Genomic DNA, 72,089 nt, shown 5'->3' with positions numbered 1-72,089 from the left:
ACATTTTCTGCACCTTTTTAATCCTTTTACACTCCATCTTTCAGCCCTCATCTTAGTTTAAAAAAATAATTTAAAAAAATACAGAGCCTAATTACATATCACCAGCAGAAATTCAGCTGGATGAAATACAGTTGTGGGCCATATGCGATGTAACAAAATTTGTTATGCAACTTATGGTGCTGAAGCTAATCCTATCAAATGAGGATAAGTACAACACAATCCCAGGTCTAACACAACCACACAGGCATCTATGACATATTCCCTCACATCAACCCAGAGCTGATGTGAACAGCAAGGATACATGTTTATGTAGCATAGGCAATACCTATTCTTAATACTTGTTTCTTCTTGACAATACATTATTTATGAACTCTTCTGACTTCTACAGTACTCATGTAAAAAAGAACATTATTTGTGTCACAATTCAAAGAGGAATCCAAATGAAGTGACTGAGCAAGAATCAAGCCAAAATCCAATAAAAAAATACCTTTTGCAAGGCACAACAAGCACCAAGCTTTTAGCCTGCCATACTGTCTGTAAGGCCACAAATACTGTATTATTGTCCAAACACATCACAGAGGAAGCCTGTATAGCTGTGGCCGCTGTAGAACTCAGGCTGCTGCCTCCACAGGAATACTATATATTTGCTGTCAAGGGCTATAGTCATAAATGTCCATAACTTTCCTCTTATTGTTTATCATCCCATTCCAGACAGCATTCATTCAGCACTCCTACAGAACATGTCGTCTTTCATGAAGCATAGATTTGAATTTTGACCCCACAGCTTGGACATAAAGGTGTAAAGCGCAGCAAAGTTTGAAAAAGAGAAAGTGGGATGTTATTTTTCAAGAATGACAGACTCTTCAGGGGCATCTGGCAGCACTTGCTCTTACTTGTGGTCTGTGCAGCTGGGTCATGAATCAAGTAGGTCAGCCAAACTATCATATATAGTAGAGGTCGAAATCTATCCTCACAAGCACAAATTTGATTTCCACTGACAATGATAAGACAGGATTGGCAGAGCTCTAGAGGCTCTGAGACATTAAAGCAATATAGGACTAACCATGTGTTCAAACTGAAACACTATTTTAAATAGGAATAGGAGAGTAATGTAGGATTAGTGTCAAATACAAAGACATCTGCTTTTACATACTTGCAATAAAATACAACAGGCTGACAGGATATGACCTAACTACACTGCTCGCCATAAAATCTGCATCTCAGTGGTGCATAACTGCTGCTGTGAGGAAAATACACACCCTCTTCTGCAGAACAAAGTGCAGTGAAGGTCTGCATGTCTTAAACATGTAGTCCCAATAATGAAGGGTAATCAGTTTCCCCTTTTTACCCAAAACCTTCCACATGTTGGACTAAGCAGAGAAGAAATATGACCCAACTGACAAGTTTAGTCTCGATACATACGTTTGAGCATGGATATTCTCACAAGACATAAGGAAAAAAGTAAGACAAAAATGCATATCAGCATCATCATGTTATAAAAGCAAGCATTAAGACTGACATTTATGCAGTCAGTTTAGCTAATGGCCAGGTCCCCAACCTTGCCTGCTACCAAGCTTACATTACCCCCAACCTCAGGTCATACCCATGAAGTCTGTGGGCCCACAGGGTGGTGACTCCATGTAATTTTTTTCCAGCCTTGCCTGACCGGGCCCCAGAAGGAAATGAAAGAAGAGAAGGAATATAAGTATCTTTGAATCTTGTTCACAAATGAAGGTAAAATGGAGCGTGAGATTGAGAGATTGGTGCAGCGTCAGCAGTAATGCAGACGTATTGGAGTGTTGTGGAGAAGAGGGAGATGAGCTGGAATGCAAAGTTTTCAATTTACTAGTCAATCTATGCTCCAAACCTCACCTATAGTCATAGGTTTTGGTGTATAGGATCAAATGGGAATGTTAATGCCAGTGGTTGAAATGAGTTTCCTCTGTAGGGTGGCTGGAGATAGGCCACAGAGTTCGGGAGAAAAACCACTGCTCCTTCATGTTGAAAGAAGCCAACCGAGGTGGTTTGGGCATCTGATTAAAATGTCTCCAGGCACATCCAACCTGGGAGGATGCCTCATGTTAGACCCAGATTATACTGAAGAGATTATATATCTCATCTAGTCTGAGAACACCTTGGGGTCCCCCAGGAGGAACTGGAAAACTGGGAGGAGGGCGTTTAGACTGTCCTGCCTAACCTGCTGCTGCTGCAACCCAATTCTGGCTGTTAATGAATGGACGGATGGAAATTTGCATATTCATGTTGAATTCTTAGTAGGTATTCATTATGATTTATTTATTTGGGAGCTAATTGTTAACCTTGTCTCGCTGCTGTTTGACATATTATTTCTCACATAAAGCAGCTAGTTGCTGCAATAAGCTAAAAGGCACTAATATGTTAGGTAGAGCTGTGGGGCTCTCCCAAACCCTGGTTATAATTATCTATGGATTAGTCACAATCAGTGACTCATTTCAAATAATAACTGGACCCATTCTAAATACAAAAATGTTAATTAGTACAGTTTTAAGATTAAATTTAAAAGCAAAGTAGCAACAGTTAAAAAAACTAAATTTACTTGGAAATATGGTCCTGTTAAATGTGCATAGAGTGGCAGTGGTGTGTAGTGCAAATACACTGGGAATATCAAGTGGTAATGCAATACAATTACTCCTCGCTTCTCTTCATTTCTACAATGTGTTAATATGCATAGTAAGCAAATACTGAAAAGAAGATGGATAATTAAGGTATAATGTATATAGTGTGCAAGACATACAGCAAATGTGAGCAATTAGGTAGAGTGCTCCAGCTGAGTGTAGCCAAAAAAGTTGTGAAGAGGCAACTCATATGATGTATTCTGTTTTTGTTCAGTTCCTATTAATATGTTACTGTGATGAGCTCAGGCAGTTTGGATGGCAATTACTTAAGTAATTAAAAATGAACTTGAGCAAAACACCAGGTGCAAGCATTGTCTAAATATTTACTTTGAAAAACTCATTGTAGCTAAATTGCATAAGGAACGCAGGATCTTATTTGACTTTAAGACCTTTATTATCACTGTGGGTGGGAAGAATCTATCATTTCAACTTGTTGATGGATATCCGGTTACCTCTTAATTGTTTTGTTAGTATGAATGTTAACAGTCTTAACTTCTCTTATGGAAAGACCTCTCATCCCATGGGCGAAGGTTGATCAATGGTCCTGCTTCTTAGACTGTTGTAATTACCTTTAATAGCAGTACATTTACAGTATTAGTCAACCTCATCTAAAAATTATCTCTCTATTTGCTTTATTAGTATGTGTAGCATCAGCCCCCACAAGTTCTATCATTATGCAAAGTTATCTTGTAAATGAAGACACTGCAATGCGTGGAAATTTGCTATTAATTTTATTATTGTTAGAAATTATGCAAATGTATCATTTCTGGTTTAATGATGATTACATGTCTCTCTGTTAGTCATGAGCATCCCTTTTGGTTTAGGGTTAATGTTATCTGTGGGTTTTCCTCCTCCTCTGCACATTAACAGAGTGCAGTGTGTTGTGGCTTTTATGGACTGAAGTCAAACACCTGCATTATCTATGTTCACATTTACCATAATTGATGGGTAAAAAAAGCCAGAGAACCAATGATGTTCACACAGAGAGATAATTAGGAAAAGAATTTGGTTCATTAGCCTATGGAAAGAAGTGCACCTTAGTCCCTCAGTGTACAGCCCTTCCACTTCAAAGGGAGCACAGGTTCTTTGATCCACGACCGGGAGTAGGAGATGTAGAACTGAGGTAGAGCTGTAAAGAGTAACACTGCGATTACTGTGCACCTCATGGCTTCTCCTCTGCCTCTGGACACTAGCTCTGAAGATGGATGATGATCGTCAGCTAGGTTACAAAGATAATGTGATGTGATTCCAAGCGGATTTGCCCCCTCCCCACCAACCCCCCCAAACTTTCTTGGCCCAGCTGTCGAGATTAACTATGTGTCATGTCCTGTGATGTCCACCTTAGGTTTTGTATCTTTCTGTTATTTCTTTCTTTCTTTTTTTTTTTCCCTACACGTGGTCTATTTTACTGCTCACTGACCTCAATATTGATGCAGTCACACACACAGACAAATGTGTGCACACGAACATGCGCTTTCCTTTTTTTTTTTCTGTTTTTTTCTGTTTCTTATGTTTCTTAGAAGAGAAGGTCAAGATGATATTCCAGTTCCCTTTGGGTTTGGTTCTCCCAATGTACCAGTCACCATGTGATGTAAAGCTTATAGTAGCCTTTTCAGGATATTCATTTTTTATTTGCTCTGACCTATATTCTCTTTTTTATAATCTGTTCTGCAGTTCAGATAGATGCACTTTAGACCAGAGAAAATCCCAATTAATTTAGAGGTCGTTTGTTTAGTTCTCCTCATCAGATCAATTTTATGCAAGGGAAACAGGGAAAATCGTTAGACAGCTTAAAAGAAACCTAAGTGAATTACAGTAATTATTTAATGCTCGGTCTTGATCAAGCAAAGTGTCTGTGCAGGCCCTTATTTATTTTCCTAATAGCCCCTTCATCTCCCAAGGTCCCTCTGTGGATTGTGATAAAAGAAACATTCATGAACAGACGACATATCCAACTGTAAAAAATAAGGAGCAGCTGATGAAATGTTTGTACTTAAAAGAGTTTTTGTTACAGACCAACCTAGATAATTCTCAACTTACTAGAGTGGCCATAAAATGGACCCACATTTTCTCAATTGATATAAGAGGGAGTAATCTGTGTATCTTGAGATCTTCACCAGTAATCAAAGAGAGTGGGCAATTTTTTTTCTTTATTTTGTGAATGTCCATTTTCATGGCCACTAAGTGTTTATGTTTTTAGGCTGTTTTATGGGAGGTAGAATGGAATAAGTGAAGAAAACATTAGAGGTTGTGCAAGCTTTTTTCAGACTGTATTGCAGACCCCTATTAATATGTGGATAGATGAAATGAACTGTATTATTAACCCTCAAGATTTCAGTCTCGGTTGGAGTGCAGTAGTAACATTTATGGTTAGTGGTGGTAACAGAGAGTGTGTTAATGCAGAAGCGAACACTGCGTGTTATGAATCATAGCAGAGCAACTAGTGTGTCTATCTGCAGTGCAGCCAAACAAAATTATGTTGTTTCAATTTGAAAAGCAGTCAACAATAATTGCATCAATGACACCAAAATCATGTCTTGCTTTTGTAGACACACTTTTGACAAATTTTCATGGTCAGTGCTAACTTTGGTGACGAATATTGTTCTATGTTTCCCGTAACTGCTTCAGAATAAAATTCTTCCCCATGGTAGTTAATTCTTCAGCTTCTACCAACCAACAAACAATACTGTTTATGATGCATAGAATCATACCTGCTGAAAAATAACATGAATGCCAATGCCAGGTGAAGGTGCTCACAGGCTGGCTAGTGGCCGCTGAATGTCCCAGTCCCATGGTGGTGGGGAAGAACCAGAAAATTAGGGGCACTGTGGCACAGGCCATGCCACACGATGGTGCTCACACGCCATCTAATGGCTGCTGAATGTCCCGGTCCTCTGGTGATGGGAAGGAACCAGAGAACCAAGGGGCACTGTGGTACAGCCCATAAGGGTCGAAGGGGCGCACAGGTTGGCAAAGGGCGGACGGATGTCCAAGTCCTCCAATGGTGGTTAAGATCAAGAGAACCAAGGGGCACTGTAGTACAGCCTATGCCCGGTGAAGGTGCTTACAGGCCGGCTAATGGCCAGTGGACGTCCCGGTCCCCTGGTGGTGGTGAAGAACCAGAGACCAAGGGGCACTGTTGTGCAACCTATTCCCAGCATATATGCTCAGGGGCCGTATGTATAGAGATGACGACATTGCAGGGCTTGCAAGCACCAGAGGTGTTTGATCCCATCATTGCCGCTCGCAGCTATAGTTTCTTTTTGTTTTTCTGTGGTGCTCAAGTAAAAATTGGTGAAATTCTCTGCCAGCACCTCTAACATGCACTTCACAGAGCACTACACTCTTCAGATACTAAGAAAGTGAACCGGCACAAGGTGATAAGAGATGGAGTTGTGTAATGATTGTGTGAGCCATAATCATAGGAAAACTCTTCTTTTAAAGGGCACTATCTGCGCCAGAAAAGTACTTTTATATTCTTTACTTGTGATTGGAGTATCAGACAAAACAAGACAATAGACAAACAGTTCAGTCCAAACAAATGAAGATAAATCTAGCACCATGTTTTGCAGAATGAAAACCCAATTGCTAATTCATAGGGCTGCACAATCAGATATGGCTGCAACTCACAGAGCAGTTTCTCTGTTGTCTGGTGTACAGGCTGAATTAGTCCTTATAAATGTGCTTTAGAAAGAAGGAAGAACAATTTAATTGTGGAGTAAAATTGGGTAAACATTGTAAAGAGGTAGCAAGTTTACAGGCTTTTATTTGAACAGTATAACTATAGCTTCACTAAACCAGTATCAATAGATCCAATAAAATGTAGTTTTGTTATCATAGATGACATGAAAACTGTCCTGATTCTGTCATTTGAAGAATGAGATATAGGTATGCAGTGTAGCCAATTGGGATAATACTTCTGTATGAATCTTTTTTTCCTATAATGTAATTTCAATTTCACTGTGTCCTTTGAGGTCAATGAATCTCTGTCTGACTGTGCCCTGGGAAGGTAAACTTAATTTACTTCTATATCTCTTTCCACTACTAAGGCACAGCATATCCAATAGTGAACCTCCTAAACATAATCAATTATCTGAGCTCCAATGGCAGAGAATGCTGATAAGACTTTGTAGACTTTTTTTTTCCTAATGAATAGAGAAAAGACGATTTGGTTCAATACCCTGGGGGAGTTTTTTTCTCTCCTGGTAAAAGAGAATTATTCATTGCATCCTCTAAGGGAAGAGTCGATCATTCCCAATAAGTCACAGAGTTGTTGTCCCTTTTTGGTTGTGCTGAGTAGAACCCGAGGCAATGTCGATTTTATGTCATATGCTTCGCTCTGCTTTTCCTCGAAGGCGTGGCTACCAGGCTGACAGTGAAGTGAATTTCACTCTGTGGTATTATATACACAACTGACACTGCGATATTTATCAAAGTGTAGTGAGACTGTCGTGTTAGAGATGCTGGCATAGCCTGAAATCAACATTAGCTGTGTTTTCAATGCAGCCTTCCACCCTCAAAATCATCTTTTTTCTCTTGTACTGTTCTCTACTCGCAACATTGAGGCATGGGATTTATCAATAGCAAGTTACTGTGGGTGTGTATATGTGTGGCTTTCATCACAATGGATACTTATGAATACTGACTACACTGCTTTGACTGAATTATTTTAGAAGTCATATTTCTGTTAAAAATATTTATTTTGGCCCTGGGTTATGTTTATGAGAAGCCAGCTCCCTAATGCATTATATTGATCATTTCTTCCAGCTGATTTGCATGTGAAGAGCTGGTGTGCAGAGATGTGCATCCCTCCACAGATAAAGAATGACACTATCCTGAAGATCAACTGTATTGATTTGTGATCTGTATTTTTGCCAAGCTCGCTCTCATCTTGACAAATGCTACATATGCAAACAAATGAAAACAATGGATTAGCCTCTTTTTGCTTTTTAATTTCTAACTTTACTATTATTCAAAGTCATACTGACCTTACAAGCAGCATCTGTGGGGAAATAGGATTTATGTTCCGTAGGCCAGGCTTCATGCCAACATACTGGCTGCTGTTTTTCTACCATTAAACAAGAGTTATGTCACACTTCCCATTTAATCACAGGGTTTTTTCAGGGGTCTGGGCTGAATCAGAGTGTTCAGCCAATGACTCACTGTGAGGGGCCCATTTGACAGATTACACCTGCAGTCACACTTAAAGGTAATGTTAGCAGGCTCTTGGCGAAGGAGGAGGCGAGCCTAACAATTCGATTAAATGTTTTCAATTGACCTTCACAGCAAATGAACAGCTTGGTTCAACATAGCCAACATGTTCATGGAACCACAACATTCAATATTCCTATTACAATGCTGTTACTTGTTATTTCTCACAGAGTAATGTTTTCCCTCATGTTTTAAGTCTATCTCTACAGTGAAGTCAAATTTTATATTCTAACAACTGATCTACTATCCCAATAACTATTTACACTGAAGTGTTTTCTCAAGGGTATACCAGTGGCTTTGAGGACAAACCTGGCAGTTTCATGGTCCAGCGGTATGCAGTAAGTTCTGTGCCGTCTAGGAGATTCTCCAAATCATCAGTGACATAGTGTGGAGCAGAAACCTGTTTAGCACTTCATCATCACTGTCGCAGATATCCAGAAGGAGTGAGGCTATTCACCACATAAAGGGAGAGAGAAAGACTCAAAGCAAGGTTGATCGCATCTGTGAAATTAGAAATACTTTAGGCCTAAATGGTCACCAAGTGTGTTTGCTTTTGTAATTATCTGGAGCCACTCACTCCTAGGCACCCTTTTTTTTGTTTTTTTAAGAATAATGCTGCATGCTGTACCCGTGGTGCATACATATGGCCTGAATTTGCCAAAGTCAAATAGAATTTTTGGGCAAATCTCACAGCAATAAATAGATCAACAAACTCTATTTCATGCGCTGCTAGATTTAAAGAGCATTATAAGCTATTCGAGAAGATATATCTTTAGGGTATTACGTTTGAGTGTGTTGCACAGAACATACTGTAGGATGTTATAATAGTGGTTAACTGGCTGAATCAGTCCATTATAACACACCAGTTCAATAAAAGCAACAGTCCTGTTGAATAAGTTAGAGAAATAACCACAGATGAACCCTTAAGAAAATTCTAAACAGTATCAGTGTTTTTATTCGACTGTGAAATGTGAAATCTTATTTTATATTATAAGGAACTGGGATTTTATTGCTTTATATTAAGGTTACTACTATCAAAAAGTTCCAAATAAGTATGTGCATGAATCTTATTCATGTCTGATGTTAAACGTCTAAGCCCTTTTCCACTTTTCACCTCTGAAACTTGAGATTGCTTTCTGAAGGAGGACGAGTTCCTGACCTTATTTTAGATAATAAGTGCACTATATGCATGCACCTACTGGCCCTACTAGTTTTACTCAGCTAAGGATATGACCCAGCCAGAAAACTGAATGTTCCATGTGGTAATGGGAATTGAATAGGAAATGCTTTTCACCTGGCACAGAGCCTCCTTTTGTGTGTGTGTGTGTGTGTGTGTGTGTACTGCACATGTATGTGCAAACTGTAGTTCCATTGTTTTTTGTCTGTATGTAGGTGAGTTTGAGTGAGCCAGACGGGTAAAGAGGATAAGATTTTGGAGGCTTAAAAGACCAGGACAGGAATATTGACCCACCTTCCCTAGAGCATAAATATGTGGAAATACAGAAGGGGGCAGACAGAGATAGTGCTTCTATTAAGGCCAGATAGGGTGAGGGATGAAGACTAGCCTTTTGGAAGTTTAACAATAGCAACCCAGCAAACCTTCTACCCTGGAAAATTCTTTTAAGCCTTGCTGTGAAATCTGGTTAACTTTCTCTGTGAATTAATTCTTTTCAAAATTGTTTTATTAACAGTTCAATCCAAACCCTTTTGTGAAAGTTGTTTTATCATTTTAAACTTAACTGGAATAGTCTTGTTTTTAAGATAGCTTTAAGAACTGGCTTCGTTTGTATGAGAACTCGGTTTAAATCAAAATCACACTGAACCTTTTTACAACTAATTCGTAACTAATTTGATATCCACATTAAAATCAGGTGCATATGCAAAATAGCTGATTTGAAAGAAAAAAAACAGGATATTTCTCATTAAATACACATATTGTATTACACATAGTTTCAGAATATTTTAGAGTTTGGACTTTCAGGCAGTTGTGTGCATGTGTGGGTCTGTATGTGTGTAAGAATGTGTGACCAGAACATAAAACAGAGGCAAAGCTGTTTGACATTATTGAACATTTACCAATTAGGATTCTGCGCTAACCTCACCAGAAGCCTCATGGTGCGTTAGCTGAGAAATGCTCAATATGGGAAATGAAAATGAATTACTTTTGTGAGCTTTCATAGTGTGTTAGTCCACGTGGAAGCTTTTGCTTAGTGATTAGGGATCTCAAAAATATTTTGGAAGGCCCGGCTAAATATACAGCCAAGGAGACGTTCTCATACCTTACTTAACCAAGTGTGAAATAGCTTTGGCTAAGTAAGGGGACAACCATTAATACTGATAAAAATGGGACTAGGTGCTCTCAAGGTGGAATGTGAGTTCTCGCTAAGAAAGTGATTTATGTCACCTTCAGTAGAGGTAAAAAAGAAAAAAAACTGTCACCCTTAATAAAAAAAAAAATCACACACACTTCTACATACATATACACTTCTTAGACTTACTAGGTTACACCAGTTAAATTTGTGATAATGAAGAACCTTTTATAATATTGCATTGTAATGTCATTATAATAGTGCATTTAACATCACAGTACATATGTTCTGTGCTAATGACACTAGTCAGCATGATGCAATATACTTTCTTTAGTTCAAAAACATTTATTTTAATGTAGATAGTGATGAGGTTTACTATAGTGTTAATATTGTTAGTTTTGTCAATGGTGGTTTGTATACGCTTCTCTGACTCTATGATTTAGGCATTATCATGCTCTAATAAAATATTCCTTTAAATCATGATCTACCTGCTGCCATAATGTCGGTGCACATTTTGTTTTATTGCAGCCAGCAAAGAAAAAAGCTGTTGTTGTAAGACACACATCAGTTATTCCTGGTATACTAATGTTGTTAATAAACACATCTCTGCAGTATGATTTGCTGGTTGTAATTCCAGAAGCTGCTTTGGTCTATTTTGTTAGGGAATGATCATTACTTACACCATCTGCAACATTTCATTCAGACTGGGGCTGGATAACAGAAAATGTACATGTACTTTTAGAATTCATATTTTTAATGATCAATATCATCTCAAATACACATATCAAATTTTGCATTTGCAGCTTTTTTCAATGCACGTCTGCTATATGAAAATTATATGTGTAGGCACTGATTACTTAGTGTAATTGGTTCAGTCAGGGCTGCATGATATGTGTCTGCATCTCTGCTTTGAGGAAAATTAGTTATTAAAGCATGCACAAAGGGGATATTTTAAGTCAAAAAGTAGAATACACGCTGGCTCTGAAAACTGTGATGTTAATAATTACAGTCGAGGTGGACCAGCCTCGTCAGGGTTTGTGAATAATTTTCAGGTGCGGAGCCAAATGCAGACAGCACCAGAGGCAGGATGGTGGAAACACAGTGAAGCAGAGAACTGAACAAAAAGAGACAATGAACCCAAAGAAAAGGTTAACCACAAGCAAACACTAGCAAACATCAACAACAAGGTGACTAGTGTTAGAACAATCAGCACCTGGGTGACCAGGGAAGGTAACAATAACAAGCAAGAGAGAACAACCATAGGAAACAAAATCCAGGAAGGTTACCAACAGCCCCAAGGAAAAGAGCGTTGCAATCAAAGCAGCAAAGCTGGAGTCCAAATGGTCACAGGCAGATCGAGAGCAACAAATGAACCAGAACTGGGATGTGGGAAATGGCAGGTATATGTCCAAAGTCCAGGCCTAAATCTCAGTCACCTTACTTTATGGCTCTTTGGTCCTTAATCGAAGTTGTTCCATCCCACCACGATGAAAGACATCCCTGCTTAGAGGAGCTAAAAACCAAGGATACACAAGTATCAGAGGTTTGTTACAAATTGACACACAGGTTTTTTGGAGTCAGTTAGTGAAAGGACACTTCACATTAAAGATCAGAGGAAAGGATGAGTCATGTCTCTTAAGACATGTTTCTCCAGTTGCTCTGTCCTTGCTTCTTTTCCATGCATTGTTTCCTTGCATCTTGTGTCGGTGGCACTAAGAATGGGAAGGATGCAAGTGATGGAAACATGGATGCCGTTAGTGGAAATGGCATTTATGCCAAGGCTATAAGACATAGGTGAAAGCAATGAAGTGAGCAGGAAGTAAAGCTGATGGGGGAGCAACAGAGAGTGTAGGAACTGGGAAGATATGCCAAAATAAAAGTCTGGGACAGAAAGTGCAGGTGGGTCGTGACATGTCTCAGGTTATTGTGACTCAGGATGATTAGATGACACTGATTATCTTGTAAAGATTGCATCTACAATAAGAAAAGGATAGACTGAAAATAGACTCGCACACTGATGTGAGCACTGTTTCTGTTTGTTGAAAATATTATCTCTTGAATGCAATTTTTAAAGTGTTTTGGATTATACTTTATTCACTCTATTAATGCCAGGGAGCTAACAGCAGGTAGCCATCTGTGTGTAAATATCGGCCGATGTCTTCTTAACAGTGAGCAATGAGCAGGCAGTGAGCAGACATTCAGTTTCTGTCCTGTTTGTGCTCCAAATGCTAATTAAAGTGGATGTCTTAGTTGAAGCATGTGCTACTGACACACATGCATAGCTTTATGGGATAGAATGTATTTTAAAAATATAATGATGACAGCCTTGTTAGTTGTGCCGATTTTTTTCTTTTTTTCTTGCTCAACTGTTTTGCACAGGCAGGTCAAAATCATAGAGTCATATTTTAGTCATGTTGCATTTGCCAATGAAAATATAGCGTATAATAAATGTAAGTTCCCAGAGTGAATTCTGAAAAGTGCTTTATGCAGCATTGGTAGTCCTTCCTCTCATTTAACCAACTCACATCAAACTAGGGGAATAGTGGCCTACTTAAAATCTGCATAAATTAAAACTCAAATTTTACATCAGGTAAAATTTTACCTGATTAAAAGGAGCCTGTGGTGTTTTCTAGCAAGCGAAAAAGGCTATGTTTACATTTAGTGATACTCAGCTAAATGTGTACGTATTCTTGAGGAATAACAAACATGAGTGCATTCATAATAAGAGGTTTGCAAAACAGTATTTAAAATCTGGGATTGTATAAATTCATTTTTCCTAGTTTGTGGTCTTTTCCAAACCTGGCCAAATAACCTAATGAAACCTTGATGGCTTCAGTATTGTAACTGTGTTTATTGTTGTTTCTATGGTGATGAAGGTCTGATATTCCAACCACTGGAATGGTCACATGGAGCCTGCGATTGTTCCCATGACAACAATGGTCTGTTAATATTGCTGCTTGTAGGGTCTCATGGGTCAAGGAGACAAAGAAATATATATTTCTAATTAGCTTGAAGAACTTGACCTTCAGTTTTTCCCTTGTTGGGCTGATCACCTGCGTTCATCTGTTTTTTTTTTTGTTTTTTTTTTTCCACAGGCAAGAGTTTTCTAATTTGCACATCATGAATTTATGCTATGAAAAAACTTTTCTGGTAATATTTGTTTTGTAATTTTCTGGTAATACCAGGTTACCATCAAAAATGACCAAATAATAATGTACTACATGTCTCTGTATCAAGCCCTCTGATAGACTGGTGACCTGTCCATGGTGAACCCCATCTCTAACAGAATGTTTTTTCTTTTCTTCTTTTACTTTGTGGTAAAATTGCCAAGCTACTTAACACTCATGAGCCCGTTTTTATGTAATGCAGTGCTCTCTGGTACTCATTAAAGCTCACATTAGGGGTGTTTATTTGGATGCCTGCAGAGAGATTGCTAAAGGGGCTATTGGAGCTTGACCTCCAGGTTTAGAGTCCATGCAGGAGTCTTTAGGTTTGTAGAGGTCTGTCTTAACTACTGATGTGATTCAAATAAAAAACAACTTGTTTACCCAAACTCAGCTCTGACAAGGTGATAGTACCAACATGTACGTAGTCAATATCAGTATCTCATCATATCATAAATTATTTGTAATCTGTCAGTGTCAAATTATTTTAAAAGATGTTTCAAACAAATGTCAGAATCCCAATCTTCAGATATTCAAACTAGGAGAAAAAAACAGGTTTCTTTAATCTTTTCTCAAGACCAGTTTCAAAATTTTTCCCTTGTGTCATTATCATAACATGAGATCCTCAGTGTCTGCATAGAGAATATGTCCAGGGTTTGTCACCTTCCTAATTGGCCAAATCAATGTGAGGTACATGCCTGTGGATATGATTTATTAGCCTAATCAGGTCTCTAGAGGCTAGACCCCCACCATAAGACACTTCTTCAAATAGTTAATAAGGTCCTTGGTTGAAGTGAGGTTGTAGCACTATAGCATGCCAACAACGACAACTGAGTTGAGAAGGGCGGTGAACACTACATCTTTCAGAAAGGATAAGGGATTTATGTATGAATGCTAAACAAGTAATATATACAAGTGCATTCAGTACTGCTAAAGCTTTTTGTGCAGAAGCCTTAGCTGAGCTCAGCCTTAGGTGGAAAAAGACCATTACATTATAAATATACACTCAAGGTTGCAGCACTGGCCCTGGACAATAGCTGTACAGAAACATTCCTCCACTATCTACAACAAGAATTGATGGACTGAAATCACATGTTACAGCATAAATAAGAAATGCCCATGCACAGTAATACATGTCCACAGTTCTGTCACTTAATTTGGAAACACAATCTACTTATAAGTAGTTGCATGTGAAATGAAGAAACATCTGCACCTGCATGTATTTCCCTCGAGACACAGATTCAATAACAGAAATTCAAATAGAGTTGAACATTGTTGAAACCCCGAGGAAAGTCTTTGATGTTCTAAATCCTCTGGTGCACAGGAAAGCGATGCATTTTATGTTTCTGGCAGAAGCATAAATATAATCACCATAAACTGAATCACTGTAAGGCATTAACCCAATGTGATAATGTCCTGAGCTAATGCAAGCAGCAGCCTATAAAACAACAAAACACAATTAATGCTATTTTTTTTTTTTGGTGAAGCACTTTGAATTAATTGATGTCTACATAAATTCCTTCTGCTCTCTCCTTTGCACAAGGTGATACTGAATGGCAAAATGGTGGCAGCCTTCTTTGATACTTAGTACAAAGAAACTATAGTCTCTAACAGTGACTGGTATCCTCTTCTCTGAAAAGCTTCTAAATGAAATAAAAGTACCATTTCTTTTCAGCTGCAGAAGCTCTAATACCTCCAAATAGCCTTTTTTGACTGTGTGCCCTTTCTGAAGCTAAATGAGAGAACATCACACTAAATTGCAAAGCTCGTCAAATGACGAGAATGCCTATATTGCAGAAAGCCTTAGATGCTATTGTAACTAATGGTTGTCAAGTGTGTCGACATTGGGATGACAGAATTCAGCAGTGTGGACAGTGTTTTATGCCGCTTCTGTGCCAAAGGCCACAGAACAATCAAGAGCATCACCACAGGAGGTTAACACTTCACTACCCTGGTTCCTTGTCCACGGTTCCTTGTTTTCACCGTCTTTAGAAGGCCAATCTCTAACTCAAGGACTGTATTGTTTCAGTGAAATACTTCACAGCTGCCTATGTTTGAAAACTGTAATTGAGCTGTTAGATCATGGTTTCCAACATATAGAATTTGTTAGATTTCAATTTGAAACAAAAAGAACTGCATATCTTACATAAATCAGAACAGTTGTCAAACACCAGTTCTGCTAAACTGATAGCTACCATTCCTAGGGCTACATCTGTATTATCCACATTATTATATATCAATATTATTATTTCCATTCTGTACTTACATGTGTTACGTCAAACAGAGAAAATTTGTCAGAGAAGTTTTATAAATTTTCTTTATATCACAAAGATGATTTTGACCATGTGCTAGTTCAGCTGGACCAGTGTCATCACTTACAAATTAATTAATGAGAAACATGAGATAGATTCTTTTGGGGCATATATGACAATAAATTTTATAGTCAAAAGTTTAAGACTAGGGTTTCCTCCCACAGTCCAAAAACATGTATGTCAGGTTGATTGGTGACTCTAAATTGTCCATAGGCGTGAGTGTGAGTGTGTGTAGCTGTTCACATGTGTGTGGCCCTGTGATAGACTGGTATCTAGGGTGTACCCGTTTATTGTTGCTGTTCTTTTCTTTCTATCCACTCACCCTAACCGGTCAAGGCAGATGGCCGCCCAAACTGAGCCCGGTTCTGCTGGAGGTTTTTTCTGTTAAAGGGAGTTTTTCTTCTCCACTGTGGCCAAGTGCTCTCTCATGAGGGATTTGTTGGGTGTTGTTTGCTTTTTTTTTTTTTATAAAGTGCCTGGAGATGACTGTATTGTGATTTGTGATTTTTGATTTTGATTTGAATTAATTGAAATGAATTACCCATACCTTTCACCCAAAGAGAGCTGGGATGGGCTCCAGCAGATCTCTGTGACCCTAAATAGGAAAAAGTGGGTATACTGTACATAATGGATGGATGGATTAAGACTACATGTTTCTAATGCTTATGAACTAATGCACTGTAAGTAGCCTACTTGACTTATGGTCTCAGGGTTGTACTGATGCTTCATAAAACAATAAAACAATTTTTTTTTTCTCTTGCATTGGTGGCTTTATATAGGTGCATACACCCGCAGAAATCCATTTTTCCTCACACACTCATCTTGTTTATGTCCATTTTTTTCACTGATGCCCACTGAGCAGGAACTGTGCTCCATGACACAGGCAGCCCCTGGCATAGAATGGCCCCATGTCACTGCTACTCCGACTGTTCGCTGCCTGTCCACTGACTTGTGCCTTTCCCTGCTATATGCAGCTGCCTCACATGCCTCATAGCAACAGCTAGTCACAGCTCCAGCTGCTATATAAGACCATCACAGAAGCAAACAGATACGCATATGTGCCTGAACCTGCAGTTTGGTGTACACCCTACTCCTGAACATTATAATTACAGTACATCCATAAACACACTCACAGGAACATATACATACATGCATGTGCGCATAGATATAGTGCACCTGCACACAATAAATCCGGTGTGTCTGCTAATGACAGCATTTGCCAGGGTCTTTGATGAATGCCCTCAGTACCATCAAAAAGGTTAGGAATTATTAGACAACGTTGATAAAAGACAGTGCCAGACTCAGATCTTTTACTTGAATCTCACACATGGTCAACCAGCCAGATCAAGGGATTGTTTGTTGGGTTGAGATACAGGGTATAGCGTTCATGATGTTGATAATTGACAGATTTGACCACAATGGCAGCTATTCCCAGGATATCAGAATATATTTTCCATGTGCTAACATTTCACTTTTTTTTTTTTTTTTCATTCTGTCTCATATTGACAAAATGCAGTACATTCTGACATGCATCAATATTTCCCACTCAAGTAACGAAAAAGGAAAAATGAGCTGTTGGGAGCTGAGGGAGGCTTCTCTGTTCAGTGGTACAAAAACAGCAGGAACAACAGGAGCACAAAAAACTACAAACTACTACACTGAAAAAAAACGTTTTTTTAGGTGTGTATTATGTATTTTATAGAAATATGGTTTTCACTAGAAACATTAAAAAATACCTTCAGATTCTTGGCAATTTACTGTTTCGTTCTTACCCTTGAAGGAGTACTGTAGTATATCACAGGCATAAAATACAGCAGCTAGTGTAGCATTTAACTAGGATAAGTGATGTGGCCAGGAATTTTTCTATCACAAACAATAGACAGCAGATGATTTTAGTAGATGAGAGATTTAGGCAGTACGTGGCAAAATAATTATTCCCCAATGACAGCTTTAGTAATCTGCCACAAGACCGGTATTTATGTCTGCAAAAAACAAAACAAAACAAAAAAATAATAAATGCAAAATCATTTTTCTTCAATTACTGAAAACCTCATTTGGCTGATTACTGGTGTAGAATGAGTCAATGCTGAAAACATTACTGGCTTCAATACCTGCTGTGATTTTACTGCAAAATCTGAATGATACTGTATGTACAACCTGGAAGTTGCATTTAATGAGCACTGAGCCATAGTGGTCTGGTTGATGTACTACATATATTAAACAATAATTTGGCCTGTTTTTGAACATTGCCAAATGGATAACTGTCTTATAAAAAAATCATTATGTATAATTAAATCAGTCGTAAGCAACTAGACGTCCATATACACCGAATGGTCAGAACATTATAAAACCTTAGAGAAATGTTTACTTAACTGACATATTTTGTAAATTTAGTTTTTTGTTCTATATTTAGCTTTCTTAGCCTTACCTCTGTGATTTATGTCCATACTGATGCTATACTAACTTAACCTCCTTTCATTAAGATTGGCCTTGTCCAAGCCACAAAGAAACCCGTTCTATCTGAAATGTTTGACAAATTGATCACCTGAATTGATTCAAAATTTGCATTGCAAATATTCATTTATATTTATTTAAAGCCCTGACATTTTACTTACAGCAAAGCAGTGCTACTGACGTTTCTCTGGCAGCTGAAGACAGGAGCTGACAAGAGACAATTTTGTGTAGTGCAACTATTTTCAAGACAAGTAATGTGGCCAGCATAGAGGGTAATTTCAGTGCTTATACAGGTTAGCAACAGTAAATTAGCCACACTTACTATACTCTTGACATATTGTTAGGGATAATGCTTTGGTCTCTAATACTTTTTCTAGGGTCCAGAAAACTATTCTAAATTGCATGTAACAGTAGGAAACTTTTACTGAGGATAAAAATCCTCATCTGGTCAGTAAAATACTGACAATATGTTTCTTTCTTTGATTGTCTTTGAACTTATTTCATATTTTAAAATTCACCTCACCAAAGTACAAATAAGGACACATAATTTTAGCACTTGTTTTCTATGGATGTCAATCATGCCATAAAGCGTGAAAAAAAAAGGTCATTCTTTTCTGCAAATGATGTGTTTTACCCAGTCCACAATAATAATGACTCTTCCAACATGCTGCCACCACTCACACACTAAGCTTGTATCCTGTGGTGGGTGATTCTAGCAATCAACCAACCAGTGGGTCAGATATACACCAATCAGCCATGGACTTCATCTCACCCAGCATGACAGCCCATATCAGAGATGGCCTCTACCACCCACAATGTGCCATCTGCTCTATATTTTATCTCAAAGGGCCTTTACCATCTATCTTCTTGTTTGGTGCACACTTAGGAGACATTCAGTGGAGTCAGGGCTGAGGTTGAATTGTGACATTTTGGATCTTTGGTAGTTTGTATGTATGGTTTAATTTTTAGAGTTTCAGTAATTTCCTATAATAACCAGAAAAATGTTACTCAGTAAACAGAATGTCTATTGGTAATTGTTTTCATCGATGAAATAATAACCAAGTACTCTGCTGCAAACACACACAACAACAGGAACGTAACCAAACAATGTGAACACTAACAATAATGGTGGTCAAACACAGTTACTCTTCTTGGAAAATGGGGGGAAATTTCATCAGTCCAACACCTTTGCCAAATTGATAGGAACAGGACCTAAAGAACAGTCACAAGTTGTATTGCAAGTGCAGTGTTGTAGTCCACTGTTGATTTATGTGTTAGTACACTTGCTTCTTTTGAGTAAACAAATCCTTCAATGTTATGTACAAGGTAAGAATGCTTAATTATACATATAGCCAGTATATCCTGATCAACAAGTATAAGCATAGACCATCTGTATACTTGTATCTGTATAAGTACAGGCCAAATATACATTTTTCTGTATACTTGGCAGTAGAAGCTAAGTATATTTGACAGTAGAAGTCAAGTATACTTGTGCAAAATGATGTTTATTTTACAAGTGCATAAAAAGTCAAATATAAAATCCTATTTTAAGTTTAAAACAATTAATAGCAACATTAATTACAAGAATATTAATAGCACAGTTGAATACACTTCTTTTTTGTAACATAAGTCCAAGTTAATTATGTTATGGACACTCCACGTGTCCAGCTCTTGTAGCTTAGTTAAACATATTTAAAACCACAGTAATAGTTAAGAATATTTCATTGTACTGTGTAAACCGCTCCAGATAAGGTGCATGCTCATGTGTTTTTATGTGTGTTCATATGTAAAAGATCATTGATTTTCTTTCTGCTTCAACACAAGATACATTACAGTGACATTCCTTCCCATATTTGTCATTCCAACTGAGGAGAATACTGTGTAAAGCAGATATAATCAGCATGCAGAAACAATAGTAACACTGTCTATCACACAACGCTGTGCTAAAGATTATATTATTCCTCGCCACACCTACAGCAGCAGATGAATATTCATTTCAGTCTGCTGGCGGCCCTGACACAGGAACCTTTAGATCCATCATGCCATATCTTTGTCTTAGGTTGCTTTGTTACATTTTAGGACCTACTCTTGGGTGAAGATAAATGCTGTAAACACTGCTTTATGAATGAATAAATTCCCCTGTGCCAACACTGCTCTGTGGCCCACCGTTAATAAACTGATTCATGGCGTAATCCACTCTCTCAAACGATCAGAGCCCCTTTTTATACCCCCTATTTATGTTTGCTGTTATTTCAGAGAGTCGGCTGAAAGGAACCACAAGAGGAAGAAGATAAATCACATTTCCCCGCTTTAATTTATGGAGGTGAGCGGGTGTACAAATTCTATCCCACCAAACATCACTAGGTGAGAAGCAGCGGAGGGAAACCTAAAAGGGAAATCCAGGTCAGACACAGCATCTTTGTGAATAACCTGCAATCAGGAAGGTGAGTTCATTGCTGTTTGTAACTGTAGTGGATGTTTGTAATCATGACAGAAGTTAGTTAGTTAGATATATTTCACCTCTTAAAAAGAGCATGTCTGTCATATTATTTTGACAAGATTTTGCTGTTTTGGCCTAAACCCCCAAAGAGCACAATAAAATATTTGTGTCTCCTCTGAGGATTGAGTTTAGTTATTATTCAGAAAAAAACCCACCATTTTTATATGTCTGTACATATACAGAAAATTTACCAAATGATCTGTGAATGACTAGTGAAACAGGTGAGTGCAAGCTGAGCGACTCCTGCTTGAATAGTGATTTGATATGCAAATCATCTTGAACCTTGGTCCAGTTCTGACAGTGCGACCATCTGTTAGTAAGCCTCAGAGTGCCTTGTGGACCAGACCTCCAACAGTATTTGTACTATTTATACTTTTGATTTGGATGAAAATTAAATTCAGGGCGCAAAAGCATATTACACTATGTGCATTGTTTACATCATTATTGTGTTTTGTCTCACTGACTAAAATGGAATAAAAATATTATATACTTACATAACATTATGTTATGTATTTCTAGACCCTGGCAAAGAACAATATCTGCAGCCAACAAAACAATTAATAATTCATCATTATTATTACCACACCATCACTTCTGAAGAGTCTTATTATGAAAACTGAAAAGCAGTGGAATCACTGGAAAACATTATGAATACTTTCACAAATAGAGAAATTATGAGGAAATTATGAAGAAATTTCATTCAAAGTTTACTGGCACAGCCTTGTGGCCTTAGGTAATTATGAAGACTCGAGGTCCGCCTATAATGAACCACTATGCCTTAGTAAAATGCACTTTGATGTGCAGCATACACCTGATTCAAGATCAGGCAGTTTGAAGAGCACAACCTGAACACATTGGATAGGAGTGCTATTTCTACCTCTAAAAAGTGTGACTAGTTCAGAAAAACAAAAAATTTGCTGTTTATCATATTTTACACAGCATATAGTACATGTACTACACCATTTAAGCCAATGTAAACACACATTTAACATGAACTACAGAAAGTTAATTGGATAATGATTTGGGTAAATGTGTATGTGAAGAGTTGCAGTACAACAGTTAAATGCAATCATGAAATCCTAGAACAATAATTACGCCATAGACCAAAGTCAGGTCAGCTGCATGGATATTGATTACAGAGTAGAAGCTGTGCAGCTGAACACAATCAGACTAATTAGCTATTCCATTACAGCCACTGATTGGCCGTGTCTTCAGGACTCTAGCAAAGTGCTATCTGGTTGCAATGAGGACCATGCCTGACCATCTAGCTGTCTACCCCCCCCCCCCCCCCCCCCCCCCCCCCCCCAAAAAAAAAATCAGAAGACAGGATTAATGTATTGGGAAATCTTCAGTAAAATGAACCCACAAAAATACCAATATATATTTTTTAAATTAAACACGTTTAATTGAACTAAGTAAAACTTCAAAGAGCAACTGAATGAACCATTAAGTTGTAGTCCAGTAATGAGATTGTATTTCTCTTTTCTTCAAGCCTGTAAAATATGTTGCAGAGAAACAAATCACTATTTCTTAGACAGCAATACCTTTCTTTTTGAGGTTATGCCTGGGGTTACTGGTCTTCTGAGCATTAGAGTTTGTATTGGTGGCTGCCTCTGAAAGGCATAGCAGAAGTGACAGCCCAGTGAATATTCAACCCACCAGATCTGTCGAAAGCATGGAATAACTTGATATGAGAGCTGAACTCCAAGTTGCAAAAGCTAGAAATAAAATTAAATGTTTTCCATGTACTCAGCTACCAATGAAAAACCTTGTGCCCCTCATTTCCTCATTGTGAAAGGCAGAAATAATGATTTCCTATTTGGTATGCATTTTTTTTGCTTCTCTCTAGTGGAATGTTGATTCTTGGGGCTCAGAAAGACTGTGTGGAGACAGTGCCTTATTAAAAGTCAGCTCTGTGTTCAGTATCTTATCAAATACAGAGACAAAAATTACGAAAACAACCCACTCTGTTAGATTGTGTGGCTGAATGGTAAGTATCAGGTGAGTAATTAGCTTTCCCTGTCGCCGTTTCTCTCTTTTGTAATGTAAAGTGGTTGAGCACCTCTGAGAGAAGGGTACCGCGTTGCTTCTGTAAACATTATTTACTCCATTGCTCACAGCCCTGGGACAGCCAGTATCTCAGTGGCATTAAAAGTAAACCAAATCTTCAGTAAATCCAATTAAGGGAAAAGTTCGATCAGCTGATCCCATCCTTGTTGAATAACATGTCATTCGAATAGAAAAATACTGTAGGCTGCTACAGAGCAGATCTACCTTGTTGTTTGTGGACCGTTACAGTCTAATTAATGTGTATAAACCTTGACAAACCTTAAATGACTCAGTGATGATCAAATGAAAACATACATAAGAAAGCAGTAGTGACAGTTCATTTTTCTTACTGATTTATAATTGAACAACTTAAGTTAACTTCTTCAGCAATATCTAAAACGTTATACAGAGGTCTATGTATTTGGCAAATGCAAATGGTTATACAGAGTTTTATATACATACATATATGTACAATCATTATATGTATATGTATATATATATATATATGTGTGTGTGTGTATGTGTGTGTGTGTGTTATGTGTATATACAATTTATATAATTTATATATATATACATACACAATATGTATATATATATATATATATATATATATATTCAAATACATGGCAAATGGGAATGATGAAGAGGCAGCAAGGAAGAGAAGTCAGCTGAATGGGAAGAACGAGGTCCAGGCTATCAACACTAACGCCTTGCCGGTCATCAGATACCCTGCTGGTATAATAACCTGGCCAAAGCAGGAGGTACAGGTCACTGACATCAAGACAAGGATGCTCTTCACAATGCACTGATAGTTTCACCCCATACCCAGCATCCTGAGACTGTACACTAAGCGGAAAAAGGTGGCTGAGGACTAGTAAGCATCAGAGCCACCATTCAGGATGAAACAGCTAAGCTCCATGAGTACATCAGGAAGATGGACCCAAGAGATGATGTGCTTAGTGAATACCTCAGGCAGCAGAAACAACAGGAGATGGAAAAATAAGAGCAAGAATCATCATGGAAGGCCAAACCCCTGCATGGTATATAGCACCAGCAGACAGAAAGAGTAGCTGATATTAAAAAAATCCCAACTGGTGGCTGGACAAAGCTGGATTCACGACAGCACAGAGGCACTAACCATGGCAGCATAGGAACAAGCCCTAAATACAGGATCAACAGAGACTGAGGTATGTATATATCTTAATAAATAATTTAATTAATAAAAATGCATTGTCAGTAGCCCTTACCCTTGCCTTAACCATTTAACAATCCTGCTGACTTGAATCTCAAAAACCCTGAATCTTTTGAAATCTAAACCGTACAATTATTTATTTAATACTGTTTTTTTCCCATTTTGGGGGCAAAACCGTAAACAATAACATATAGTTAATGGGTATATGCTCTATAAGCATGATAAAATCTATCAATCAAAAGTGGTTAAAAAATGTCAAGACATTTATGAGTGTTAACTAAAATGCAACCACACAGTACATGTATTTGAATGGTTTTCATAGACTTCTAAAAGATGTCTTAAACACTCAAACTTTTCTTTATGGCTTCCAAAGGATACAGACGAGTATATAAGCAGTCCCAATTTACAGATGGAAATGTTGGAAAATGCGTTAATGGGAAGTGTTTCATGCCATTATACATGCAAAGATTATGATTTGACATTAGTGAAATTCTTCTGACAATAAAGGGATGATCAGTACAGATTGCTGTTGATATTTTTAAATAGTTCATAAATCTCAATGATGCCAATAGATGAATCAAATAACCAATGACTGTTTGTCAGTGTAATGATTTAACAGGCTGAATGCTGTCAAACACTAAAGACACTGTACATTTATGATTCTGCATAAAATCATTACTTTTCTTCATGTCCTCTAGGAAACAACTCTATGGCCATCAAATCTGAACCACATATTTAAAACACTGACACTTATATTTGACATATTTGTCTTTTTACAATAATTGCTTCACATTAAATTGTCATTGTACATTATGCGTCTGCCTATGCATTGCACCTAGTGTATATTCATCTTCAGCTTCAGTGTTTACTGCTTGTACCTTTATTTAACAAACTCAACACCTGTTTGATGTTCTTTAAAAGTCTTCAATCAATGTCACAGCCGTCAACAACTTCCTCAGATTAGACAAGAAAAAAAAGAAAATACCCAGCTGTCACAGCTTTATGAAAAGTGGTGCTGTACAAGTATTTTCAGTCCATGATTGGTATTTATTTAAAATGCTAGTAATAAAACTCATGCCACTGGCTACAGATCAGTGCATATCTTACACTCTGCTTGAGTCAGTAGATTCCTCTGTAAAGCCTAACATCACACTAAATCCTGATACAATGCACGACAAGGACCAGCTTCCTTTGTCTAGTTTTTCTAGTAAGAAAGACACAGTAAAGCTAGTAGGTCACCTTAAAAAACATCAGACATTTTGAAATAATATCTAGTGACTTTTGTGGAATTTTGATGCAAATGAAACAAAGGGATAAATAAAGTTCAGTTTTTTGAAAAGCCATATGTCACATAATTGATTGATTTATTTGCTTTACAGTTTTGACAGTTAGGATAGTATGTATTTTCGAGCAGAAGGTTTATGTATAGGTGTGTTTGTAGACCATAATTACTGTCCCTTTAGTTTATGTGATTGTAAATAGTGCTGTGGTTATAAAATGAAGATGGTACTCTACCCCAAAGCTCTTTTTCCTCTGGTCATGATAATAGTAGCTATGATTTCTGTGAAGTGTCATCTCACTTGTCTTTGTGGCATTCACTACAGATGGCCTTGGAGAACTTATGTCTCAGCAATTCATTTTTGCCAAAAAGTTTAATCTCTTATTTTTATAAGCGATTCATCAGTAGAGTCATTTTCCTCTTAAAGACTCTCTTAGGTTATCTATACCTTTATGCTCATTGTTTTTTTCCTTTTTAATAACAGCCACTAATCTTACAAATGCTGTTGTGTGCGTGTGTGTGTGTGTGTATGTTATGTTCTTTTCATTAGCTGCAAAACAGATGTAATTTCAATTACAATACAAACACAGCATCATTTTGGCAATATGCTTCCAACACACAATAACATGTTTATCGTGGCATTTATATATTTGACAGCAATAGAAACCTAGTAAATTGCACTGTAAAGTCTTGTCATGTTGATAGCTTTTGTACTTGTGCAACTCTCTTTTTTGCCTCCTCTGGCTGAGATTAATTGCTCCTGCACCCAACAGTGACAACAGCATTTATGGAGGGAGGGCTACAGATATGGGATGCCTGTATTTCAGGTTCTCTACCACCTTTTATTCTCACTCTATCCTTCTTATTTACCACTTTTCTGTGATACAAAAAGTGCAGAGGGAGAATGTAATGGGAATATGGTAGACATGGCACTGCAAGCTACTGCCTGCAGGGGTGGAGAAGAGGTGATGTCTTACTTTATGATCCACCCCCAACATTTTTCTTTAATTCTTCAACTAAATACCACCTGCTGGCCTTTTGCTCCTACTGACACCTCTGTCACCCAAGCACTGAGAGAAATAGTCGAGATGTAATTGCAGTGTTCTTTCCATAAAGTACAGAATGTACATGTCAGCTGTAGAGGCATTAACAAACTGTCTTTGCAGCTCAGATGTTTACACTTTCCCACCCACAAAACTCAAATAAGAGCTGAAAGGTAATAAAACATTTGGGATTCTCATGTCTATGACATTGACCTCATCTTCCTGACAGGTTGGTGGGAAAGCAAGTCAGTGTAGGTCCAATTCTGAATAATTCATCTGTCTTTCCCACCTTTGGGACTTCATCCAACATACTGAAAGGTGTCTTTGGATCTGAATAGGTTTTATTCTCAGCTGAATTATTCTCCTTGTGCATTGTCCTGTTGTAAGGTTCTTGAAAAGGGCTTGGAGAATAAGCACTCTAAAATGTTTTAAGTATGCTTCAGCATTGAGGTACTGGCATATTGTTCTCACATGCTATTGAACAGTGTGTTACCAGATGAATTAACAGACAAGGCCTTAACTCAATTGACCCTCAATGACTGTCAGCTGGACAGCCATTGACAAACTTTCCAATCCACTGAAACATTCACTAAACTTCTTTCCAACAAAAGGTGTGAAGCTAATGTGGGAGGGTGGAAAATACTAATAATACTAAGAACAGCAAGACAGAAATTGCATTGAAGGATGGCAACCAACATGTTACTGTTTACTCTGTCACTATTTACTATTCACTCTTCCAGTTTATATAGTAAACACTCTTTTTTACTTCGGATAAAAAAGTCTTAAAGAAGTCGTCTTTGGGTCTGGGAATTTCAGATTTCAGATTTTTTGAAGCTATCTAAGTTATTTTTACAGTCCAATAAATTAATCAATTAACAAAACAAAAAAAAATCAACTCTTCCGTAGACTAATCAATAATGAAAATAATGGTTAGTTCCAGGCCTAGACATAAATATTGACATTGCTTATTTTGTCCAGCCAACAGTCCAAAACCTAAAGATATTCGATGAAGAATGACATTAAACCTAGAAAATAGGAAAAATAGTCACATCTGAAAGGTTTAATCCAGAAATATTTGCCATTGTTGCCTAATTAATTCATTGTCAAACTTATTATACGTGCTGAGCATTTACTGATTTAAAATAGATGTTTTTTATTAGCAGCAGTAGTGTTTAGCAGTAGCAGGTATTTATTAGACCAATCATTTAAGCTATAAGAACTATTTTACTATTATTTCTTTCTCAGTACTTGACTGTGGTTCCTGTTTGCTTTACCATTCACAGTGTTTATTATGTGCATCAGTCATCAGAATTTGCAAACAATAACACATTGGCAATGTGCTCATGGTAGCATCATTAATAAGATACAAAGAGCAAGATGAGAGCCAATTCTACCCCTTTGCCACCTGATGTTGTCTTTCAGGACTACAATTTTGGCACATAGGTGACTTCAACCTCAGGTGATATGGGACCCACCTTGAGAAAAATCTTTAACATTCTGTTATGTCTCTTCCATCAAGATAACTCTTGGTGTCACAGGTACTACAGACATCTATCATATATCCATGGACACAAATGCAGAAAAGATAAACCAGACCTCATCCATGACCATTCATCTCTTCTTCTACTTGTGCAGTCTCCTCTGATTTTCTGTATAGCAGGATGGACTGAATAACAATGCTTTTGGCAATACTCACCAACTTATTCACTCTTATCTGATTCTGGAAATACTGCACCACTGTGAAAATTCAAGAGGAACTGTGTTTCACATTTAAGTTTATTACATAAGATATGGGCCATTTGGTTTGTTTATGAAAACAGACACTAAAAGCACATCATTTTTTATGCTTTTGTCAAAGACATCAGTGATTCCCAAATTGTCACTTCCTGATAAGAACATTTACTTATACTTTGCAGATGAAGCTAATTTTTGATCAGAAATTCACTGAAATCCACCAGGCAGTCACATTAAGCCAGCAAATGTGCACTGTTGTCCCCCACTTCCCCCACCCCACTGCGACCTGCTTCCAAGCCCCAGTGGCATCTTTCTATTTAGCTGATGAAAGAGATTTCTTGGGTCTTGCACTAATGAATTGGCATTATTATTAAATGATGTTTGTAAATTATGACCCAGTTTGGTCCCAAGGAACTGTGCAGGAACTGAAACCCACATTGTCAGTCAGGAGCCCACAGTGACTGTGTGGAGTTACTTATGAACTTTAACTGGTTTGTGGATGCATGTTGAAGTTGGGAAATTTCATTCAAAGCTCACTGGCGCTGCCTTGTGGCCTTAAGATAAAAATCCTCATTTTCCCCCCTTTAAATATATCCTCTCTTAGTAGCAATACATTAAATTATTAAACGTTATTATCACTTTAATGTTGTTATAAATGACTCTTGGTATTTGAGTTAATCATTGAAACAGCAGGCCATTTATGAAAATCATTAATGTTTTTTATAGTTTTTGAGAAATTAAATTTATTGGAAATACTTTGTTGGCCACAGTATCTAACAGCAGGGATGAACACATTTAAAATACATGCTCGCAAATCTAATAGTGACTCCTTCATTAGAGCAGATTTTGTGTCCCGTCTTCAGCCACAAGGGGGAAGAAGAGTGGAAGAGAAGCAAGCACAGAGCTTCTCATCTTAGTGATCAAATATTTCCTTTTCATTTGAAATTCTGCTTTGTTGTTGTTAACAACTTCAGTCAACGTTTGATACATATGATGGGTGAGCATTTGACAATTGCAAATGAGGAAATGTAATTTGTTTTTTATTCTTATATTCTAGTGCAGTTTTAGGTATTTCACTCAAAATGGCCACATGAAAATAACTATTGATTATTATATAGCTATTGAGATTTCTTCTCAGTTATTTAGTATTTCAGATGCATATCAGTTTTAAGTTACTGTTTGCATCTCAGATTACGAGCTCTTTTGCTGAGCTATGAGGTTTTGATTATAACTTTTAGTTAAATCTCAATCTAAAATTGTTTTTTATTGTATTATATAAATCTATTCAAATACTAACATTGGGGTATATTGTCTCCTGTACACATTATGAATTAAGAGGTATGTGTTTTACTGTGTTTGTAAATAAACATGCCATTGCAGTTCTCTTGTTCTGGCCCAACCCTTAGCTTGGACAGCTGTGTTGACAATCAAGTGAGTGAGGGATTGTTTTGATATGAAGGCCACCCAAAAAATGTGAACACTTCAAGATCTCAGTTTAGTTCACAATGGTCAGAGATGCATTGAAATGCAAATGTTCCTTTGTCCAACAGGCTCAAAATGTTGCGCATTTGAGACTCATTCTGATAATGTTATTAGAATTACTGTCAATCTCAAATCAAATAGCTGTTTCCTAGAACTGCGCTCTTCTGGACAGAGATTTCAGATGCTGTTCCTGGGATCTGATGGAGCCACTCTCCTAGCTTGGGGCTCACAGTCCCATATGTTCTGATTACTACAGGGACCACTGTTGCCTTCACCTTACATATCTTTTCCAGCTCTTCTTTCAGGCCTTGGTATTTCTCCTTGTACACCTTGCACTCTGGGTCCTGCCTGGCGTGGTAGAAACCAGCCTCTATTTCCATTGTACTTAGGGCGTGTTCCTGTGCTGCCATTATTAGTGCCTTTGCTCTGTCTTTCAGTCCAGCTTTGTCCAGCCACTGGTAGGACTTTTTGATATCAGCTACTTCTTCTGTCTGCTGGTGGTGCATACCGTGCAGGGCTTTGTCCTTCAATGATGGTTCCTGCTCTTCTGTTTCCATCTCCTGTTGTTTCTGCTGCCTGAGGTATTCACTAAGCACATCATCACATGGAGCTCAGCTTATTCATCCTGCATAGAAGCGCTGATGTTCACTAGTCCTCACCCGCCTTCCTTCCACTTAGTGTAAAGTCTCTGGATTTGGGGTAAAACCCTCCGTGCATTGTAAAGAGCTTCCTTGTCTTGATATCAGTTGCCTCTACCACCTCCCTTGGCCTGGTTATTATACCAGCGGGGTATCTGATGACTGGCATGGCATAGCATGACTTCTCAGGATTTGTCTTGTTTGGTATTGGGCAGTTGCTGCTCTCCTCGCGGCCTCTTCATGGTTCCCATTTGCCTGTGGGATTCAAAGGTACTTGTGTACCTACCATCTGGTAGTACAATCCCTTCAGTTCTGTCTACCTTCCCTTTTCCTGTTACCATCTGACCACACTTATCTAATCCGAATGATATTCCAGTGTTGTTGCTGTATATCCTAGTGGTGTGGATCAGTGAGTCAATGTCTCGTTCACTCCTGGCACACAGCGTGATGTCATCCATTTGGCTGATGTCAACCATATGGCTGATGGTTGCTCCATTCCATAGTCAGTGTCCGTAACCACTCTTGATTGATCATTTCGCTAAGGGGGCTCAGGCTGATGCGGAACAGCAGCGAAGACAGTGCATGACCTTGGTAGATATCGCACTTGATAGTGACTTGTTCGATTTGCTTGAAGTTGGTCTTTAGGTTTGTTTTCCACATTCCCATTGAGTTCTCTATGAAGGCTCTTAGAGTCCTGTTGATGTTGTACATTTTCCAGCATGTCAGGATCCATGTGGATCCATTGAGTCATAGACTTTCTTGGAGTCAGTGCACAGATTGGTCAGTCTGGTCTTGCAGTCTCAGATGACTGCTTTAGCTACCAGTAGTTGGTGCTACCCATCTTATCCACGATGATATACACATAAAGATCAGTACAATTTACTTACCTTGTTTATCTATCCCTGATTTCAGAAACACTAAACCTCCTGGGAGTGAAGTTTCACATTGACCCATGACTGGCTACATTCCACTCTGTGTACTTCACTGACCAGATGCTAGTCCCACGCAGCTGAGAGAAGTGATTCTAACCATAATGTATGATTGTTCACAGGTCCCCCCTCTACATTTCTGTCCAAACTGCCAGAGAACCTATCCATCTTTATCTGTGTTAAGTCATACTGTACATGCAGGGCAAATAATACTTAGGAAATTACATCATTCTTAGTAATTGTTGTGGCCTCTCTGTGTATGTGTAGCTATGTCCTCTCATTGTAACTCTTAGTATTCATGTACAGTTCTCCATCTGCTACGCGGTCCTTTTTAAAATTATACTGTGTTTCATCAGATAACAGTAATAATACCATTCACTTTAGCATTTAGCTTAATGTTCCATCCATGTCTGGGACATAATTAAAAGAAAAAAAAACTCACTTAATGCCTATTTTTGTGGGACTACCCTACAATTTTACAAGACTGGATTATAGCACATCTCGTTGAAGAGCAGTCAGGAAAATAGCAAAATTATGCCTGCATTTTAGGGCTCTTATTATTTTCTTTATGCCACTTAAAGTGCTTCAACTGAAATTATCACAGTGTCTCCTTAACTGTGAATTCCCATGCATTGTAGGATGATTGCTTTTCTTAAATCCGACTTTCACTCAGGAGTTTTGGTCAGTGTATCTCAGTGGTCTCTCCTGTAGATGGATTTCACTGGTTTGTCCCAGACATAGTAGCATTTAGAGCATATTGTGGGTGGGGTGGGGGGTCACATTCCAGACCCAATGAAGCTAAAAGGAAATTATGTCACCCTTTCCCAGACTACCATGACTCATTGGTTTAAGTCTGTGCCTCAGTCTTACCCTACATTTTGAACTTTGGCAATCGCAACTGTCTTGGCAATGTTACAATAACTCTATGAGGAAAACACCTGGTACATTATATTTCTCTCTAAACACCAGCTTATATGTTTCTTTAAATGAAAAACAAGCAAGGGTTTTGATCATCCCTTCACTCAAAACCTTCCTATTTGTGTGTCACACTATTAGAGCAAAATATACAGTAAGGCAGTCCTACAAGCTACATATTTTTCATTCTATCATGGCTGACTTCAGAGGAATATCAGATATACATAATGATAATGAACATATAATCTTGCAGCAAAATATTTCTGTGTATGCAAATGAATAAATATATAGACATATAAACATTTAACATTAATTGGCTTTTTTTATCCATTATTTACATTTCTATTCTGTGTAATGGCACATGGGATTAGGTAAAGGAGCAGTGAAGTGCAGACATAGTCAGATTTCTATGGCAGAATAAACACATTGAGGGTAGTACAAAGGCAATCAGCACATTTTGAATTTTCCTTTGTAACTTTATGACAGACTAATTGTAATTATTTGACCCAGGAAACATGTAGCTAAATAAATGTAATGAATATATTTGTAAAAAAGACTGGCATTAGTTTTTAGACAAGAAATGCTCCAGTTCACCATTCAGTATATGTTTGTCTGGGTTGACCAACTTCAGTGGAGACTCCACAGTTACTTGATGCCTGTAACAGATGAAGATACAGTATGTAGTATATGTTGTACAGCTTATAACATACTTTAAATGCTCACTTGCAGTTCATATAAGGGCACATTTCTTAATGCCTCATAGACCATGTGCCTGCTTGCAGTCTGTAAAGAGGCTCAGAAAAAAGACGTCTAGCCAAGTGCTGCCAAATTCCAGGGTGCATTTGGGCAATTGTTTGCCAGCCTCAGCCTTAAAAAGTGTGTTCCATAATGACCAGCACTTGACTTTAACTTTGTTCTCTGCATGTGTTTGTCTATGCAGTCCTGACCGTCAAAGACTAAATTTTCCTCTTCAATCTTAGATGGCAACCAACAGATTACTGTCAGAGACAATTCACTGCTATGTTAAGATTTACCCTATAATTATATAAAACCAATGTTAATATTACAGTACATGGAGCAGCAATGCACATTATCTCTTGTCACCACAAATATGAAATGACTAACATGCAGTAAAATATAAAATCATTTACTAGTAGGCAGAGAAGACATTTCTGCAAAATGTCACTGGACTTCTGTTCTGATATGGAACAGGAGTGAAGTAATTTACCTCATTGCTTTCTGAATAAGTACCTCAGCAGCATCCTTGAATTTGAAATGTCTATTAGTGGTAGCACCACACCTGGCAGACATAACCTTTTATGTTATATATATAGATTTATATCAAAGTTCACTTTGTAGCATGGTGTGTGCCTTTGGAAATCTAATATTAAAATACTGCATGGATTGTTATACTTGACTCAGATCGTAAATGATCCCTCAGTGTAAACTTGTGAAAGTCAAAACAAATAGAGCTGCCCAGACAAAGGGAAAATGCCACAACACTGAACTAGTTCGGAGGATTCGCTTTGTTCTCGTAACAGAGGTATCCAAGGGAAAAAACATCCCTCACTTGTGGCTGGTATTTAAGTTGGGGCCAAAGAGCCAATTAGAAGGATTAGGGTGGATCGCCATTGGTTTTGACTTCTTGTGCTGTGGTCACCAGATTACCAGTCTGCTGCTGTATTTCTTCTGCTCCTCAAAGGGCAATAGGTTCACATGAATAGCTCAAAAGAACACTCCACGACTGGGGTGGGGACACACAAGGGATTTTTCATCTTCAGTGTCTGTGATATCTATGAACCAAACAATAGCCACCAAGATAAAATATACAATGATATGATATTAAAGGATAGACAGACACAGGGAGAAAGTTTTCAATGGCAGTAGGTCAGAAATAATGACTATTATAGCTTCATGCCACACTGGTAAAATGCTGTTGCTTTCAACTTTCTTAAAGATATATGGCACAGTATGTACTGCTGCAAACATGAACTCACAGCTGAGTTGGTAAGTGGCAATTTGTACAGACTCAACAGTAAATGATGGTAGTAGATAAATAGTATATTGAGTTTTATCATGGTATTTTCTATCGTACAAATAATGTACCATTCCATTATCCCTGGTAGAAAAAAAAAAAAAAAAAAAGGCAAAGCAACCAGACACAGGTAAAAGCAATAAGATAGACGAGAACACAAAGCTAGGGAAAACTAACTACAGGGAAAGAAGGAAATAACACAAAATAAAAGTCCCAAAACAGGAAACAGGGCATGGATGCTTATATTCCAATAATAATAATAATAATAAGGTCACTGAAATACATACAGTGTATAAAACTCATGTATGAATCCTTGCTTTTCTCACACATTTGGGGATTAATTCGTTGGAGTAAGTAATAGCTTACAATTGCCATATTAAAGATTCATTTGCTGCAAAGTATTTTCCAAATAAAACTTCTCCTGTGAATGATAATATAGTTAAACCCCTCACTTCACACAGTACAGACAGTGTGCACCCACGTGGGGGCTCTAGGGGTCTGAACACAGGTCTTCTGTTGCTTCTTCCTCTCTGCCCATATTGATATTAAACACACATCCTCCACATACACAAGAGCATACACAAACACACACAGCCTGACATCAGAATACCCTCCACTCCCTTTCTTTCATCTGCAGCACCAATTGGAGGAGTAAAACCAGACTAAACACAATAAAGGATCATTTAGAAGACCCCAGAATAGCTCATAAAAGGCACATTGTGTGACATATTTTTTTCTGCCTACTTTAAACAGCACTTCTGTGGCTTTTGAGAACACCCCGCCCTCCACCCATCTTTCATTTCACTTTTGGCTTTTCCATAAATCAATATCTGTCTCCGAGTGTGGGTCTGCTGATTGTTTTTACAGAGCATTGCTGTGTAATTTGGCTAAATGGCACTTGCACCCAGTTTACTGTAAGATGGTAAACAGTCTGGCTGGTAAAAAGGGAGTGTGCTGATAGTCTCAAAGCATGCAATCAGCTATAATTGGTATTGTGGATTGTGGACATATTTGATTACTTACCTGGGAGATAGGCATTATTGTAGGCTTGAAATAATAAGTACTATTTTGGTTAAATTACACCATATGGATTACGTTCAACTATATCACGTTTTACTAAGTATGGCAAATCCATTTTTGTATCTTATAAAAAAAGACTTACACTCACACATTCAGACTCATCATAAGGAACCAGAAGTTTATTTTTAGTAAGTTAAAATGATGTTACTTAAAGATATTATGCAGTTAACTACGCTAAACTTTTGTTTGTTTTATGCATCTTTGTTTAATTTAAGTTTTTCTTTGGTTGGTCCATATACCCATAACAGACTAGTATCAAAACAACAGCAGGCCTCATTCCTCAGCACCCCCAAAGAATGTTAAATTTGGCAGGTCTCATACTGCCAAGCCGTAGATTACACAGAGGGGCTCTTGTTTCAAACTTTCAAGGATTCCTGTAATTTAATGTGTCTTGCTCACATGCACAGTTCCTATAATGCTTTGTTCCCTGCAGACCCATTTGTTTGAAATGTGAAGTTTAATAAATTTAACTTCCCTTGACTTGCATATGTGTGTGTGAAAAACAACTGACACAAACTTACCACAACCCACGCAATCTCTAACATATATGAACTCAAGTGTATTTGTGCACAGCAATTGAGTGTTTCCTTACTGTATGTGTGTTCTCTCCCAGTACTTTTCCACCAATGTCTGACTCAGAGTTGCACTGTGTCTGAACCCGGGTATCTCCCAACCCTCCGCCCTGCTTTTCCGAACAAAAAATGTAAAGTGAGTTAATCATGTAGTACATTGTATATATGATGCACACACAAAGTTGGCCTATTTCATAGGCCTCATTCAAATCAACAAGATGCATGGTCGTTTATTGTATATAAAATATTAATTTAACTGTTGATAGAATAAGAATTATGTTTTACTGACGGAAAATTCGACAATGAAGTAACCAGTAGGAAAAATGGGCTTGGGAAGAGAGCCATAGGCTAATTTCAGTTACTTACTAGTATTGATAAAGTTATTGAAGGCATGTAAGGAGATACATCATATTTGTTGACAGTACCTGAGCCAGTAACCAAGAGAAGACAAAAGTAAACAAGAAAATGCCCACACATTTAGCGGAGTTAGAAACCTACAGTCTTGCATTACTGCAAAACTCAATTTAAACTCTTTCTTTGGTCAGGACCAAAGTGTAGGCCACAGTAATGATTAAATTACTGTCTGTTACTGGGTACCCTGCAGTTAGTGGCACACTTGAATTTACTTTGGTATAAGATCATGTTTCCCATCTCCAGAGCCACTGACCCTTAACAAGGGTGTTCATTGGGTTACACAGGGACTGTGTGGCCTCTTGTTCAGATTCAACTGTAAAAACATGTACTGTGGAGCTGAATTGTGAGTAAATCAAAGGAGGGGAAGCATCTGTCTCTGAATTTCTGATACACAGTCTGGTTTATTCTGTGTCTGACTTTAGAAAGAAATTATGCTTATCTTAAATTTCTGTGACCTGCTGGGAGTCAAGATTTTCCTGCATGCCTGGCTGGGATCAATGTTACCTTTCAGAAGGTCTGGACACAGGGCAGACCAGAGGAAATGACGACCACAAAGGGCTCTTTCAGCAGCAGAGAGCCTTCCCCCCCATGCTAACCTTAATCTCCACCCTCTCTCTCCTCTCAGCCTCATAGCAGCTACTGAAACATTTAACCTACATTTAGGTTTCCAAGTAAACGGAAACATGCCCTAAGTCAGGGAGTTAAGCCTGCAGGTTAGAAAAATATGGGCCTCAGGGGGGAGGCAGGTCTCCAGGGCCTGTGGGGGGTGAAAAGTAATAGCATTTGATAAAGAGGTGAAATCCTATATGTGATATTTCAAAAGTGAAGTACTGATCTGAGATGGATTGTTCATTTCACATGTACTGTATAAGGATGTAATTGTTAAACAAATCACATTTTTTAGGCTCAACTTATCCAAGTTTCATCAGATAACTCAGTCCCACTAACTGTGAACACTGACGCTCCTTTAGTATGATGCAACATGTTTTGTGTAGTTTCAACTTTCCATACTTTCCTCTTATGTTGTCATCAGTCTTACAACCCCCATCTTCACAAATTTCTTACATGTTTCGACCTCGTCCCTAAGGTAAACTGAACTACATTTGCTCTGACGTACATCATCACAATACATCCCAGACAGATTTCAGTGCTATTCACTGCAGCAGAGTGTTACTCAGTCCAGAACAAGCCTGATTGTTTCTACAGGTATTGTGCTGAATGGAGAACAACTTCATAGACTTGGAAGACAAATTGATAATTGTGATACCACAATGTCTGTCTGCTATTGTGAGTGAGCATTTCCAGATGCTGCATTGCTTCTCTTTGAAGAATTTGCAGACTGCTTTTCTTGTCATTGAACTGTTGAGTATTTTAAGTTGTACAAACAGGAGAATACATGTTTGAATGTAAATTTACTGTTTTAATTAATGCAGATAATATATATATATAAATATATATATAAAAAACATACAAAAGATTTGTTTTTAATAAAGACTTTTATTAAATTTTGACAATAAGTTAAACCACTTAATTTGCTGAGTCTCAACACTCATTCACACACATCTCTCAGAAAAAAAAATCAGAAATGGGAAGGTTTGATGTTGCCAATTTCTGAAGAAAAAGCTTTTCAAGTAAAATATAATATTGAACTTCATTCCAAAAGAATTCTTACTGTGTTGCTGTCTAGTTTCTTCTGAAAACACAAAATAACAATAGATTTTTTTTTCTCTGCACAAATCAAACTTTAAGTTAATAAAAATCACAAATGGGATTTGAACTGAACTGGAAAAACACATACAACAATTAACAACTGTGTTCATTGACATTTTACCTGAAGTGTATATGGATTCACAATAGTCAGTAGCACAGTACAGCTAACCACTAGCAAATCCACCAGTGTATTAATGATGGTTACTATGACAACGTTAAATGAATATGATAATGATGAGAAGCTACAGCACCAGTAATTCTTGCTAGGATCTTGGTTTGAATCTAAATCTGATTTTATCCAATTAGAACAGGTGCCCTGTACCCAGCAAGAATATTTTTCTTTTCAATTTGTGTATCTAAAATATAAATTATTTTTATCATTTCCTTATCCACTCTACGCTCTGTTTGAGAGAGATTCCTTTAATATAATAATTTTTTTTTCAAAGCAACTGCAAGAAAGAACTGCATCTGCAAAGCACCGGGGACACCAAGTGTCAAATGAGAAAACCAAACAGGATGGAAAGAAGCAAAACAAAGTCAGAAGATTAATTTACAGTATAAAGAGACAGTTCAAGGATCGATGAAGGACACGGCAATGTAACGAGTGCCATTGGTGGTGGGCAGGCCTTCGTGGAGATGAGTTAGTCGTCCTGGGTGCATGAAGCTCCATCCTTTCCTTGGTGACTCTATGGAGCAGTTATACCTATGGAAACGGCAACCCCCACCCTAAATAGGAATAACAGACAGTGTTTGTACGTTGCTTTTAAAACTGCATTTGTGCAATAAATCAATGGGATTATAAAGAATATTAGGGAGGAAGATAATGTAAGGATAAAATGTCATTCACTCTAATACCAGCAAAACAATCTATCTATCCATCATGTATACCTGCTTATTCCTTAACCAGGGTCACAGGGACCTGCTGGAGCCTATCCCAGCTCTGTTTGGGTGAAAGGCAGGGGTACACCCTGGACAGGTCACCAGTCCATCACATGGCCACATAGAGACAAACAACCTCACACACTCACACTCACTCCTATGGGCAATTTAGAGTCACCAATCAACCTGACATACATGTTTTTGGACTGTGGGAGGAAACCAGAGTACCTGGAGAAAACCCACACAAGCACAGGGAGAACATGCAAACTCCACACAGAAAGGCCCCTGATGGGTTTCTAACCAGGAACTTTGGAACCTGTGAGGCAACAGTGCTAACCACCCACCCATTGTTCTGCTCCATCAGCAGGACTAATTCTCCTTAATACAATTCCTTACCTGAAAGTCTGTATCCTTGTTATTGAGGGCGATGTTGATAGTGAAGGTAGAGGAGTCATGATGGGGCCTCAGGTAAGCTTGTCTGCCAGGTGTGTATTTTACCACAAAGTTCATTACAGCATAACCCTGCAATCCAAAAAATTGTCCAATCCACTGATAAAGTCACTCATTTCATAACAGAACATCAAATTCTTCTAACAAAATGTCTCATAGAAATAACCTTTTCTGCTGTTTCATCTTTATGTCACTTCTTCATGAGGTCACACTAACCTTAGTGTAGTATCCAGAGAAGACTTTTAATGTGACAGGTGAAATGAACTCTCGGATGAAGTGTAGCCACTCTTTATCAAAACCGATTTGCTTCATATGAATGTCGTCCGTTGGCACGGTCTCGTATCCTCCAGAAATCCGCTTGTCCTGAGAATATAGGAGCGAAAACAAAGCACACTGCAGTGTGATTAACGATGGAACAAACGGCCCACCATCCTCAATGTGTGTGACCACAGTTTTCAAAGTGATGATGTGTCTGTGCATGCATGTGTGTCTTTAAAACCGCAGGCTGTACTGGTGTTTGACTGCATGGGGCTTAATGACCCATCTTGTTCAGCATTTTCCCAAACAGACTTAGTGAAAGTATCTGCATGTATTTAGTCTTCCAGGCAAACTTTTAGACACATTAATTACCAATTTCAACCTACATAAAACAGGCCACATGAATTAGGCACCATAAATATAAACCAGAGCATCGTAACCTTTTTATTTCATTATATTTAAATGATGGACCTGAAGATGATGATAATAAAATTAAGCATGTGTGTACTGGTCCCCTAAACACCAGTCATGGGTGAGATGGTGCATAACAAAAACATAAAATTAAAAAATCTAAAAACTACTTTAAGAAAAATGGTCTACTTGCTACAGTCACTACATCTGACTACAATTTGACGCCTCCACGATGGTGTGAGAAGCAGCTTGAACTTAACAGCTCACCCAGACTTTGTTGGCTGTTACAATAAAGTTTACAACACGAGGGCAACATAAAGGGTTATTTCCTTGCATTTATCTTTTTTTATAGTGTCTAGGTGTGACAAATTAGAACACACATGAAAAAAACACTTCACCACAAGACACTAAATTGTTCATATTTAATATGACCAGCTCAATAACTTTTAATAGTCATGGATGTTTTTAATCTTACTGAATCATTTTTAAAAATGCTTTATCTGTAAAATGATGTAAAATGATGAGCCCTGGTGTTTCCTAAGCTGAATTTTCTGCAGCTATAGCTGATGTGTAATAGAGGGGTGATTTATTGTCACAAGGTTTTCATTAGTATTACTTTGTAATAGTCAATAGAGAAAATACTGAAAATATTAAAAAATACAGCAGATTTCATCATAACCTAAAGCATCATCACTGGCTGTTCTCTGGATTTGAAAATTAAGCAAACTAATTAGGGTAATTGATTAATCAGAAAGTTAAGGACAGTTTGTGGCAGCTATGTGATTCTGCACAAATTGTCTGCCCTAGATGTGTACAGAAAAATGTGATGTGTGTTGGCTGCTGCTCTGTGTTCAGTAAATCTTAGCTAACAGGTACTGACCTCATGTTTGCCACCAGACCATGAACCGTAGTGCTCCATCTCCTCAACGAGTTCATCACAGGCCTTCTCTGAAAGGACTGGGAACCAGAACACATCAGGGCAAGGCTGCAAAATACACACATCCACAAAGACCGAAGAATATACCTGGATCATACTTTCACCTTCAGTCGTTGTGACTGGGATTTAATACACAGATGATATATGTTAAAAACAGATGGTGGCATGAGATTATGCCATTCTCTTTCAGAGGCGCTCTGTCTGAATCTACAGTGTATCTCAAACACATTTAGATGTACACACACATCAAGTGAATAAGTAAATACAAACCTCCTCTAAATAGTTCTCAGTGAAGATTCGAGTGTAGTTTTGGTTGATATATTTCTCTTTCCAGTCCTGCAAGGAGAAATTATTTCAGATTAGTAGACATTTCTTTGGACTCTTTGCTGACCTGCATACCACAGAACTAATATTCTCACTTACAGGACAGACCTTAGTGTGTCTTATCAGTCAGGAGTCTTTTCCCATAAAGTCATGACTCTCAACACTGCACTTCTCACATCTGTAATATTTCCATTATGACTAATAACCTGTACAGCTGGCTGCTGTTTTCTCAACTATTCATAAAATTTCTTTTTTTTTGTTGGAAGAATAATGAGAGATCATAATGACTTACCACAGGGTTTTCAAATATCTGCCACAAGTCACTGTTATAATGAGAAATATTATAATTGGCTGTGGAAATTAGCCTCCCAAAGTCGTGACGGTTTGTTATGTACATAAAGACTCCCTGCAGCAAAAAAGAAAAAGTTCAGTCAGTTTCAGAAACGTCTTAGTAATGTCTCTTATGCAGGATTTACAACAGGTCCATATCCCCACAACCACAAAAAACACAAATCTACAGTACATTAATTGACTGTAGGTTATAATTATGACAAATGTTTAAAACCTGAACATTCATTTCTGGTTAGCACTGGCATAAAAACACAGAAAACTTGTTACTTGTGGCAAACTAGCAGTGTGCACAATTAAAACAAAGTCTGATTTAAGTGTGTTTTAGCACACTGAAATCAATTATGTTCATCTAACGTAGAATCAAAACAGACACAGATGCCATATAAATAATCCAAGATTATTTATGGGTCGGGGACTGCAGGGGAATTGGTTTGGAACAGAACAGGGTGGGGCAGGAAGAGAGGGGTGCTGGGCAGCTTGGGACAAAGCAAATCCAGGAATGATATTCCCTCTATAGTGAAGCATGGGGAGGATGCTGTGTACAGACTCTGAAATCTGTATCAGACTAGGCTTTATAAATAAAAAAGTGATAGTAATTGTCATGGTAATAATGGTTTTGCAATCACTTAGTTTGAATTTCCAAATTGCTGAGCTACATAAAACCATCTTGTGAAAGCTGTGATTTGGACCAGATGGTTTACATGAGTGTGAAGAACTATTTTTTGAGCCTAGTCTGAGATCAGTCAGTGTATTTAAAGGGAGCAGCTGGTTACGTGTGTTTGCTGTGAGATTTGGCAGTTTGGAGTAAAGCATCAGGACAGGGGACTTGCACGTGGACTGACTCTCCAGCCTTCTTTCTCCTCCGTGATCTCCTCCATGAAGCGATTACAAAACAGGACAAAATAGGTCTTTCTGTAGCTTACACAAGCCAGCTTTTAGACCTAAGTTCATCACAAACAAAAGGTCAACATCAGTTTCCAAAGAGCTGCTGTTGTTTTTTTTCTTTGTAAAAACATAGTGAGCAACATAGGAAGCAACTGAATATTTTTGTTAAAATATAGCCGCTCAATCTGAAAACAGTACTTGGTAATGTTCAAATCATTTGAAGCATGTAATGCAGAGTATGAAACAGGAAATTTTAACTCTACTAAAAATCAACAACTTTACAGAATTAAACTGAGTAGGCCAATAAATCCTGAATTAAATCAAGTCATTTGCGCAAGAATAGAAACTGCCTATGCTAATATGAGCCTATGCTTGGAATGGTTTTCGACTGCTAACCCATTGGAAAAGGATGTTTCCCAAAGCAGAATAATCAAAACGAATGGAAACCTTTGGGGGCTTGAGCATATGGAATGATTCCGGAGAAGGGGAGTCTTTTTCTCTGTGACTGGTCTAAAATAAAGGAGAAGCATCATGTAAATAATATAACATAAATCACTGTTTCACAACAAGAGACAGGGTGACAGTTGAGTTATACGTCACATACAGAGCAACTCAGGAGGAGAGGAAATTCGCCTGCATGAAAAAGGAGCAAGATCCCCTCTGAAGCTGATGTTTTTGTGGATTATAATGGAAGGAAGACATGCTGGGGAAAAGGCAGAACAATCCAAAAGTACACAGTTTGGATCAGGAGTGGTAGCTGTTTAGTGCTGAGCACACATGAGTGGCAGCAAGTGCAGCTGAATAAACAGTTCCATATGTAAAAGTGGAAAGAAAACGAGCAACAACAAACAAGACAACTTTTGTCAGCTAGCCAGCCAGGCATTGCAACTGGTTGCACTGTCTGCGGTCATATGATAATAAGGGCAAGAGAAAGTGAAGGATGATGGGATATAAGTGGTGCAAGAAACCTTATCACACCAAGAGCAACCATAAGCAGAGAAGGATCATGCCTTGATAACAGACAAGACATTTCAAACCACTTATACTTGCCAAAGTTTCATCTTTGCTTTCTGTTGAGCTGTTGACTTTTGTCAGGGTTAGGATTCATTGCATTTTAAACTAGCAGTACTGAATAATTTCTGTATGTAAGTACAGACGTTACTTTTTACATATAAAATTCCTTTAGTGACTTTATTTCCTTTAGCAGACATGTTTTAAAGAGATAATATTCAAACGTTATGGACTACATAACTGAAGTACAACGTATGCATAGAAGTTTACGATATTGAAACATGACTCCGTAAAGATGGACGTTTCTTACCAGTTCTCTGGCATTTCTACAAAAAGCCATATCTGGGTCCAGCTTCTCCAGAACAAAGTACTTCCTCTCTTTCAGCTCATTCCTTAAGACACTGCCCTTGACAAGGTATACATGTGCCATGTAAGGAATGTTCCACACACCCCTAGAAACAACAAAAGAATAGGAAAAAGAAGTGCTTATTTTGCAGCAGCCATTAAAATTTGCATTCTTGGAATACTGAAAGAGGGCGGCATAGCGGAGCGATGGTTAGCAGAAAAAAGGTCCTAGGTTCAGTCTTGTGGCCGACTGCGGCCTTTCTGGGTGTAGTTTGCATGTTCTCCCTGTGTCTGTGTGGCTTTTCTCTGGGTACTCTGATTTCCACTTACAGTCCAAACACATGCAGGTTAGGTTAACTGATAACTCTAAATTTCTTAGAGTATATGTCAATGTGAGTTTAATACTCATATTCAGATTCATGTGTGTGAATGTTTGTCTATCAGCCAGCTGTGTGATAGAAAAGTGATCTGAACAGAGTTTAACCCAGCATTTATTAGCTGCTGTAGGCTCCAGCCCCCATAATACTGATAAGGATAAGCAATAAAACACCAATTCTTCCCCTGAATATTAAGCTGTTTTACTTCTTATTTAGGACAAGTTGTGTAATACTTCAGTGTCTGCCATGACTACTCCTGCTGATGGCCTGGAGATTCATGCTGTTTGCAGATCCCAGCCCTGTCCATGTAGGCACCCTACATAATTAGCGACAAGAACCTAATCTCTCATTATTTTCTTTCCCGCAGGTTTATCAGTGATTAAACATGGTTTTCCACTGTGGTGGGGGAATGTTTGTTCCTCTGCACCATCTGGGTGCCATTTTAACTCATTTCCAAACCTATAAAATGTCAGCTAGAGAAGAGAACCGAATTGGACCATGGATTTTTTTAACATCTCAGTCTTTGGTACTCAGTGCTATATCACTGGACTCAGTTCTGATTGTGGTTTTATCGACTGTTCATATGGCCATTCTGGAATATAGCTCATAACAAACGCATCTTACATGACTTGTTTATGGATAAACATGGGTATTTACAGTTTGAGCACAATACGACAAGATTTATTTATTGGCAAATACACACAGAGATATAATACTTGCATGCAGATGTGTGAACTATAAAAATGCAAAACCACAGCTGTATGCACCCTTATTGCACTTGTGACTTACATGCGTTTTCTCTGCACGATGTCAACATAATCTTCTGACCGAGCATAATAACCATCCAGACTTAATGCTCCCCAGAAGTTGGACCACAGCTTGCCATGACGAGTGACAAGGGGACCAATGATTTTTCTGTGGGAAGCAAAAGGCGGAGTGCAGACATTCTAATTCTGTCAGAGCAGATGAAACTCATTGACATCTCACAGACAGCCAAACATCTAATCATTTTGTATCTTAGTATTAGAACTAGTGGGCTCCAAGGAGATCAACCTCTCATTGGAAGGATATCATCGCTGCCAAGTCAGGAACAAATCGTAGAATTACATAATGCAACCCAGACCTGTACATCATGCTGGACTGGATTCAAACAAGTACAAGAACATGCTGCAGCAAGCTTGTTATTAACCCTGAGTGTGGTCCTGCTACTTCTTTAATTTTGCATTATATATGGCAACACAGTGCATTTCCATTGCTGTTTTTAGGTCTTCCAGATATTTTTTCTTCCTTATTTGTTTTATATTGTATTTGAAAAAAAAGCTGTGTAGAATAATAAAGTCATATATTACAGCATTGTTTGATATCAATGCTAATGGTTGTACTACAGTATACTAATGATAAAATGGATTGGCTGAGGTCTGTACTTTCCTTGCACAGTTTCAGTGCTATTACAGAATTCTCATGCTGTCTTTAAATATCCTAGAAAGGCTTTTGTGTTGCATGTCTCCGACAGGTCACAATACCATGCCACAGCCACAATGACATCTAATTTATGGGAAGCTTTCTTCACAACCAGAAGGGAAAAAAGGTTTTGCATGTTTGTTTTTTGTATAATGCAATGTGGCATTCTGGGGTTAGGGCAATAGTCTGCTTCACTGTTTCCATGTGGCCAAGAAAAAACAGGAAGTCAGACGAGCATATTTTTAACCTGCTTTCACCCAGCAGTGTTCCTGTGGTTTTGCCACTTGAGGGATATATTCAACGGCAAAATAATCACAGCAACTACCAAGGAGGTTTTTTGAATAGGTTCCATTGTGGCTTCTGTCCCAATCACTGTATGATTACCTGTTCTGCTCAATGAGGAGCTTCAGTGTCTGTCTGTTGTTGAGCATAACATCTGAATCTATGCTGAAGTAGTACTCGCATGTGGCATCCTTCCGGCAAACATCCCTAATGGAATCAAAAACACAGACAGGGCAGAGAAAGTAGTGATTATTCAATCCATAGCTGATTATAGTCACTTAAATAGTTGAAAGTAATCACAGTCTCATCTTCAAATTTATCAGCTCCTAAGTATAAGATGTCATTTTGAATTGCAGAGTCTGACTCACACTAACTACCTTTAAGCCGCTGGTGCATAATGCGATTTAGGAAGATTAGAGACTGTTAATAAACCATGAATTTTTCATTACATGGCTGTCCTGACCAGTGTTTTTAGGTATGCAGTGCTGTTTAATTATCACTGCAACAACAGACTGCTACCCAATACTGAGCCATGAGAGTGAGATCCCAATACGATTTAACTGCAATATACAGTACTACACCCATCTCTACAATCCAGTTAACACTGACTAACATTATCAAAAGTAAAAAACCAAAAAATTTAGCTGACCATATTCCAACCATACTACTGTATGTTTTAAATGAACACTTGAATGAACATAATACATGTAAAATATGTCTCAATTGTTCTGCAACAAAACATAGACACTTAGAAATCATGCAAGCACAATTTTTAAACTCTAAAAGTGATTTACTGTAGCAGGCAACAGGCAAGCTTTCTAAAGAATATGATTTATCATGGCCACCAATGCCATAATCTGGTTTTATCTCTTTTTTTTTTACACACACATTCTGAGAAATGAGAGATTTAGAGAAGAGGCATACACACATGCCCATGTTTCTGGCTTCTCCTTGGCTCAGATTTTCTTCTGGTCCCACAACCATGAAGCTGTTGAACACATCTCTATTCTCTTCCCAGAACGCCTGGATGTGCTTCTCGTGGTAAACCTCCTGAACGGAGAGCCAATATTAATGAACTGCTTTAGAAGTCACATATAAGAAGTCATGTATGATAGACATGGAGGGAAAAAAACCTTCAGCTCCAGCTGTGTGTACTCACACTGTTATGAACAAAAAGTCTGAGTTTATCCTTTGGATAATCCAGAGTCAGCAGCCGCTGGAAGAACTCAGGAAGAAATGGAGTTGGCTGCTCAATGAATACGCCAACCACTACATTTGGAAATTCCTGTTTAGATTAGAGCAGAGATAAATTAATGTTAGATCAAACAACGTGTTTTAGTAATGCAACACTGTTTAACATAGATCACGCAGGTTTTGAGGTCACTTGCCAGACATAAGCAAACTGTCCAGCTGCTTCAGATGGTGTCCACCAAAATGATCTCTCTGCTTTGACATTGTGTATGTGTTCTTAATTAACTCATATGATCCTGCAATGCTCTTATGTCACATATTTCACATGGTTACGTTTGTAATCAGCACGACCTGTCCAAAAATGATTGGACTATTCTTGGCTTTACAGGCAAGGACATCTGATGTTACTGATCTAAAAAAAAAATTCAACATTTTAGCACGTTAAAAGTGACACATATATCTACAGCTTTACAAGAGTTATAACCTCAAACACAGATGCCAAATATAACTAACGGCATAGGACAGCCTATGTACAAAATGATTGTTTGGAAAAATGAAGCTAGAGACATAGGGAAAAGAGGAGGAAACATTTTCCCATGACACTCAGCTCCAGCCCACACATCTTAGTCTGGACTACTGATCCTCTTGACCAGTTTACACTGAAGGTCTGGGCCAGGGATGAAAAGGGATCCGAACAGAACCATCTAATTTGCAAGTTCCGCAAGGACTGTGTTTCAGACACAAGAAGGGGAACTTGTGTATCCAGCCAATGTGAGCTTAAATTGTTACGGAAAGAGGAGTGGAGAGGCAGCAAAGGGAAAGGAGCGGGGAAAAAAAGCCAGTTAAAACCTAAACCACCAAGTAAGCTATCCATCAAAGCAGATAGAACACCTAGATTTAATTTCAACAAAAAAGACAAGGCTTTAGTAGGCAGAGAAGTGGTCTGTCTTGCTCATTATTGTTCTTAGTGGTGGCACAATGTCTTTTCAAGCTCAATCCCAAATCCAGTGTAAACAAAGAACCAAGCAGGGCTGCCAGTGGTCTGGGTTTACCCAGGAAGAAAGTCCTGGACACAGTGTGGTCAGTGTTTCCACATGACCTGATCTGCCAGCAGTCTCTGTCCTAAACACACAGAGTGGCACAGTGGAATGAAATGTCTTCACTAACTATTTTTGAAAAGCACAGTTCTTTTATACATTCATTATGGAAGGTCACTGAGAGCAAATTCATAAAGATGCTTTCATGTGGCTGGACAGTGATTTCTTTCCTACATTTGAAGTTTCTATTAAGCTAATTCAGATGAACATTTCAGACAAAAAACAGGGCTTTTTGAATAGATTAGCTGAGATCATACTCCAGTGCTCTGCACAGAAAAAGAGAAGTAAAGTCTGGTTACATTCTTGACAGATGCAACCACACAGCCAGAGACATTTCCTAGTGCCTGCAATTTCTGCTGTCTATACATTGCCAGGCTTGGCTGAACTCTGTAACAAATTTTCAGCGTAACCACTTTAACTTACAGTTGTGGATAAAACCCATACAGAGAAGCCCATTAAAAGGCAGCCTGGTCGACAGTGACACCCCTTTAAATGAGACCTTCTGAAAACCCCAGAAGCCATATCCTCCACCACAGCAGTGCAATGCTTCCTCTTCCCAAGTAGTTTCCCTGGCACTTATGCGCCTTTAAAAGGGACCAAAAGGACCAATGGGCAAATAACCTATTATTGTTGGAAAGGGGATGCATGGAGAACCAACTTATCTGTTGAAATGAGACAAGCTGGGATCCAGTCTGACTGTGTAGACCAGGGGTGTCAAACTCATTTTCACCGAGGGCCACATCAGCATAATGGCTGTCCTCAAAGGGCCAGATTCAAGTTACAAATATAACAGTTGCACAGAAAAAATATGTTTGCTCGTTCCTCTGTTATAATATAAATCCTTTTAATTTATCAGGTTATGAAACCCAGATAACTCCATCAATCAAGGATCAAACTATCCAAGTGAATAAAGAAAAATAAAATCAAACACAAGTTATGACATTAACTTTGTTCAAACGTTCAACAGCTCCTCAGTGACAGAGAGATCCGACTTCACGCCTCTAATAAAAATTGATCCGTGTTATCTGTGCTTTCATCAACAGCTAATGAAAAAGATGTGTAGCTGCGTGTCTCCTCGGCCAGCTGTGTTGCCAGGTTTTCTGCTAGTTCCGTAACTCGGTCCGCGATGGTGTTTCTTGATAAACTGACATTTTTAAAAGTCTGTATCTGGTCGGAACACACCTGCTCACAGACCTTCAGCATGCACTGCTTCAAAAACGCTCCCTGCCGTGTAGTGGCGGGGAGCCGTTACCTCGCGGGTATCACAGTCGACAGGCACTGTGGGAAATGTAGTTTTTGGTCAAAGCACGCTTTTGACCTATTTTTTTTAGACACTCAGACCTTTTATGCTCTCGCGGGCCACATTAAATGACGTGGCGGGCCACATTTGGCCTGCGGGCCTGAGTTTGACACCCCTGGTGTCACTGATAGATGGATGGGCCATGCTAGAAAACCAACCTATAGTTCATCATTTCCTATGTCAAAAGACACTAACTTTCTACAGCACCTATTTAAAACTGAGTCAAAAACAGCAAACACAAGGACAAGAATTTACTTTTAACTGTGACAAGTCCACAACGTTGTCATCGCAGTGGCTACATCCATGTTCATAGTTCCATGCATTGGGGACATAGTTGGCCAAGTAGTTCAAGTACATCTGTAAAGAAAGGAAATTAAAGCAGGTTAGTAACTGTTACAAAAGATTCATATACTGTAGGCTCAAACAGCAACTCCAGATTCACTTGCAGTTCTCATAAAGACCATATGAATACACATAAAAGTCACTTCTAGTGAAACAGACTTGACAGTCATCTAATTATTCTTTGTTCATTGTGATTTCTCTGCACACATTTTAAACAATCAGCCACGGCTACTGTTTACAGACTATTTATCACAGACAGTGACATAGCATTTAATGCATTTGTCACCAGAGTGCTGTTGGCCTGTATATTGGAAAATAATAATAAACTTATAGGGAGACTTCCAGCTTGGCAGCTCCAACAGTAGAAACCACTGCTAGGACAGAATTTGTGATCTACTATTAAGAGCTTCTCCTCCAAATGCTGAGGCCTCTGGGAAGAATGACTCAACAGTTTGGTGGGTTTGGTTAATTTCCAAAGAAGACCAGAGGCAGGCGGCTAGTGGTGCAGTGAGACTTGTGAAAAATTAGGGGAAGGAAAAAACAAATCCGCAGAATGATGACGGTATTGTTTGAACAGTCGACTTTTTAGTCAGCTGAGCACAGTGAACGGTGGTGAAGACAAAAAATGGAGTACATGGACTAAAGCGTTAACATATTCTTTGAGCAGGCCTCTTTCCTTCACTGAATAATAAACTGGCCATGGTGTCTGCCAAATGTCACATGGATCACATGTATATTTCCTGTGATACTGAATGTTTTTTGTATTCATCTGTCTTTAGGAAAGAAAAATTCAATACTTCAAAAAGTATGTATAGCAGGCTATAAGTAAGCTATATAAGGAGTGCCTGTGGACATGATTTCTTACTCACTTTGGTGTTTCCGTTGCCATGGACAACCACTGGTAGAGTGTCATAAACTGTGTTTCTAACTCTCACTCGGTCTGTTCCAAACTTTAGAAGCACCTCATCTGCCAAAAACAAGGAAAACCAGACATTTAAGGCCAGGTTTTGAAAATTGACATACCATATGGACAAGAGCTGCAAAGGTTTTTAAGCTGCAGGGGATGTTGCCAAGCCTGCAAGTTTTAAGAAGAAATACAATGTTCCACGCAGTGTGGGAGCAAAACAGTACAATTCAATACAGTTCAGGTTAGTGCTACCATTGCAAGTTATTTAATGCCCAATTTTTCATCCTTTCACTTGCCAATGTAAATAGCTGGAATATTTAAACAGTTTAAAGTTTAGCAGGATATTTAATTGTAAAATTTAGTTTATGTGATCTCTCACCAACTGCACCATTCAGGTTCTGGAAAATCTGACACTTGTGGTCCAAAGTCATATTTAGAGTTTCCTGAGAGACATGAAACCAGACAGAGTTGCTCAGTCATCCAAGCTATGATTTGTAGTCATATAAGGTTAAGTGTTGCCATTAACACAAGATACTTACTCTTTGCAAAGGATCCAGGTATATTTTAGTGTAGAAGAGCTGGTCATCATCATTGTCATGGAGGTTCCACTGAGAAACTAATTTATTTATGTATGGTGCATAGCCAATTATACCTGCAAGTAATAAACAGAGTGAAACACATATTCAGAACCAACTTTATTAGCCAAGTATGTTAGACCTGAGGAATTTGACTCTGGCAAAGTGACGCTCACAGTATGCCTTGTAGACAACAAGAAAATGAATTTAAATAAGAAAACAGAAAAGACAGAACAAGTTAGAATATGCATCTAAATATACTGTGCAGAGGAAGAGCTTCCAGATAAATGATACATTTAGAAATTTACAAAATATCACAGTAAAGTATGGTCTTATTCTAGCAGACTGTTGGTAACACTTATAGTGTGTCTGCTGGCTCCGCAGCATAAAAACGTCATTGTAGGAAGCCCATATGCCTTACACGGAATGTGATTTTTGGCTTTAGTCCCAAGAAAACAAGAAACAGGCAGGGATTTTCTCTTCTCACAGTTAGAAGTGCAATAATAGGCAGTAAGACAGCTGTAATCTATACGTTATAACTGTCTCACAACACACAACTTGCTCAACGTCTGGAACAGCATGTGCTTGTATCTCACCCTAATTTTATATTCTCACTGAAGTTTCCTCGTGTCCTCATTTTCCTTTTCTTGCTCAAGGGCACTGACCACAGTAACAGATTAAAGGGTTTGGAGAGGTTTCTGGTGTGGGCTGTTTTACATTCCCATTATTTACAAAAAATTCTCAAGATACTAGAAACAGCTCCATGGATAAACTTGACATGATTAAAATGTCAGGAACAAAAAAGTGTACCAAAAAGTAAAATAAATAAATAAATAAATAAAAAATAAAAATTGAATTAAATTTAAATGAAAAAAATCATTGTCTGCAAAACAGTGGCTTTAAACTCAACATGTTCTGGAAAATACTAGTGAAGACTTTTTTTTGCCAGTACTTTTGGAATAATTCACAGTTTTTCACTGCTCCTTTCTGCTTGGTATACAGTATTTGGGCTGCAAAGCTACAGGAAAGACATAATGTAGTTGTTGCAGCTCTTGTATCCCACACCCTTTAGTTTAAGGTGCTGACTTTCAACTATTATAACAGTGGTTAATGAGCCACCTTTAGTATATAAACACACACAGCAAAACATAAGCACAGCCCCACTGTATCTTGATTCTGTCTCCAAAACACTGTGCTCTCTGTGACACAGTAGTGTGTCCAGATGTTATAAAACATCCTCTGTAGTCACTTGGAGCAGTAGCTGTGATACATACAAACCTACAATTTTATACAAACTGTGGAATATCTGAGGGGCCAAGACAAATCCACATGTCATGTCAGTGACAACGGATGCTAAAAAAAAAGTCTCTGATCAGTCTGAGACAGCTAGGCTCCAATATGGGAGGTCAGACCAGGCTGATGACCACAGAGACAGCAGTAATTCAGTGTCCTGAAGAAGGCAGCATGCAGCTATTCCTTGGTTAAAATGTCTGCACATATTCAGTATTTTTTTTCTCATTCAGTATCTTTGTTTTACTTACTACAAGCATCTTTATATGTAATTTAAGTAGGTGGTAATATGAGAAGTAGGAATTAGACAAGGAACACTGAGGCAGTTCACTAAACACAGGAGAGGAAATCTAGAAAAAAATAAAAAATAAAACGACTACAAAAGGGGCCAAGAAAAAAAAGTCAACCATTAATATTTACATGAATTTGGTTTCCGTCACATCCTGTTCACAGGAAATACTTCACAGGTGACAGTTTACAGGGAAAATATAAATCCATTTTACAGCAAGAGATAATAATAACAACAGTTTGATGGTTTAATATTTAAAGACTAACACCAGTATGTTGACATTCCTAGAAGTTTCTCCACCAATCATGAAACCAATACAGAGAATGCATTACTGTTTAGTCCCCTGAATTCCTCCTCAGCCAGCAAGTATGACAGCTGATGGTGAAATATTTAAACGCCACCATACCCACAGAAGCTCTGGGTTTTAAGCTCTGGTGACTTTTTATTTTGGTTATAAGGAGTGGACATATGTGGCAGTAGCTACAGATATCCAGTAATCTATTCCCAAATACTGAAATTATTTTATTATTTCATGATTATAAAGTCTTGCAGTTCTGGGCAGGCACGCAAAACTTGGCATAACAGTTTGGCAGTCGATGTACTGGATTTGCTCATTTCTGTGCATGGTTTGCTAATCCACTGTGTTCAATTTACTGTCTACTTTTTGTCACCTAATTATTGAGTAACTGATGTTTAACTTTGCTTTATCCGAACAAAGCATACTATACCATAGCATGATCAAGTGACATGTTCAACAACAGTCAGCAGTTTTGGACTTTGATCATATATTGAAGTTTTGGTACCCACCTCCGGAGTTGAGGTAGCGCTTGCCACTGCGGACTGAGGGGTATTTGTCAGCTAGCTGCTTATCTGGCCATATAAGTCCCTCAGCAGCAAAAAGCACTTTGTGATTTTCTTGCTGGAACTTCCTGAGAATCTCTTCTGGTCCCCCAGCAAAGATAAGATCATAGCTAAAAGGGAGGAGTGAAGATGAAATACAACAGATCATTATCATTTTTTTTTTCACTTTTGCATTTTAGGGAGTGTCTGACAGTTTATTAAACAAATATATTTTATCATGGTTTTGACGCACAACCTAGGAATTTACCCTCTGATGCACCTTCAAAAAAGTCAATGGGAACGTTAATGTTCCTTCGACACAAAAATGTGCCTGGGTGCATCAGAGGGTGTTAAGAAAGACAGAAATCTAAACGTAAACACCAGACATTCCTGAGTAAGCATTTGTATAGATAAGGGACAGTCCTGCTTTGCCAGACATTAACACAACAAAAAGACAATTTGTGCTGATGTATCTATGTGTGGCCTATAGAGTTCTGTGACAGGCAAAGAATGAAGTACAAAAACCCCCATAGTCCTTGTAACTTGTTTAAAAGCACACTATTATTCAAATGCCATATTTTAGGAGACTCATAATGTTTCTGGTCATTTTACTGCTTTGAGGTGTGAAGTTATAAAACTAAAAGAACTCCTTCATGCTGGTGACACCAGAGTCACTGACTATAAAACCACCTTTTCGAATGGAGACTTTTGTACCATTGTCTTTGTGGACAGTAGCCTAAATTTGACCATTCTAATAAAATCCTGTAGACTATACACACCAGTTTACATATTAGGAAAAGTGAAAAGATGCTCATCCTTTAGACAACACAACTCACTTAAATCCGGGAAGAAGGGAAGTCTAGCAATGATGAGAATACCAGTATGCTATGCTCCACATCTGGATGACATATTCATAAATGTACTGTGGCTGCTGTCTCTTAACCCCAGAAGTAACAGGTAAAAATGACTTTCAAGTCATGACAAAATATTCATTAAAAAAAAACAAAACCTTGAAATATGCACTTTAGTAATAGTCAGTGTACTCCAAAAGCTATTACTATACAATTTCAACAAAATTCAGTAAATTACACAAAAAGCAAGTGTAACTTATGTAGGCCTGTAGCTAATTCATGCAACATATTCCTATTGTGAATGGTAATGGTAATGGTCTCTATTTCTAGGATGTGGCTTTTAATGATGATCATCAACAGCATAGTGAATGAATCTCAATAGCATTTACATTTCAGCCAACAAATTGAATGTAATACAAAATGTAAGGCTGTGACAAAATCAGAAGCAGAAACTGTCAAAACAGCCATGGCAGACCAGCAGAATTATAGAGGTTAAAATACATTTGAATGGCTCACAATTCAACAGCAGAGTACAGTTTATTACACTATTAATTTCCTCTTGAAGAAAAATAATGACACTACAATTACCTGTCTTAAGGGTGTGACAACTTCACAAAACAATTACAGCATTTTTCATATGACACGGTTCAGTAAGTACCGTCATCTTCTGCTCCATTCAATGATATATGGTGTGCAAAGCTGTTATTATTCTAAATCACTCACATTAACTTTCCATTGTCCTTAAAAACTCATAATTCAGCTACCTGCAGGTGAGAATTATCCTCATCATGTATGTGGCAATGCTCTGCAAGAGTGGCTGCAGAAGGCAGTTATTTCACTTTCTAGCATTATTTTACAGATCTAATTCTAATTTACAGATCTACACAGCAGATAGTGTTTTGCATCTCTTGAAAATGTTTTCATATCCTTGCTAAACCAAATCAGCTCAATTAAAACATATTTTGGGGTAGAGGTAAAAAAAAATCTCTAAGAAAGAAACACACACAAGGGAGAAATAGAATAACAATTCCTTCTTTTTTTCTTTATTACATGTGCTGGCTGCAAACATATGGATTCAGACTGATGAACTTCACTTCTTTTATAGCCATATCTCTTAAGAATGTCTCTTTCTAGAAATATGGTAAATAACATACTGTATGTTATTTACTTCTGAATGCATATTCTCACTTCATAAAATAAAATACCACCTGAATCCAAATTATCAAGACAGCCAGATCTCAAAGATGATCTCTTAAAGATGGTAAAACCATGCCAACATGGAAAGGTAATTAAAACAAGAAAAGTTCAAATGTATTTAGGTTTTAGCATACCTATCCACGGACAGGACAACAAGATCCTCCTGGTCAGCCAGAGCCTCCATGGCCTCCTTCAGTAGTCTGATTTTTTGTCCTCCACCGATAGAACGACCCACATCACCACCTTTCCATGCTTCTCCCATTCCCAACACCTGAGACAGAACAAATGGTGCTGAACTCAGGTCACAATTGAAATGACTCTTAAAAAATGAATGCTGTACATTTTCAAGTAATGGAAGTTGATGTTGTACAGCCCAACATGAACTCAACACACCATGATAGGTAGATGTGTAAATTGGACTGAAGTGCACAACATAAGCTGGGGTAATATGAGTGCTGGGATAAACATCTGTGAACAGTCAGGTAAAGAAAGAGGGTGTCCACATGGACTGGTGTAAAAGGATGAAAAAGAGTGAGGTTTGGAGCAAAGCTGGAAAATAGTGGAACACAAACTGTATAAATCAGAGCCAGGTGAGAGCTAAAGTTACCATGAAGCACATGAAGCAGGCCTTGATGAAGACTGTCATTTTAAATTTTAAGCGTAGCAGGCTTGCCATGAAGGTTTGCCATTAAACACGGCTTGAGGAAAGTGGAAGATGATAGAACCAGATGCAATGTAGATGTACTCAGGTGGGTGACTGTGGGACCAGATGTGAGATACGCAAGCCATTGTGGAGGACTGCCATGGGAACCTTTGGGAGGGGGGTGATGTGGAGGTTAGGAGCAAAGTCAGAAAACCTCTCTCAGGTTTCAGGTGGTCAGCTCGAAATGCAGGTAGAGTTGAAGACAGCAGAGCATAGTCGGCAGACTGGTGACCAGATGATATGTTGGCTAAGGAGGCCATTTCTGGAACAGAATGGCAGCAGGCTGGGTGGTGGGCTGAATGGTAAGATGGATGGCAGGCTGGGCAGCAGGCTGGAAGGCAGGCTGGGCATGAAGAATGAGGACAGTACTGGGAGCAAGTGTAATGTCAGTGGCAAATGCTGACTGAGCCAGAACTAATGTGGCGTTAATGACAGGATCTGGTGATGAGTTGGTGCTGCTAGTTTCAGGAAAAATGACTAGAGAACAGGTAACCGGTAGCAGTCCTGATGCTACTTGCTCCATGATCTGACAGTGGAAATGGAGCATTATGAGAGGCCAGCAAACTCTCCCACAGAACTGAATTAACAGATACCTCACTTGTATTTTCTGGGTTCAAGCAGGCCAGATTATTCTGTCATGGTTTGATATATTTTACCCAAGTGCACAACATAAGCCAGAAGCTAAAGAGCTTTTTAATTGCCAAAGCAAAACAAGAAATGTGGAAGCAGGTGAGTATTGATTGCTTAACAAGAAATATTTACAATAACATTCCTAAGCACGATGACAGTCTTTTATATAAGTACTTGAAATTTGTAACTATAAACAAGAAAGAGCATAGGACTGGTTTACAGCAGATCATGACTGATTCAACAGAAAAAGGCACAATACAATTTGTTGGGCAAATGTCTATCAACAGCCACATGAAGGTGAGCTGATGTCTTATATGCTGTTTAACTAAAAAGGCTAATAGATGTGGGAACTGCTCCATTTGAATTACACACTTTTGAAGGCCCAGACTCCATGGATTGATGGACCCAAATCTCCTGGATCATCCTTTAACCCAGCACAGCTTGATGCAAACCGATGAACAGACACACATGCCGCAGATCGTATGGGCACATAAATAGGCATACATCTGGGCAAATGTTAGTTAGGTTAGATTTTATGCGTGTAATTGATGCTTAAATCTTTGTGCACCAGTTGAATCCTAGTGGAACTGTGTAGGGCGATTTTCCAAAGGCTGAAAAATGCATGACTGTGTTGCTGTTTATACATATGCAATTTTCTGCCTCTCTGCACCTCCCTCTTTCACTTATACATTCTCTCTCTTTTTTTAACCTGCATATGCATCACATTGTGTGTGGAGACTTCAGGATGGAGAGAGCAGTGCAATTTAGGCTTGAGAGATCAGAGGATCAGAAATGAGCTGAACTCAAAGCTAAACTAAACTCAAAATTAAACTCTGACTTTTATCCACTTTCCATATTCCATGCCATATTCTTAGGATTGCAGGACACTGACACCAATTTCACTCTCTCCTGTTGTTCTCACACACAAAAATGTGATGCCTACGTAGGACACTATCATGGTTAACACAGTTTATCCCTCCTGTGTTAGCTTCCCTTTCAGCTTAGTCTGCATAGACACATATCAGTTTAACACACACAAATAATTTAAAAAGTGTGTTAACAACTATATGATTATTAATAATTATCTGTGACTAATGATCATTGTTATTTTGCTAATCAAATCTGCCCCTGACAGTGCTGAACATGGGAAACAGGTGATTCTAATCAGGGCAGGTAGTGAGCCTGAAGAAGCAGGAGACAGGGTCAGACAAGGAAGCAAAATGCAACAAAAGGAAGGAAGCGTGGAGAATTGTGACATACATTTTTAAGTTTAAAGTAGCTTCATACAAATAATCCACATGACATACAAAAAATATTTGCAGTTGCAGTAGGAATTTCAGTTCCATGTTATTCTATGTTTAATGTGTGGCATGTGTGGTCTTGCCATACATGGAATACAACCTAGTGCAGCAAGATCACACACACAAATGTAAAAAGGGCATGAACTCAGAGCTCCACATAAAAAAGAAAGAAAGAAAAAAACACATATATGTATATATTTGTTCTACTGCTGGTTTCAACCACAGAGGGGAATGCTGGACCCTAATTGATGACTGTCTCTTTAAGGTGGATGTTTTTGCAGCTTGTTACAGATCATTATGTCCTTTAACAGGCCTAATAAATCTTAGAAAATGAATGTTTAAACATTTTGCTGCTGTGTATGAAAGTAGTATTATTTGCCAATGTGCAGTCTGGATATAAATTCAGAATATGAGAAGACAATCTTACCGTCACATTGTAGTTAAAATAGTTTGCAGCCTGCATAAAGCGGAGGAAGCCATCTGTTTCCTCTGTTGCAACAGTTAAGACAAGTAATTTTTCTGAAAAAGAAAAAAGAGACACAACATATATATAAATTTATATGTAAATGTATTGTAAATGTACAAGGACTCAGTACATGGGATAGCTCAAATAGAGGTTACCACTATGGCCTTATGTGAAGAGAGGCAGTCTACACTGACCAAGCTGCTTTTCACTTGTTCCGTTATGTTTTGTAAATCAACCGGGTAGCTCTGAACAGAAAAGCTGCAGTCTGTTGTTGTGAGGCAAGAGAAAATGCAGCATCCAGATTCTGTTTCATCAAACTATTATTTCATGAAGGGGGAGTACTAATTTATTCCCAGCTGCCAACAGATCATTTCAAAAATGTGGATGATAATATCTGTGTTGGCCAAAAACAAGTTAATGATATTTTTATATAGGCTTATTGGAACACTTGAATAGTAATCCTACTTTCCATGTGTTGAGAGCATTTTTAATGTACAGCACTACGTTCCACTAAACCCTGGTAAATTATTTACAATCCTACACTGGCAATTATATATTGCCATAAATATAAATTATGAAGAAAGAAAAGTCCATAAAGTAAGGAGATTTTGATATATTTCAAATATAATTTGCCTTGATTGAACTGTGCTGTATTTCAACGCCAGAGAAGCAAACTAAACAAAGCTAAAGGTGTACATGAGTGTAGATCCTCTTCTCTATGTGTCAGTGAAATCAAAATCATCATCTCACACACATCTACACTAAAGTAAATTACAGTCTACTTGCAAATTTTTTCCATCTTTTCTGTCAATGTGACACACATTCTCTCTTCGCAGTCTAGCCTGTGGCCCTGTCATCACTCCAACAGCCATTCTAGTATTCGTCTGACACAGACACTCTGTTACAGCTCTTTCCTTGTCTGCTTCAAATGTAATATGCAGTAATTAGATGACACACTGTGAAAACCTTGGCAGATTAAGAATAACACTAGTTTCAAACTAAATTCTGCACATAGACCAGGGATGTCCATTTTGAGACGCAGGTGCGTCCCTGTTTTTGTTCTTGGCTCGAAGGTAGAAAATGATAGAGCATAGGGTAACAGGGGAGGGATGATGTCTCCCACATCTGGGAAACACATTTTCCATGCAGCTCGGTAAAGCAGTGATTTTAATGGTTATAAGAAAGGCTTATAGGTTTCCTAATTCCATAAAGTAGACTGTCACACCATGGCAAAGCTGAAACCAAAGTCAGGCAAGTATGTGTAGAATATAACACTTACATGCTTGAGGGCAAGTTCTTCCAACAAAAGATGCATTATAAATTGTACTACACACTTTGCTGTATAAGTTTTTGAACAGACGTGGTGCTGAATATTGAAACTGTCAGAAAAGTTACAGAATTAGTTGATGTCAGAAATGTTTGGGGGGAAGGGTGTTCCAAAGCTATTCAGTCAGCTGACAGGCATTGACTCAAATCTGCATGAAAATCAATTTTGTTTTTACTGGAATTTCTCTGCAATATTTTTAGACTATGACATTTAAAATGCACTAATTATCCCTGTGTGGCTTTGCCCTGACCTCACCGGTCAAGTGGTCAATATGAACACTTTCTTTCTGAAAGAGGCCACACAAGCACAACCCCAGTGAAGCACAGCCCACAGACACTAGCCATCTTTGCCTTAAAAAAAAGGTACAATAGCCACATTTGTTCCCTAGATTAAAAGTGTTTTTTAAACACTTGCAAGTCCCGTTCAATACACAGTTCACTGTAGAACAGAAAACAAACCTTCCCTCAGGATTCACAGTGGCTACATGTAAACTATGTCTGGAAACATTGCTGAATATTGTAACGCTGTCTCCAAATACAACACAGCTGCCTCAAGTATAATTATGGTCTGCCAATTCAATACCAAGACAGGGCCATATATCTATTAGCTTTTTAAAGTTATGCTAAAACAGGGGTTGTCAATGAGTTTTTTTCAAAAATTTGAGTCTTTGTCTTATTATTATTAATAATTGTTATTAATATTGTGAATAACAATAAGAAAAAAGAATCATTTAATGTAATTTTCTTATAATCAGTCAGAAAGATTATTAAATTCTACATTTAACTGTGAAACACAGGATGAACTGTTTCCCACCTAGACCACTTGTATTTTACCACTTGTCTTTCACCTCCACTATGTCATTTTACAGCTGGAATTTATTGTTTCTCATTCCAAAAGAACCTAGTTGACAAAAGTTAAAAATCATTTTACCCACTCTAATGCACATGCAAAAAACATAAAAAGGGATCACTCTACTGCAAACCTTCATACTTTATGTCAGCAGTTATTAAGATTATCACCTTCTCTGTATTCAGAGGCACTGAGAAAAACAGGCTCACTAGAATGAGCTGAACTACTCAGACACAAACTGTTTATATTAGTACCACAGGAGGGAAAACAATAACTGTTGGAAGACGAAATAACTACACATCTACCTTCCCATCTAAACACAAGATAAAATCCTAGGCCAACTGTCCAGTTCAGTCCAGTTTGATGTGTTTTCTTTAAAGTAAACGCCATAATCACACCAATAAGAAAGGGTAACTGAGGGACAGATGGCAACACTCAAAAGGAGAGGCTTTTAGACAACTGTGATTTTAGAGGATGAGTGTATAGACAGAGCAAACACAGCATGTTCTTTTGTCAGTACTTACTCAGGAGGAAAGGAATGTAGCTCATACAGTGCGCCCCTCTCCTGTCCAAGAACGGGCATGGATGCCAAGTAGTCTTTCTCTCTGACTCTTTTCTGTGGGGCTCAGTTGTCTAGGTAAAGTTCCACACTTCCATGAACGAAAGTTGTGACTTACTGGCTGACGCTAAGCTTCATAAGCATTTCTTGCAAAATGGAAAAAGGCATGACGGGAATGTTGCTTGGCCTTGATTGTAAGGATAACAAAATCTTTCCTCTTTGACAACATAGTCTTGACCAGTGAACACAAATCTCTTTTCATTTTTGGTCATCCAAGTAAATTAACTATGTTAACTAGTTTTTAACTAAGGGCTCACCATTTAAAATGTATTAGGCCAGGAAAAGTATGCAAATTTACTTAATACTCTACATGTCTTTGACCTACATTTATCTGCCTCGGGCAGCATTTAATGTTAAATTAAAGCAGAAAATATTCATATGGGTGGTGGAACAAGACAAGCTGTCAGTCACATTACATCTCATTCAGACATTCAAGAAATACACATCGTGGGGATGCCCTGATAGCTGAGCGGTTATAATGCCACACTGTATAATCGACCGCAGTGTGAGCATTATGTCAGTGGTTTCAATCCATCTGCCAACATTTGTCGCAGGTCAACTCCCTCTGTCTCTAATTCTGCCTCTTCTATTTCCTGTCTGCCTTTCCGCAACACCCATGATGAAATAAAAGCACGAATTCCCCAGAAAAAAAAAAGAAAAGTCTTCACAGTCACCCAAATCAGTATTTGGAAAGAAAACACCCTTCTGGCAAAGACACACCCACAAACACATTTAAAACACTGGATAGACCAAGTTGGCAGAAAAGCACTATTTATATTTATAAGGATTAGAATCAGTTTTCAGTCTTTTTCAGGTCAGTGCAAACATTTATTGATACCACCTTTAAGAAAAAACTGGATTGCATCCAAAGACATGTTGAAAAGATCTAACGTCTCTCTGTTAGGGAAATGTTTTATTCTTTTCACTGTGTTACAATTGTTTACATATAAACACCTATTTTCCTATAAGAGTACATTTTGTAATTATGGAATTGCTGTGTTGCCATCTGTGTGCTGGGGGAAAACAAAAACAGGATGGTTGACCATTGTTTACCCCCATATTGTATCTTATCTTAAAGACACTGTTCTGTGTCTTATCTTAAATTGAAATATGGCTGGCCGCTGTTTAACCCATTCTGGGCCTTGTCTTACTTTGACAGATGACTGAAGGTGCCTCTACCTGCCCCCCACCACACCACCGCAGATGTACACATCTTTAACTTCCAAGCTCCACTGGAATTTGTTTTAAATCTTGTAATTCAAACTTCGTATTGAACAAAACAAAATGAATACACAGTGTCTTGTTCATTTTCAAACTATGAGAAGCTAATGTTAGTATTTTCAGACCCACAACACACAACACTGTGGTCTTTCCTCATTACATATCATTGCGATGGTGAAACTGAGGGTAATATATGGCTCATCATATTTTCTTGTCTTTGCTTTAGAAGCTGTGCTTTGAGTTGATGAAGACTCATCCTCTGTTGTAATGAGTTTAACTGAGAGCCCTCTCAAAAACTTGTCCATGTTGTGCTATCAGTGATCAAACATGCCTCACAACCCCTGGAAAAGCTCTGCACGCACTGACATCTAATAGCCAAGGGCTCACTAGACATGCACATACCAGTTTTGCTACCTAGTACTGTATTTGTTACTAATTAACCTTAGTAACCAAATTTAAAGGATGGATACACAAGGGAGTATGAAACAACTAATGAGACATTTTTATCTGCCCACAGCAAATGTAGTTTATTTTTGAGTAATGTTTCTTGTGTCCATGACTGATGGAATATGCCAGTGTAATACAAGAGGACATCTGCAGAGAAAGGCTGAGTTTTTATGTCAAACCACAGGCACTTCAGCCTTAGGATGTGGCATGATGTCACCGTTAATGGGCCAGGAAACAATTCTCATCACATGTAATTTTGAATTAAGAATAGCTTTTTTATTTAGTCCTACAAAAACAACTATAATGTAGAAGAAATCACTACTTCAGCCTGGCTTATGTCATGCAGCGCTCTTCTCACAGGTAATGATTACAGGTAGGAGAGACAATTTCTCTTTTGGCCAGAGTTCAGAGCTATTGTTGGGTTTTAAAATCCTTCACTGGAGACATTAAAACCCACCCAGTTTAATTCTGCATAATGGCAGTTTAAGTTTTAACAATGTGCTGCAAAGAGGATTTGAGCCAAACATTTCCCTGTGCAGCAATAGACAGTTCCATTTCATTGAACCCTGTTTATCTACCTTGAAAATGATCGGAAAATGCTCTCCAAGTTAAAAATCAGCTAGTTTTAACAGGTTTCAGTGATTACTGAAGAGAGAAATGAGAGAAAGAGAATTTTCACAAACAAATGCAGCTTTGTTATTATATCTCCAGACTGAATGTATTACACAGTAGTTGTGACTTCACCATGGGCACACTGCACAGGAAAAAATCTGCTAGATTAGTGTTGACTACTTCTGACAGCTGCAAATGGTTTTTTTTTTTTTGAAACAGCGATTTTCTCATTTTCCTGTATTAATTTCTCTCCTTTAAAAAAACCATAAGAGCCAATAGCATAGTAAATATTTTAGCATTAGTATCTTAGATGTGCCGACAACTAAAACACCTAAAACATTTTGAAGCTTGAACAATGCGTAACATTTTTGAACACCACCCCGCTGGCTGTATCAATACAAGATTCAGTCAAAACAGCCCTTGCTGAAGATCAAAAGCTGCTCAGTTAATTATTTACGGTAATTGCTAAATGAATTTCCAGGTAGAATAATGGAACATTTGTGCCGTAAGGATAGTTCTGAAAACACTAATGACACATCGTCTGTTTTTAGTACTGCTTACTGGGAACTCTCTGCTTGATATCCTGTTGTTCTTATCTATTTGATAGCTAGCAGAAAAGAACCCAGACACAGCTAAGAAAGAAAGACTAGAGAGTAAAAAGGCAGACACTACAGCATATAGATGGCTGAAAAGGAGGCACAAAACCAACCTTGTGGTGATACAGTGACAATGTTCTAAGACATGATTACAGTCTTGGTCTGCCAAAAGAGTTTGTTAGGCTGGATTTACAGACAAGAAAAAGAATACTACTATACAGTATATAAGGCATGTACAACCTTAGGTGGAGTCTCCTTTTCTTTATAAAAAACGTTGCCTGACATGTCAGTGATGTCTGGTCGAGGTCTAATCAAAAGACGCCTCCAAGGAAAATGGTGCTACTAATTTTCTCCCTTCCTTTTCTGTCCTTTCTCATCTGAATTGTAAAGAACATTCTTATTTTAAGTGCAGTGAAGTACTCAGCCACCATGAAATGATATAGTTATATACATTGGTAGTCTCTTAATATCCAAAGCATGGTGCACTAATGGCTTTCCTATTCAGAGCAACTTGAGCTAAGTCCATCCAAGGGCACTTTAATGTGTGGACAAGAGGGTCTGGGGACTGAACAGACACCACAGCAATAAGTAGGCAACCTCTTCTTACATCTGAGTCCCAACCACCCATCTTTTTGTCCCTAAATTAACTGATTATAAAATTAGAGATGTGTACACTCGTAACACAAAATAACACTTATTTAGTGTTACGAGTGTTATATAGCACTTCTCTGGGAGGATCATGTCTGAGAGTAGATTGATATTTAGTCATGCAGATCTCAACCACTTGGCCAATGAATGTGTTTATGTCATTGTATTGCCACGTTTGCATTGTGGTGCTGACCAGTAAATCATATTTTCATCATCATCATTATGTGAACATGCACGACAAACACATTGCAAAAGGCTGCCTGAAACACAACAAAAAGGAGGCACGAAACTAACTTTGGGGTGATATGGTGACAATGTCAACGAAATATTGCTGAGTATTCTGAGTAGTAACTGTGTACCTGTTAAAGCCGAAATACACTGGAACTGTATAACTAAAATACACTTAAATATGAATGAATTGGCAGGAGTCACAGACATATGCAGTGGCTTAGATTCATCCACAAATAATACAGGTTAGGTCTGATATAGCAGTGCTGCATACACAGTTAGAAACCTGTGAAAGACTCCTTTCAAATGCTCAGTGTGGTTCAGGCCTGATTTTTGTAACTTTTTCAAACGGGCCAACAGCCATGTCCTCTGTCCAGCATGCCTGGCCAGGTGCACATAGGTGAGAAATACTTAGAGCTCTGCATTCCTACGACTTTCACTGCCCCTTTTCACTGGTAAACCGCACAGTTCATGTCTGTGCATCAACAGATGAAGTGCTTCAGTGCTGTAAGAAACTGATGATTTGTCCAGAGTATACTCTGCCTCTCACCCAATGTCAGCCAGGACTGGTTTCAGCCACCCCTGCAATAAGCAGGTATACAATATGGTTAGATGGAGGGATAGAAAATGCAGCCTTTTACTGGTGCCTTACTGACCACTATTTCTGCTTTCTAATTCCCTGTCAGTACAATGACCAGCACTTTGAGGGCAACCCATCTAGAAGGCAACCCACTCTTAAATACTAGGTACAACTTGTTATTTTTGACATGGTGGATTACTGTTCTTGTTTTAAAGAAAGGTAGCCCTTAGCCAAGCTGGTCAGGGCTCAGCATCATTCTAAGCCATCAAAATACTAGACTCACCTTTTACTACAAGATGTTGTGGACCTATTCCTCTTTCTATAGAAAGAAATGGAGAAGAAAACTCTTTGGGAAACTGGGAAAAATTTGTAATCAAGCTGATATTCCATTCTTAAATGAATTTAACCAAACCCCTGAATTTCTCTTTAGGGGTTAAGTGTATCTCATCTCATCTCAATGTACGATTTAATAGGTGCTGTTCACGATTATTTCTGATGTTATGACCCAGAAATGCCTGAAACATTTGCAAATAATGTGTAATGCTGTTGTAAAACACAGTTTTATTGTCTGTGCAATCACAGCACTCATGTTGTCTGGTGCATCAAAACATCTTTATAGCCAATAAACATCTATATGTGTCTGACATACCCTCACTGCAATTTATTCATTTACGCTGTTTACTCTACTATTGTAGAAATAAAAACCATACACTAATATGGAACCTTATTAAAGCACTGCGCTATTGGTGCCATCCGATCACTTGAGCTATGAAAACCGTTCAAAGGCTTTCAATAGCATACATTTTAGCCCTCATGAAAGTTAATGCTGTAACTCCTGGTTAGTCCACATGAGAGGACAAAATGTGCTTGTGACTGAAGGCGGCTGTTGTGCCACTAGAGTATACTGCCTGCTGTAGCAAAATGCATCATTAGGAAAAGCAGGCTTCTTGTCACACCAACTGTGTGTCCTAAAAACATCCAGCATGTAGTGACTTACACTGTTGTTCACAGGGCTGAACGACAAACCTGCGTTTGTGAGATGAGCTGTGTTTTACTGAAATGAGTTTAGGGTTAAATATGTTAACAAGTGAAGACTTTTCAGACATGTCAATAAAACAGTGACACAGGGGGGTGCTTTAGGAACCATAAACCTAAATATATATACACACACAGTAGGTTGTTTCAGCAGCTGAGCAGTTAAGTGTAAGAGCAGGTTGTGCTGGCTCTGCTCCATGAACTTTCTATCACAACAGGCTTACAACAGTTTCTTTGTTTATTCAACAGATTATTTTCCATTTGCTTTTAAAGTAAAATTTTCTAAAACATTTTTCTACATTTTAATATATAGCCAAACATGGTAAATAATGCGTTTTCATTTTAGTTTATAAGCAAAGCAAGACAAGACAAGGAAAACCATTAAAGAGTCGCCTCTAATTGTTTTTTTTTTTGTTGTTGTTTTTTTCCTCACAATGACACTTTACAGCCCAGCCTCTGTATTAAAAAGCACAGAGTACATAACATAAAAACAGGACTGTGAGAAACCACAGACGGTTCTTTTGCACGATCCTATAATTTTACCCTCCAACATATGTCGAGTGAGACATATTCAGATTTCCACATAGAGAGCCACAGGCATCCAACCTGTACCTCCTGTACGCTCAACATCGGGAATTACATCTTCTAAAACATGATTCCCCTCTTTGCATATGTGTCACGACAGCTCTGATATGCAGACAGAATAAAAGTTTGGTCAAAAAAGTTATAAAATGTAACGTTAACGCAGCTTCATGCATTATGTCATTACATTAAATGGTATCAGAGCTCGGGGCGACCTACCGACAATAGCAAAGGGGGAAAGGGTTTGAAAAGTTTGGCTTACCATTAGGGATAGGCGCGGGAGCTTGCGGTGTATCAGCAGAGTAGACACAGTTTGCAAAGCTTATCCAGCATGCAAAGAAAAAAAACGTCAGGTACTCCATAGCTGTCCCACACAGTTGCTCGGTGGCCGCCTGGATCGATGCCTCCCAGAGAGCGGCGGTCAGGAGTAGCCCTGGAGGGTCGTAATGTAGGCCACGCTCTCGCGATAATTAAAAAATACAGTATGATGGGGAAAAGAAAATTCAATTTTCTGGACGTGCAGCTCTTGAAAGGGCTCTTTCTTTCTGCTCCAGGGAAGGCGAGTGTAAGTAATTCAGGGAAATTAGAGAGCAACAGGCGTGGTTCCTTAATTGCAAGTGCAGTCACAGGCTATGAAAAGTGAGAGAGAGAAGGAGGAGAGGCTACTGTGTTCACCCCTCTTATAGGGACATCCTGCTCCAGAGTTAGCTGTTGAAGAACTGCCCCCGCCCCTCCCACTGCCTCTTCCCCCTGACCACCCAGACACCTGCTTGACCAACCCTGCTCCCCTTCTTCTCTCAGACCTGCTGAGCTTCCTCAGGCAACACTATCATTAAACATATGGATCTGATACAAGTGGTTTATATAGGCTGCTACAGAATGTTGGGCTGTTGCTGTAACAATAAGTAATTATTAATTAATTAGCAAAAATAAATTGGTTATTGGTGACTTTAGCTCCAGCTTTCAGTGCTTCTCATTACAGTAGTGTAATGGATGACCGCATAAGGCAACCTAGCCAATCAAGGCAAATGAAACAGTTAATGCTGCGGATGTTAGTGCTGCTACTCCCTCAGTCTACAGACCCCATGGAGAAATGAAAAGGAAAACAGAAACCATACATTATATCCAGCTTTCATTTAGTGTTGCATTATATTTGTGTCTCCCGGTGTCTCAGCTGACCTTGAAACCAACACTTTCGTATTATTTGTGTCTGTCATTCCTAATCAGGCGTAACCTAATTTGCAGACTGTTCCTGTCCAACAAACACTTTGCAGACTAGTACTGATGACTGCACAGATTGTTTTACTTAAGAACATCAGTGGGTTCACGGTTTTAAATGCTGAGGGAACAGAGGCTGACCATTTTTATGAGCTGACTTCTTGCCAGTGGGGCCCTGATAAACCTCGAAAATGTAGAGCCATGCCAGAAAACTCAACACAGAGAACTTGACTTCGACTTTAGCCACTTTTTTTTTTCTTTTACTGTAATTCAAGATGCAGCTGACACTAAAGCAAGCGCTTTATTTCCAGACATGTTTATGGAAATTTATATGCCATGAGAAAATGAGCACACCAACTCCCTCTGTTTCTAAAACAGAAACTAATCTAAGCAAAAAAAGGTAATCTTCAATAAATGGTGAACAAACACATATTAAGTTAAAACAGAAAGAGCTTATCAGATTTAGGAAGGTATTTATCCGAATATCTGCTATCAAAGTAACCGTAAATAAACATTTGTTAAATTAAACATAATTTAATGGCTCAGGGACAACTGTCTAACAGGGATTTTTGCCCCCTGGACTAGTATGGAAATTCTCTGCAGCTGGAAAATAAGTGTAAGCGTTTTTGGTAGATCACATGCACATCTTGGCTGGATGGAATATGCTATGTCTTGATTCAGTTATAGTTCAAATTTGAGCACCTGCCAAACACAGAAAATCCAGCGAATTGTGCTCTGGATTTGATTACAGCTGGACAAATTCTTATAGAAGCAGTTTTATATCCTATTCCCTTATTCATTGATGTAATATACCGTCTATAAGAATCACAAGGCCATGTCATTTTATGTGTAAGTCAGGATTTCCAGAAACATGACACATTTTAAATGCATGCGTTGGTGGTTGTGGTACTCATGTCAAGTTAAACTTGTGGTGTGGGTGAGAAAATTGCATTTAATTAGACAAAATTGGCAGATACACAGTAAAGAAGCCGGGAGACTGCTGCAGTAAGTGGGGTGAGAAGGGAGTAGAAAGCCAGCAGCTCACCAGAATCAGGAACACCTGCACATAATTATCCTCACTCTATATTTGCTCTTGTGGATGGTAGCAGACTTTGGCCTGCAGCACACATAGATGTACAGCACAATACAGCTGTTTAACAACCTAAAAGAATGGCACATATCGTCCTTCCTACAGCACAGGTGGCATGTTCTTCAGCCTGGTTTTTAATTTTGGCCTATTTTCGCACCAGAGAGAACACATAAGCCTTCAGCTTCCACTGTCCTTCCATCAGCAGAAAAACTGCGGTCTAAACTGTTGCAGCTTACCCCATCCTCTATTTTCAGCACTGTTGTGGAGACATTAGGTTTACAGGCAGTGTTCAAATTTAATCAAGCTGAAAGAAAAAAGCTGAAGGTTCATTAGGGAGACAGACTGTAAAGGAGATGCCTAATATGGAATATAAAGCTAAAAATTCTTTTGAGGAAAAAATGACTCTGAAAAGGGACACATGGGAAAGTTAAAGCTAAAATTGCTCCATTTATTCACTTATTTTATGACTAGATATATTAACAATATCTTTTGCTATATCATCTAAAAATCTGTTTCTTTTATTTATGTCAGTGCACTGCTGTATGCAATATGTAGACAAACACCAATGAGATTTCTCTTTACTTTCTACTCTAACCCTCTTTTGGTGGTAGAACCAGATGGTTTTACAATTGCACTGGTGAGTCAAATTTCCTAGACACTTGGTTCCTGAAATTTTGCTTGAGAACCCACAATGGCACAGTGATTACAAAAGAATGGTTTTAAATTTATATCCCAAATGCTTTGATCACGCCACAGAAAGTTTAATTACTAGTCCAGATCAATGGTAGTGGTAGTACTTCTTGCCTAAATTAGCTTGTTTGTTTGAGAACACATCACTACGTCATCCCTGGTTGAGGTTTGTCTACAACTACTAAAAGCACAGAGATATAAGGGTTGCTGGAAGGATGGCAGGTGAAGGGGTTTTACCAATGCCTTGTTTAATGCAAGACCAAAGGCCAAGTACAGTCACGTAATCCCATAATCTAGCAACAAAAGTAGAAAGGGGTCAGGCAGGGTTTGGTTGACACAGATTAATCTTCTGATTCATCCTGAATTTATCATGACTTACTTACTAAGACTTGAGCAATAAACTTTTGTATTTTACATGCAGAATAAATGCAGTTAAAGATGTTTCCAATTTTAGAACCTGTGTGATTTTTCAGTCCTAGAAATGAATGCTTTCACTGGATAGACTGGGGTTTTGGGCAGTGTTCTTTGAAAATTGCATATAATGAGCTCTTTTGTCTACCTTTCATTTGAATGTCATCATTAGATGGCCATGTTAAAACCACAAAGCTCCAAAAATATAGCAGAGGTAGACTGTGGAGAAGAGGATTTAACCTTGCATTAATCCTGTCCTTTCAAGGCCTCATTATTACCTCAAAAAGTAGGCATTTACACTGCTAATTTACTTTGCCAAATACTGTTTAAATATAGAAAATGTCATTACTGCCTGATTTTCATTCATTGACAATGATTTTTCTACAGTGACTTCTTTATTTTTTTTCTACAACTGTCAGGGAGGATGTTATGTTGGATGGTTGCAAAGCACGACAGCAGGGAACAGGATTCAAGTGCTGTGTCCCAGATATTATTAGGACTAGTAATATTGTAAAACATCAATGCATCAAACATTTCACTAAAAAACAATGACATCATCCTAAATGTATTCAAGTGAATATGATTGCCTATACAGAATCATATATTATACAGTTTTCTCATCACACCATGTTGATAATAATGCAGGCTACTGTAAGTGATATGTTTCTTATAAAACAAATTTGCTAATGTAGATAAGTTGTGTATAGCATAACTTTTTGTAGACAATACTGGTTAGGTCTAAAATGTCTCTAATCACTGATTTGTTCTGAAGAATGCCAGTGCAAAGGTAAACAACCATCCCCCATGTTGTATTTTACATCTGCCGTCTTTCATTCAGTTGTCTGTATGTGTCGTTTTTCAAGGCTGCGTTTGCACAGATGTTGCTTCAGCCATTTGTTTATCACAGTGGGTTTAGATCACAGATACCAGAGATTCCAGTTACTGTGTGCTATTGGGAGGCAACTGCAGCCAACCAAATACTGAAAACTGTACTCCACTTAATCCTGCAGTGTATTTCTTACTCCAAAAGTAATCCAAAGAGTAGGCTGTTGTTCTATACTGGCCAGGAACAGCTTACACATAAGAATCTTTTCTTTTTATTAATAACTTTGAAAGAACATACAGTGCTTATGAAAAATAATGAATCTGTATTAATAGTTCCATTTAAAAATGGATTTTGATTTCTTTCAGTAACACGCAATCTAAGACGTGGCTGTGTAGTTCCCTCAATAAAAAAGATTGCATAAATCACCAAGACAAAGCATCTCTCAGTCCCAGACTTTCTTACTTGCGCAACTAATTGTGTTATT

General features: G+C 38.3%; 1 protein-coding gene across 3 annotated transcripts; it reads right to left on the bottom strand.

Moving 5' to 3' along the window:
• Positions 1–37,443: 37,443 nt before the first annotated feature.
• Positions 37,444–68,038, bottom strand: plod2 (procollagen-lysine, 2-oxoglutarate 5-dioxygenase 2). Of its 3 annotated transcripts, XM_026292123.1 has the most exons (20): positions 67,633–68,038; positions 58,588–58,679; positions 55,661–55,797; positions 53,446–53,609; positions 51,024–51,136; positions 50,864–50,927; positions 50,447–50,544; positions 49,491–49,592; positions 46,807–46,932; positions 46,576–46,697; positions 45,750–45,854; positions 44,694–44,819; positions 43,493–43,634; positions 42,619–42,681; positions 41,228–41,341; positions 40,882–40,947; positions 40,555–40,659; positions 39,222–39,368; positions 38,952–39,077; positions 37,444–38,402 (listed from the first exon to the last, which is right to left on the bottom strand). In XM_026292123.1, the coding sequence occupies exons 1-20, from the start codon at positions 67,730–67,732 to the stop codon at positions 38,247–38,249; spliced, it is 2,268 nt and encodes a 755-aa protein (XP_026147908.1). In that variant the 5' UTR covers positions 67,733–68,038; the 3' UTR covers positions 37,444–38,246. The 3 variants fall into 3 exon arrangements, 2 of the variants coding, with proteins under 2 accessions (XP_026147908.1, XP_026147909.1); XM_026292124.1 differs by lacking the exon at positions 42,619–42,681; XR_003294744.1 differs by lacking the exon at positions 37,444–38,402 and having other exon boundaries at positions 40,555–40,631.
• Between the last annotated feature and the right edge of the window lie 4,051 nt (positions 68,039–72,089).

This window comes from Mastacembelus armatus, chromosome 20 (assembly GCF_900324485.2).
Source record: "Mastacembelus armatus chromosome 20, fMasArm1.2, whole genome shotgun sequence".
Classification (NCBI taxonomy): domain Eukaryota; kingdom Metazoa; phylum Chordata; class Actinopteri; order Synbranchiformes; family Mastacembelidae; genus Mastacembelus; species Mastacembelus armatus.
The sequence above is the reverse complement of the archived record's forward strand: the minus strand, read 5'-3'. Positions and strand labels throughout refer to the sequence as shown.

What these genes read in the sequence shown, in the direction of transcription:
- plod2 (XM_026292123.1), bottom strand. Translation starts at nt 67,732, where the DNA reads ATGGAGTACCTGACGTTTTTTTTCTTTGCATGCTGGATAAGCTTTGCA. An exon ending in GTTGTCCTGTCCGTGGATAG is followed by an intron (nt 53,610 to 55,660) that starts GTATGCTAAAAC and finishes CCTCCCTTTTAG; the next exon opens with CTATGATCTTATCTTTGCTG. An exon ending in AGATATTTGAAAACCCTGTG is followed by an intron (nt 40,948 to 41,227) that starts GTAAGTCATTAT and finishes TTCTCCTTGCAG; the next exon opens with GACTGGAAAGAGAAATATAT.